The sequence below is a fragment of the Nyctereutes procyonoides genome, unplaced genomic scaffold (genome assembly GCF_905146905.1).
Source record: "Nyctereutes procyonoides isolate TBG_1078 unplaced genomic scaffold, NYPRO_anot_genome, whole genome shotgun sequence".
In the NCBI taxonomy this organism is placed as follows: domain Eukaryota; kingdom Metazoa; phylum Chordata; class Mammalia; order Carnivora; family Canidae; genus Nyctereutes; species Nyctereutes procyonoides.
In genome coordinates, this window is record NW_026575021.1 from 8,203,154 (window position 1) to 8,275,242 (window position 72,089).

The following is a 72,089-nucleotide window of genomic DNA, read 5'->3' on the forward strand; positions in this document are numbered from 1 at the left end:
GGCATGTTTAACTCAAAAAGATTTCAGGTGGGGATATCTGTACTTATTTGAGGCCTGTCACATAGAAGAAAGAGAAAACTTATCTCCCTAGAGATTGGAATGAGAATAAACAGATGAAAATGTATTGAATGACTCTCAGATTCCAGGCAATATTCAAGGGATGGGAGGGAAAAAAAAAAGGCCAAGACACAGTCTTAGACCTTAAAGCATGCAGTCTTGGGACGCCTGGGTGGCTCAGCGGTTGAGCATCTGCCTTCAGCTCAGGGCATGATCCTGGAATCCCGGGATTGAGTCCCCCTTTGGGCTCCCTGCATGGGGCCTGTTTCTACCTCTATGTCTCTTCCGTTCTCCCTGTGTCTCTCATGAATAAATAAATAAATCTTAAAAAAAAGCATGCAGTCTTTAAAAACTGTTAAGTAATATCAACTTTTTGCATATGCCCACTATACTATAGATCTTTAATATAATTATTGAGATGTTCAATAAGGAAAGAAACACCACATGATTTAGACTGAAGCAAAGTCTTGTCCAGTGTGGACAAGATGACTTCTGGGCTCCATCCTGATTCTGTGAGCCTATAATTTTAGGGGTAGTCTCCAGACGCTTGTGAATTTAAAAGATGGCAGTGAAGAAAACCCAGTACAACTTGCATGCCATATTTCAAGCATTGGTTTAAATCAGCTGAGTAGCCATAGATACTATTCTAGGGTAATCCAAGAGCATCCATATGGATTTTACAATTTTTTAAAAAAGACTTTATATATGTGAGAGAGAGAGCACAAGCAGGGGGAGAGGCAGAGGGAGAAGCAAACCCCCTGCTGAGTATGGAGCCCACCTCGCAGGACTTAATCCCAGGACCCTGGATCATTGACCTGAGCTGAAGGCAACTGCTTAACTGACTGAGCCACCCAGGTGCTCTGGATTTTACAATTTTATTATAAAAATATTTAGGGACAGACACAGTAAATATGTATATATAGTGCGAAATAATCAAGGAAAAATGGAAAGAGGATGATTTTATACATATAGCCATCTATTTAATATTTATAAGGCACTAACTATATATGCCAAGCACTGTTGTAGCAATTGGGAAAATGGAAATAATCTGAATATTTCCCTGCTGGTGTTTAAGACTGTAAAGCAAAGTGATATGATCATGGCATGAGGAAATATATTGTTTAGGCTCAAATCCTAGTTCTACCACTTTCTAGTTAGGTGATCTTGAGCCAACTTACTTAATTTCCTTTTGCCTTATATATAATATCCCTATTTTACAGTGTACCTACATTAAAAGGATGTTTGTGAGGCTACATGGGTTGATATGTGCAGAATTCCAGGAGAAAAATTTTCTACATTGTGATCTAGTTAGGTGATCTTGAGCCAACTTACTTAATTTCCTTTTGCCTTATATATAATATCCCTATTTTACAGTGTACCTACATTAAAAGGATGTTTGTGAGGCTACATGGGTTGATATGTGCAGAATTCCAGGAGAAAAATTTTCTACATTGCTTCCTTGGGTCCATAGGCAGAGTTTTCCTGGTTTCTGTCTTGCAGCTTTTCCTGGTTGGATGCTGTGCTCTTCCCTTAAACCAACCCCATGGCCAAGTCTCCTATCACAGCATGAGTGTTAAAACTCCTGCCCTTGGTTTCTGGGAACTACCTGTGGCCCAATAACTCCCTCCCTTCCCACTTCCACCTCTCAGCCCCATGCTATAGTCTATGAATCTATCACTCAAGCTGTAGGCTTCATTTTTGCTTCTGGCACTAAAATGTTTCCGCTCTCTTTTGAATTTAGTATTTACTCCATTACTATTTTTTTAATAGACTATTTTTTTGAGCAGTGTTAGACTTTAGGAAAAATTGAGAACTGTCTAGACAGTTCCCTATACTCCTGCACACAATTTTCTCTATTATTCACGTCCTCAGGTATGTTTGCTAAAATTGATCCAATATTGATACATTATTATGAACTAAAGTCCATAGTTTATTCAGATTTCCTCAGCTTTTACCCAGTTTCCTTTCTCTGTTCCAGAATCCCGTTTAGGATACCACATTACATTTAGTCATCATGTCTCCAATGGCTCCTCCTGGCTGTGACAGTTTCTCAGATTTTCCTTGTTTCTGATGACCTTGATAGCTGTCAGGAGTATCATGCAGGTATTTGGCAGGATGTCTCACCACTGGAATTTGTCGAATGTTTTTCTCATGATTAGAGTGGGGGTATGGGTGTTTGGGAGGAAGATCAGAAAGGTTAGGTGTCACTTTCACCATATCATAACAAAGGTACCTACTATCAACATGACTGACAGCTGTTGATGTTGACTTTGATCGCCTGGCTACAGTAGTGTTTGTCAGGTGTCACCACTGTGGCTAGTCTTCTCTTCTTCCCTACTTCCCACTCTTTGGAAGGAAGTCCTATGCATAGTTCATACTTAAGCAGTGGGGAGTTATGCTCTCCTTTATTACTGTTTTTTTGATGGTTATTTTAAAAGATTTTATTTATTTGAGAGAGAGATAGAGAGCATAGGCATGCTCATGGAGAGGGAGGGGCAAAGAGAGAGAGGGAGAGCAAGAGAGAATCCTGAAGCAAACTCCCCACTGAGCCGGGAACTGACAAGGGGCTTGAAGTGAAGACCCTGAGATCACAACCTGAGCGGAAACCAAGATAGTCAACCAACTGAGCCACCCAAGGCACCCCTCTTTGATTTAGGATTTCAATGTGTTTGCAGAGTTAAAGGGTTCTAAGTTGGCCCTGTCAAATTGCTGGTTATAAATATTGATGGAGTCTTTCTCCGGGATATAGTAGACACCCAGTCTTTGGTTCCTGTCTCACATCATCTCACATGGATGATTACTACCTCCTTTCTCTTTCCTTTTTTTTCAACTTGTCACACCACACTGACTCAGTTTGCCTCTCACCACCTTGGCTATTTCCTCTTGGTTTCTTTTGTCAGTCCCTCCTCCTTCCCCACTTCTAATTACTGAAATTCCTTCATCCTAGATCCTCTTATCTTCTCACTTTCTCCCTAGGTCATCTCACCTCTTGGCTTTTTTTTTAAAAGATTTTATTTATTTGTTCACGAGAGACACACACACACAGAGAAAGGCAGAGACACAGGCAGAGGGAGAAGCAGGCTCCATGCAGGGAGCCTGAGGTGGGACTCGATCCCGCGTCTCCAGGATCATGTCCTGGGCTGAAGGCGGCGCTAAACCGCTGAGCCACCTGGGCTGCCCACCTCTTGGCATTAAAGCCATCTCAGTGATATCTTTTCTTTTTTTAAGATTTATTTATTTTTAGAGAGAGAGAGAGAAGTGTATGTTATCATTCATTTGGGGAATATGAATAATAGTGAAAGGTAATATAAGGGAAGGGAGAAGAAATGTGTGGGAAATATCAGAAAGGGAGACAGAACATAAAGACTTCCAACTCTGGGAAATGAACTAGGGGTGGTGGAGGGGGAGGAGGGCGGGGGGTGGGGGTGAATGGGTGACGGGCACTGAGGGGGACACTTGACGGGATGAGCACTGGGTGTTATTCTGTATGTTGGTAAATTGAAAACCAATAAAAATTAATTTATTAAAAAAAGAGAGAGAGAGAGAGAGTATGAGCAGTGGTGGGTGGGGCAGAGGGAGAGGAGAGATTCTCAAGCAGGGTCCCCACCAAGTGCTGAGCCAGGAATGCTTGGCTTGGTCTTGGACTCAAGCCCCATGAGATCATGACCTGAGCTGAAACCAAGTCTGCCATTAACTGACTGAGCCACACAGGTGCCCTGCCATCTCCGTCATTGCTATGGCTACTTTTATCATCTGTGGCTGATGGATCCCAATGTATTTATTTCTTGCCAAGACTTCTGTTTTAAGCCGCTTCCTGCCCTTTTCTCCCTTTTCCACTCTCTGTGTTATCTGTCTACCCATTCATGCATCTGTCCACCTACCTTTCAAATATCTTTATCTATGTTCTACTAAGTATCTCCATTGGGCGTCTCACATCCCACAAAGTGAATCCATTACCCTCTCCTACAGACCTCGGAGATCCTTAGGTGTGGCTGATGATTAAGCTACAAGATCATCAAGGGGGGCTCAAACAAGATCATCGAGACGCTGTCACGTTTGCTTCATCCCTTGGTCCTGCTTTCCTCAGGGTTGGCATCATTCCTAAGCATTTTCTACCATGGCAAGAGCAACACAGCTCCTAGTAGATCCAAAGAAAAAGAGATTTCCCCCTTCCCCACAGTTCTATTAAAAGTCCTGGTACTGAATCTCATTGGCTCTATCTGAATCATGTATCCATTCAAACCAATCACTGTGCCCCAAGGTATCCCATGTTCTCTGATTTGCTAGCTTTAGTCCTTGAGCTCACTCTTGTAATGAGGGATGTGGCCAGCCTGACCCAGTCACATGTATTGAGAGTGGGGGAGTTATGATTTACCACAAATCATCTTGGTGATGTACTGTTTTCAAAAGAAGTAAGGGATGCATTCTGGGGAGGTTGGACAACTGGTCTCCCATTTGGGAATTTTTAAAATGCACTGGCATTCTTGGGTGCACTGCCTGGCTTCACATCCTCAGTGCATCTCCTTTATTTTCAAGATGAACTTCAGACTCCTTACCAAGGCCTTCAGGTTTCTATCAACCTCCTTGATTTCATCTCAGTTTGGCTCTGCCTTCCTTACTATGGTCCAACCCCACTGGCTTTAGTTTGTTCTTGATTTAGGAACTGTTAGGTCCTGTTTTTTTTTTTTTTTTCCTGCCTTCGTGTCTTTAAACGTGGTCTCGACTGAATGTTTGTGTTTCCTTAGAATTCATAGGTTGAAATCTTAACCCCCAAAGTGATGGAATTGGGATGTGGGGACTTTGGTAGATAATTAGGTCATGAGGGTGGAGAAATAGATTTCTGTTGTTTAAAAGTCTATAGTATTATGTTATAGCGGCCCAGACTGTTACTACAAATGTGCTGGTCTCACTGCCTGGAGCTTTCTATTCTTTTCTATTTCCCCATCTTCATACCTCTGCTTGACTCATCAGCTTAAATGTCATTTCTCTAGGGAAGAGTTCCTGATTTCTCAGAGTGACTTAGGACCATTAACTATTCTCATGGTCCCCTGTGCCTCTCCACAGGACTCACTACAATTCTAATAGCTGATCATTTTTGAAGATTGATTTTATTTATTCATGAGAGACACACAGAGAGAGGCAGCAACACAGGCAGAGGGAGAAGCAGGCTCCATGCAAGGGAGCCCGATGTGGGACTTGATCCACAACTCCAGGATCATGCCCTGAGCCAAAGGCAGACGCTCAACCACTGAGCCACCAGGCATCCCCCCAGTTGATCATTTTTGTAATCATTTTTGTCAGCTCTCCACAATGGACTTTATGCTACATGAAAGCACAGATTGTGTCTGGTTTAATATCTTATTGCTAAACGCTAGTTCCTGACACAGAATAAGGCACATGAGAATAACTCAATGCATATTTAATGAATGAATGAGTGAGGAAGCAAGGGTTTACAGCTATCATAGCCAGCTGGGGCTATCATGACAAAATATCATAGACTGGGTGGCTTGAACAACAGAAGTTTATTTCTCACTGGTGCTAGAGAGTTAAAGTCCAAGATCAAAGGGCTGGCTTATTTGGCTCCTGGTGAGAGATAGCTTCCTGTCATGCAAATGGCAGTGTTTTTTTTGTATCCTCACACCAAGGGGAGAGTAGTGGGGATGATCAAGCTCTTTGGTTTCATATAAAGACACTAATCCCATTCTGAGAATCTACCCTCATGACCTCATCCAAACCTAATTACCTCCAAAGGCCCTGCCTCTCAAAACTACCATCACCATGGTCCTTCCACACATAAATTTTTGGGGGGACACAATTCAGTCCATAGCATTACCTCATTTGATCTTTGATAACTTCACAACATAGATTCCATCTCAGGATGAAGAAAAGGAGGCTTAGAAAGTTGAATCTACCCAAGGCCACTTGGCTAGGTAGTGACAGAACTTGGAAGTTTTCGAATCTAGGAATATCTGCCTTGAAAGCAACTGAAGATCTGCGGCCTTCGGAGGCTCCTGAGGCATTATCCTGTTTGGTTTTGAGACATTTAGTCTGAAGGTAAATGTGAAAGTGCGTGAAGCAGGAATGTAAAGAGGAGCACATATGGAGAGACGTCTAAATAGTAGAGAGCAGAATAACACCTTGGACACTGAGAGAAAGGGGGGTTTGTCCCCAGGAAGAGGCTGGGGCAGGAGTTTGACAGGAAGCTGGGCCCTGGAGGGTTGGGGGTGGAGTCTGAGATTATGATGTCAACCATCATCAGAGAAATATTCGACTCATCTTCTCTCATCCTCTCCACCTCGTTCCCAGGTCCCACACCCTTTTGCTGCCTCTGACAGGTTTTTCAGAGCAGGAAAAAGAAGAGCAAAATAGGAAGAACAAAATTAAGACAGCCCCCACCTTATACAGAGGCAGCGGGCCATACAAAGACCTCCCTGTTGAATAGATCTCAGAATAAGAACATTTTCTCCCACACAGAACCAGTGTTAAGATAAAGGGTGACATTCTCACAATCCTCAGAAGCCTAATTAACTCATGATGTTCTGGAGCTAGGACTAGTAACAACTAGTTACTAGTTGTTATGCCTCAACTCAGAGAACATTGATTGGGCTCCTTTTCTGAAGCCAGAACTTGGGAAACTGCTGAGAGGGAGGGAGCTGTGGGTGACTTCCTCTGCCCTTGGGAAGCTGTCAGCTGGGTGATGACTTAGATACTTTGGGGGCACCAGCCCCTTATCTTGGCCACCATTTCCACAGAAAGGTGAATTCTCAGTTACAGCATGCTGGCTGTGGGCCGGGCCTGGAACATACTGACCTTCCTTCCTCTAGTTCCCTTTTCTCACCCTCCCATTTGCAGTCACTCCTTCAACAACAGAGTGCAGCCGCTGGCCTCTTGGTTCCTGCCAAGAAGGAAATTCAGGAGCTTGGCCTACCCAGTGCCCTGAAGTTGAAGTCCTGAGTCTGTCTAGTAAAGGGCCATTTGGCCATGAGAAAGTCACAAAGCATCTCTGAAATGAAGGAAGAAATTACATCCTCCTGGGTTACCTCATTGGGTTCTTGGGGAATAGGAAATGATATGCTATGTATGAGCTTTATAAACTGTAAAGCCCTATGTAGTGCAAACAACTGTGCTCATCCTCATAGAGCTGATTAGTGGGATGGGGCCTTAGACAGCCCTTATTGCTGCCCTGCATTTTCTATTCACCAGGCCCTCTTCTTCTTCTTTTAGATTCATTCATTCATTCATTCATTCATTCATTCATTCATGAGACACAGAGAGGGGCAGAGACACAGGCAGAGGGAGAAGCAGGCTCCCCGCGGGGAACCTGATGCGAGACTCGATCCCAGGACCCTGGGATCACGACCTGAGTCAAAGGCAGATGCTCAACCACTGAGCCACCCAGGTGACCCACCAGACCCTCTTCTAAGCGTTTCATACACATTTATCTGCAGAGCAGACCCGTGGGGGTCGGTACTTTAATCCTCATTTTACACACGAGGAACAGAGAGGTTAAGTGACCTGTTCAGGGTCACAAAGTAAGTGGCAGAACTGAGATTCAAAGGCAAGCGGTTAGGCTTCAGAACCCATTGCTAACCACCAAGCGAAGCTGCCTTCTGGATGCTTCATGAGCACCCTCTGTAAACGCCTCTGGGAGCACTTGACCAAATTATAATTGCCTACCTTGGTGATAAATAAGCTACTAGATAGAGGGACTGTGGCTCATTCACACACACACACACACACACACACACACACACACACACACACGGTGCCTGACACGTAGTTAGAGCCCAGTAAACATTTGTTGAATGAATAAATGAATAAATGTTGTCTGGGGAGTTATACAGCAAGTCTGATACAACTACTGTGTTTTCCCATTATCTTTTCTCGGCTAACTACACTCATTTCCTTCAACCATTTCCAGCAAGAAAATGTTTGGTATTCCTTGCTGTCTTTATTGTCAGTCTTTTGCATTTTTCTCAAGGTCAACAATGACCCATCTAAAGGGAGATGTCAGAATGTGAACACTACTTGGAGAACCGGCTGGCCAGCCCTGGATCCAGTGTGACTATCCTGTCCTGTCTCCATGGTATATAGTCATTATCCAGGACTCTTTCAGGAGGTCACTCCTGCCCCTGAACTTTTTGGATGTCTGGATGGTTTCTTGACTATGAAACTAAGTACCCAGGTGACCGTTAGGCCTTTATTAATGGTCTAGGCAGGTAAGCAGAATCCCTTCTTCCCCTCCTGTCCCCTCCCCTTTGCTCCCTTCTCCACTCTTCCCTTTGCTGGAGGAGCTGGAAGGAAGGGGAACGGATTCTCTAAAGTCCTAACCTAAGAAAACAGGCCATGGTTGATGAGGGAGTTGGGGCAGGAAACCTCATCTTTTAATCTAGAATCTAGACCATGTGTCTGTCCATTTTGCTTCACGGCATGACTGCAATGAGTTTTCTCGTAAAAAAAAAAAAAAGGCATCATTGGCTTCACATATTGGACGATATCCAAGGGGATGGGAGGATGCAATGTTTGCATTTGGACATGCTTTGAAAATTCCCGGATTAACGTGGACAAAAGGTATTTGCAGGGTGTCCGTGGACAAAAAGGTATTTGCAGGGTGTCCGTGGACACAAAGATGCTTGCAGCGTGTCCGTGGACAAAAAGATATTTGCAGGGTGTCCGTGAACAAACAGGTATTTGCAGGGTGTCCGTGGACAAAAAGATATTTGCAGGGTGTCCGTGGACAAACAGGTATTTGCAGGGTGTCCGTGGACACAAAGATGCTTGCAGGGTGTCCGTGGACAAAAAGGTATTTGCAGGGTGTCCGTGGACAAACAGGTATTTGCAGGGTGTCCGTGGACACAAAGATGCTTTCAGGGTGTCCGTGGACAAAAAGGTATTTGCAGGGTGTCCGTGGACACAAAGATGCTTGCAGCGTGTCCGTGGACAAAAAGGTATTTGCAGGGTGTCCGTGGACAAACAGGTATTTGCAGGGTGTCCGTGGACACAAAGATGCCTGCAGGGTGTCCGTGGACACAAAGATGCTTGCGGCGTGTCGGCTGGGAAAGGCTAGCCTCCGGTTCCCACCAAGACCGCAGCCGCCGACAAGCGAGGGCCACCGCTAGCTGCAGAGGTAGAGACCCACGCTCTCCGTTCTCTGTCGCGGCCCGGGGTCTAATTCCCAGGGGTTTGGACTGGAGGTTACTCTGGGTGAGCGAGGGCTCCCCTGGACACTCGGAGCTCGGTTCCCGGGGTCGGGGGTCCCCGCGTCCGGGCCTCGGAGCCCCCCCTTCCCCCCCCCCTCCTCCCCCCCCCTTCCCCCGCGGTCCCGGCGGCGGGCAGGCGGCGGCGCGGACGGAGGAAGCGCGGCGCCTCGGGAGCGCGCGGGGCCTCGCGTGCGCGCGCCCGCCCGCCGGGCCGCGCGCGCCCGCCCCTCCGCGCGCCCGCCCCGGCCTCCCCGCCCCCCGCGCGTGCGCGCGCACTCCCGGGAAGTCTCGCGATGCCCTAGCCGGCGGCTCCCGCTGCGGGCGGCTCTGGCTGTTGCTGTGGTTGCCGGAGCGGCGGCGGCGGCGGCGGCGGTCCTGCCGGAGGTGTCGGCCCGCGGGCGGATGTTGACATCGTGTTGTTGTTGCTGCTGACGGTAATGGCGGCGGCGGCGGCGGCGGCGGCCGGGGCGGCAGCTGCCCTGTAGCCGGAGCCCGGCGGCCGAGGGCGGTCTCCGCGGCCTCGGAGCCCGCGGCCGCGACTCCCCGCAGCGCCCGCCGCCTCGCCAGCCGGAGCCCGGCCCGGCCCCTGGAGTCGGGCCCCTGCGGGCCGGGGCGGGGGGGCCCGGGAGGCCCAGGATGGCGGATTTCGACGAGATCTACGAGGAGGAGGAGGACGAGGAGCGGGCCCTGGAGGAGCAGCTGCTCAAGTACTCGCCGGACCCGGTGGTGGTCCGCGGCTCCGGGCACGTCACCGTGTAAGGCCCGGAGGAGGGGAGGGCGAGGACGGGCAGCGGCGGGGCCGGGCCGCCCCCGGCGTCGGGGCTCCGGGAGCAGCGGGCCGCCGGGAAGTGAGAACTTGCCTTAAGCTCGTGTGTTTGGGTCGCCGGCGTGGGGACAGGCGCTGCCCCATCCCCCCCTCCCCTCCCCCCCCCCGCCCGCCCCTCCATCCCTCCCCTGCAGGCCCGGGCGCTGTGGCGGGTCCCCGGAGGGAGGGTCTCCGGTGGGCTCTGCCCTTCAGCCTGCGGTGGGAGCGCACGTATGGACGCGGCGCCTCCCCCTCGTTTCCTCCTCCCCTTGCCCCTGGTTGACGGACGGCCCTGTGGCCAGATGTGGGCCCTCCGGGCAGGGGGGAGGGAGGCGCCCCCCCCCGTGACAGCTGGTCGTGAGCGGTGCCCCGTCGTCGTGCCCGTGCCTCGCACACGCACACGCACACGCAGGTCCCCCCAGCCTTGCAGGGTCCATTTCCGCGGCAGTAACGCAGGTTCCTGTAATCGGTAGGACAACAATGTGTGGATGAACCAGCGTCGGAGACCACGCAGGACGGCACGCGTGTAACGACCCGGTTTTTTGTTTTGTTTTGTTTTGGAAAGAAATCTGCGCGATGCACCCACTGAGCTCAGGTTCCTATAAAAGGGGCTCTCGGGGAATCCAAGCCTCCTCTGGGGGTGAGCTCTGGCATATATAGGGTTTCTTCCTTGGAGAAGGGTCGTGTCCCTCCCCCCCCCCCCCCCCCCCCCCCGCGTAAGTCCGATTTGCAGCGTTTAAAAGTCCCGAGATCTTTCCAACAAATAGGGAGGGAGAGCTTCGCTTCGCTGCGCCCCGAAGGGTCATGACTAATAAAAGGAATGCGAAGACTCGGACCAAATCCTGAGCTGTCCGGAAGCAGGAAGTTCGGTAACGTTTCTCCGAGAAGTGCGGAGCTTTGGACAACGTGGAGTGTTTATTATTGTTCGCTTCGGGTCTCTCGTTAAGACGCCAGGCCCAAGCTTCCACGCTTGTCAGGTGTTCTCCAGACTGTCACCTGTTTAGTGAAATTAAAAAAAAAGAAAAAGAAAAAAAAAGGGACAGCGAGCCTGGGGCCGGCCTGGAATATTTTTCATGACCTTTCTGGTGTGTAGGGTGAGTGGGATGTGCCCTGAACAGCACTTGGAGGGAAATGGTTAAGACTTCCCATAGGAGGCTGTCAGCAGAACCCTGATCTCTCACTACGTGGTGCGACCAGCCATGTTGTTGTTTGGGTATGCTTATGTAATGCTTTGATTTCTTTAGCACCTGCCCCCTTTACATTCAGGTGACTTATAGGGTGAAGACGCTGCACGGGAAGACAGTAGGATTTATCACCACAATAACAGTTACTTAGTGTCTTCAGCGTCATCTCCAGCAGAATTCAGAGAGAGCATGGATAGTAAATCTCTAGCCTGTATCACAGAACTTTTATCGCCTGCCATGTAATTTTTTTAGTGTGAGTCTTAGGACCTTTTTACCTTGTTTCTTTAAGATTTTATTCATTCATTCATGAGAGAGACAGAGGCAGAGGGAGAAGCAGGCTCCGTGCAGGGAGCCGGACGTGGGACTCGATCCCAGGACTCCAGGGTCACACTCCAGGCTGAAGGCGGTGCTAATCCCTGCCTTGCCCCCTGTATTCTGCTTGTCAAAGGAAAAGCCTGTGAAATTCTGTTATTTAAAAAGGTGCAGCTATAGTTGTAATGTTTCCTCTGCTTAAAGGAAAAGAAAAACAGCACTTTGTTGAGTAAATAGGATATGTAATAGATGAAGCACTCAGAACCAAGTAGGTGATGAGTACATTTGGTTGTAGTTGTTTGCCTACTAGAGAGATTAGCAGGATAGGAAAGAATTATTAGTGGTTTTCAGTCTTACTGCCCCTTTAGGATTACCTGGAGAGATGAAAAAAAAAAATAAACAAACGAACAAAAAACGGTGCCTTAACCCCAGGGCAGGCCAACTGAATGCCGGGTATCTGAGTGAGAGTCCCAGGCAAGAATGGATTTTGTTTTTTTTTTTTTTTTTTTTTTTTTTTTTTAAGCAAGTCCCACCGGTGAGGGGCAGCCCAGGTGGCTCAGTGGTTTGGTGCCGCCTTCAGCCCAGGATGTGATCCTGGAGGAGACCTGGGATCGAGTCCTGCGTCAGGTTCCCTGCATGGAGCCTGCTTCTCCCTCTGCCTGTGTCTCTGCCTCTCTCTCTGTCTCATGAATAAATAAATAAAATCTTAAAAAAAAAAAAAAAGTTCCACAGGTGATTCTAATGTGTAGCCAGGGTTGAAAACCACTATTCCAGAGTATGGGGAGGAACTCTGTGCCATTAGTAAGCAGTATGCCTTTTTATATTGGGAGTTATTTCTGTGATCTCTGCAATCACTTTACCTCTCTTCCCCATTACCTTGAATCTGGGCTCTAGGTTCAAATCTACCCCTAGTCACTTGGGTAGCTTATATAACCTTTAAGATTATTAAGGATTATATGAGACCATATATGCCAAGGATTCATCACATTATGTGATACTGTGCTCAATAAATAATAACTTTCATTAGTTATCCTCCACAGTCAGTGTTCTGTTTTGAGAAACATAAGCGGCAGAGTACTAAGAAATCAGAACTGCCATTTTCAGACCTAATGATGATTGACTTTTGTCCTATTTTTCCATTTCTACACAATTGACATGAGGTTAAATTGCCATGTAAAATATTTTGGTGACAATTAGTAAGAATCTTTATTGAAAACCTTAACCTGTTTTGTGGTGACATAGAGTAATAGTAATACAAAACTTTTTTTGTGTGTGTGACTTTGTCATGCATAATACAAAGGAATGCTGTGCTAGTTAGTAGCCCAGTTAGTGCCTATAAAGGTTTTGAAATAGGTGCTTATGGGTTACTATAACTGTTGAGCAGACTCGGTTTTTTTTGCCTCTAAATACAGATGGGAAAAACTAGTAAGGCAGTTATGGTAAAACTGCTGCTGCTCCCAGCCCACCTCTTTTTTTAAACCAAGGAGCTCTTTAGAGAAGTCTTCCTTTACTGATTTGGAAATAAATCATAGTACAAACTGAATTATCTGTAATTCTGATCAGTCTGAAAAGATAGAGATTCATCCATGTGTATTTTTCATAGATTTCACTTTTGAGTAGACCTTTATAGTTGGATATTTTTGCTCTTTTTCCCTCCTTACTTCAGTGTATCATGTTATAGTATTACTCTTATTTTGGAAATCACTGTATTCTCATATGACATGATTTTGCAAGTCATTATAGTGATGTGACAAAGTAAGTTACCTTCCATTTTCTACTACACAGGCAAGTTTTTGTTAGTTTGGGGGCATAATCAAATTTTAGGGATATAAGGATGTAATATAATAATTTGTATAAACAAAGTCTGCTTTAATGTGGTTTTCAATATTTATTTATTTGTTTGTTTGTTTATTTATTTATTTATTTATTTAGTAGGCTCCACACCTAACATGGAGCCCAGTGCAGGGCTTGAACTTATTATGACCCTGGGATGAACACCTGAGCTGAGATCAAGAGTCGGACGCTTAACCGACTGAGTCACTCAGGCACCCTGCAAATATTTTTATATTGATTGCAAATCAGACTTATACTTTGTACTTCCATCATGATCGGTTTTCTTTTTTGACATTCTTCTGGATGAGTGTAATAATTTTCTTCATTGTTAGATTTGCAAGTAGCAGTATGGAACAATATGGCAGTTCCAACAGAGAGATCTCTTATACAGAAGCATATTTTGAGGAAAAGTGGTATTTGAAGGAAGAGGGGAATAAGTTCCTATTATTGCTTAATATTGATGTACATGTAATTTAAAAGATTTGAGTTCACACTTCAATTAAAAGTAGATTTTCTGTGTGTGTGTGTGTCTGTGAGAAAGAGAGAGAGAGAGAGAGGGGAAAGAAGGGGGAGGGAGAGAGTCTTCTCATTCTATTATGTAGTGAAGATGAGGGGAAAAGTGATTACTAGGTGGTGTAGGCCAGATTGGTTAGTATTTTAAAATTACGAAGTTTTTTTACCTCTCAGTAAATTTGTGCAAAATACTGTGATCGTTGGTGAAGACTTTAACTTTTCATAATGATGATAGTGCTAAAGGATGTTAATCTAAAAGTTAGAATTTAAATATAGTTTTTAGGCCAGTATTTCCTAGCCGATCTATCACTATAGCTGACATTATTTGCTTCTGTCTTCATGCCCTCCTGTATCGCAATCACTTGGGGCTTTCCTAGGCATAATCTTTGACTTCTAACTTAAGCCCTGTCATAGAGCCAAGTTATTTTGCTAAAGTTTGTTTCTAATAATGTTATTCTCTTTTAATTTCACTAAATTATTGTATCTTCGTGTACTCTCTTCTGAGGTATAATCTTCCTACCATCTCCACAAATAATTCCTCATCCTTCAGCACCAGTTTTTACCAATGGCTGTGGAACTCACTCTCTTTGCTTGTCTTCATCTCAGGTATGCTGTGGAAAATCAAAAGACTTAGAAGTGTGACTTGAAATGAAGAAAGTTGGAAACTTCTTTGGGGTACAATAAGATCTTTGCATAGGAGATATCACAAGAACATCTTGACCTTTCAAATGGTAGCGTTAATAAAAGATGGTCTATCTTGAAATGTATCAGTATTTCAAGACTGCTACCGAGAGATCTGATCATGATTTGTCCAAATAACAGAATTACTTTGATTAAGCAGGTTTTTTTTCTTTATAATTTTCACCTCCTTTCCCCCACCCAGCATGATATATAAGGCATATTCCATTTTTAAAGATTAAACATTTTGTTTTGAGTTTTTGAAGACCTTATTTTGATGTTTTTCCATAAAGCTGTGAAGTTCTTTGAGAACAGGAATTGTGTTTATTGGTCTTTATTTCTCCACTATTTAATATAGTGTGTAGAATGTTATAAGTCCTAAAACGCTCTCTAAGTAAATGTGATAATTGCATACATTTTTGGATCTTGTCAGAATTACTAAAGGAGTAATTGTTTTCCTCCCTTCCTGAACCTCCTACTGAAGGCAAACAATATTTTACAGTAGAACTCTTATAAAATCATATTCAAAAGATAAATGGCTTCTCTCTTTTTGTTTTAACAAAATTTGATGATAATTATAGGAAAATTGTAACATTGAGACATTTTTTTCCCCCAGAGAATTTTTTCTTACTCCTTATCATTTGAAAGGAAATTAGTTTGATTTAGAATATAGCATTGAACATATCTTTGATAATATAAAGAAAAAAATGCTGAATACTTTAATGGGATCAACTACTAAAACTTCTCAGTGGATAAACTTTCTTGAAGAAATGAGGAATATGGTAGCGAACTGAAGTTTCAAAATTTTACTGTATTTGAATTTGAAATTTAGATGGTGTTTCAGTCCAAACAGTTCAATGTTGGATTTATGCCTCTTAACAGATATAAAATTGACTACTGCTTAAAATTTTATGTGACTAGCTAAGTGGAATACTAAATGGTGAAAAATAAGTTATATGAAATTATTTATGATGGTAATTACTCGAATAGTATTATTCTAAATAATATTACTCTGAATAATAATATTTCTTTAAAGAATAGTATTTTTTACTTTGAGAGCTGCTCTTGAACTCCCAACTTGAGTTTATATTCTAATAGGTTAAAGGCTCAGGTTATTAGACCAACTGTAAACTTGGAAGGGGATTTTTAATTTTTTTTAAAGATTTTATTGATTTATTCATGGGAGACAGAGAGAGAGAGGCAGAAACACAGGTAGAGGGAGAAGCAGGCTCCATGCAGGAAGCCCGATGTGGGACTTGATCCTAGGACCCTGGGATCATGCCCTGAGCCAAAGGTAGATGCTTAACTGCTGAGCCACCCAGGCATCCGGATCTTTTAAATCTCCATAGTGTCTGTGTCTAGTTTAGCTTTCTAATCTATAAAACTACTTATGATTTTATTTTCAATAAAATTACGTTTTCAATATAACACGTAGCAACAGCTATGTTTAGTATCTTTAGTATCTTCTATGTAAGATTTTTTGTGACTTTTCATAATTTGTTTCAGAATCCATTTATAAAATCAGATCTTAAACCAGACTTTCAGTGTTCATGTAGTGTAGCTTAAACCCAATGCAAGATTTCTTAAACTTGCCTGATTATCAAAATCACTAAGAGCGTTTTAAAAGATACACATTTTAGGTTCTCTGCTCTAATAACATCCCCAATCAAAATCTCAAGAAGAGTCTAGGAATTTTTATTTTTAATAAGAGCTTAGGCGATTCTTTTATCTTATTAGACACATTTAGAAGCAATTGATGGTATGTGGCACAAAGAGTATGGTCTTTGATGTTCAGCAGGTTAGTTTTAATTCTCAGATAGTTCCTAACTGTAACCTAAATGTAACCATTATCCTTTCTGTGCTTTAGTTTTTTCATTTGCAAAAGGGATAATGTCTACCTCAAAAATTAGGTATGGGAGTCCAATATAATTTACCTAATGTGGTGGACTCACAATAAACATTTAGCAAATTGTTACTTATTACATATTTTGGTATTTATCCCTTCATGCACATTTTGTGGCTCATCTTTATCATTTTCTTGGAAATCCATCTAAAAGGTAATATATGCTTTCCTGCTTTTAAACAAGATCTTGAGCATAAGTCAGAATTATCCGATTGAGTTGAAACATTTAATCAAAAGCAGGTATTATATCAGGTTGGTATACAGTGATATTCTTAGGGGTCATTCAGGTATTTTCGGGTTTGAAGATCTTCTCTAAAGGGCACTTCCATTTAAATTTCACATGTGTGGGTTTTCCTTTCTGTTTACCTTCTTTCTATCTAATAGATGAATTGTAGGTTGGGAATGAGACAACCAACATAATTAGAACTACGAAATAAGAAAAGTTGCGGGCAGCCTGGGTGGCTCAGCGGTTTAGCGCTGCCTTCGCTCCAGGGCCTGATCCTGGGGACCCTGGATCCAGTCCCACGTAGGGCTCCCTGCAGGGAGCCTGCTTCTCCCTATGCCCCCCCCCACCCCATGTCTCCCATGAATAAATAAAATCTTTAAAAAAAATAAGAAAAGTTGGTTAAGAGTACTGGATTTTAGATGCTTGAATTTTAATACTTGAATTTTAAGATATTTGTTTCCTCAAAGAATTTTTTTATTGAGGTTTTTTGATAAGTAATTTGACAAGCATTTATTATTTATTTATTTTATTTTTAGAGATTTTATTTATTTATTCATGAGAGACAGAGAGAGGCAGAGACACAGGCAGAGGGAGAAGCAGGCTCCACGCAGGAAGCCCGATGCGGGAATCAATCCTGGAACTCCAGGATCACACCCTGGGCTGAAGGCAGGAGCTAAACCGCTGAGCCACCCAGGGATCCCGACAAGCATTTATTAAATTTTATGTTAGGTATTATGTGAGACAGTAGGTACATAGTTATGAATAAAACAAACATAGTTGCTCTGTCCTCACAGAGCTTATAGTTAAGAGACAAATTCTGTCTGAGCAAATTGCTGGGAAGGAGCCCTTTAAATAAAGTGCTATGACTGATAATAATGGGATTAGGGAGAAGCTCTTCTGAGTAGTAGCATTTTAGGAACTATGAAAGGTTCTGTGAATAGTATTCCAGGTATGGAGAAGAGCAAAATAAGTCTGGCTGGCCTGAGGGACTGAAAGGCCACTTGTGTGCAGTGGCCAGAATGTAGTGAGTAAGGGGGATGGTGCCTTGACATGAAGTTGGTGAACTGAGTAGGAGCAGGAAAGGATTGTAGAGGGATTAGAGTGAAACAGGAGAGAGTAGTTAGGAGGCTGCTGAATGGCCTGGATGAGACATGATGGTTGTGGTGATGGTCTTTAGATAAAGTCTTTAGATAAAGTTCTGTCTAGAAGTCATCAAAGTTCACAACTCTCAGTGAGGTCTGAAAAAATAGCAGGAACTCCTCGTGCCGTCTCTTTCCCCATTCCCATCTCATCCTCATTCCCATCTCGTGTTTTGCTGTGTTTTTTGCTTTGGTTTTATAAGGAGTGAGGTCAAAGAACTGTGGTTGCCTTTACTGTTGACTAGAGGCGGTCTCGATGACATACCTGCATTTCCTGTTCTGCTACCGTAGGGCAGCTAGTGCAAGGGAACAGCGTGTCCCGGAAGTAGAGAGGGGCTTTCCCACAAGATCATAGATTTTGAAGTGAGCTTTGTAAAGTCTTACCCTTTGGCTACGAGAGGCGTGGTGTTTGACGATGATCTGTTTATTAGATTTGAGGAAAAGACTGTGCTTTTTAAGTCTTTACACTTAAAACTAAATTGAATATATATACAAGGGCTGAATTTTCTCACAAAGACCTAGACAACTGATTTTTTTTTTCTCCTTAAGCTCTTCTCCATCCTGCCATCTATGTAGGTCTATGTAGGATCTTACCATCTAAGAAAACCTAAGCTTATGTTGGTTAGAGTTGGTTTGACTTTGGGGTAACCAAACTTTGTGTTGTTGTTTTTTTTAATCGTGAGTGTGTATATGTGTGTGTGCTTCCTGCAAGAACTTTTTTTTTTTTTTATTCTCTTTGATTTTGTGTTGTAGTTATAATGGAGTCCTTGAAGTTTAGTAAAGGAATTCCTGTGTACCCAGCCTTCTTTTTCTGCCATTTCTAAACTATTCTAAATGTCCTTGAAATTTATATTTTTGGTAGTTTATATTATAATCCAGTTCAACCCATATATTCTTAAATGAACATAATTTATCACTATTGTGTTGCTTGTAAGATTTATATGTGAAGAATATTCTAATGTATGTATAAATTAGATAGTTGAGTTAGATTAGTTGAATTCATATATTGTTAGAGGTTACTACCAAGAAGCTTAATCAGTATATATTTAAATAATTTCCATTGTTTAATAACATATGGAATCGTCTATAAATACTTGAAAATACAATCTTAATAGTTGAAAATTAGTAAAATTCTAATGCTGGAATATTATAGAACTATATAGTGATGAGGTTTATGATAAAACAAATTAATCATTTAAAAAATAAGTCTTTGATTTCACTAGTTTATTAATAAAATTGTATTTTCACAGAGCTGGATGAACCCAACCAAATATTCAGAATTTGGTCACACAGAATTTTTAGACGTGTTCTGAGATTCATATTTATGTCTCCTAACTCCAGGGGTTCTGTGTCTTCTGGGAAAGCACAGTATACTTTTCAGTTCTAGCCCTTCTTCTTTGAGTTTCATTGATATTCAGATATTCAGATGTATATTGAGGCAACCAGATGAATTTAAAGCATGGTTTTTATGAATTAACATCTCTTAATTTCTTCCATAGTTATGATGAATTTATCTCCCAAAATAGCTAAAAAGCTGATTCCATTGAGCTCAGAGTTCAACATTATGAAATAAGTGCTGTCTTCACTTGCCATCTGCATAGTTGATGCTTTCAGTTTGAATCTGAAATTTTTGGTTCATGTATTCATAGGTCTTGTCATATCTGTAGGAAGATAAAATTCTATGAGCTGAGATTTGTACAGGTTGAATGTCTCAGGATCCAAAATATCCAAGACTGATTTTCATAATCTTTTCCCCAAATCAATTTCAGCTGCAGCCTTTTTATTCTCAATTGGTGGCAGATCTGGCAACCTATTTGCTTAGACTAAAAACATCTCTGACACATCTGTAAGGTTTCTCTTTCTCTTTCACTTCATCCAGGCTGTCAGGAAATCATCCATTGGCTCTGTCTTCAAAATGTATTCAAAATTTGACCACTTTTTGTTATCTCCGCTAACCAGTGTGAGCTGTCACCATCTCACTTCTGCTTACGCTGATTTTTTTTTCTCCCTTCCTCCTTTGCTTCTCAGCCTTTACAGTCTTCTTAGTACTTCTCCCATAGAGATTATTTTATTTTATTATATTAATTAATTAATTTATTTATTTTTAGAGATTCTTTTAAAATCAGATCCTGTCTCTTTTGTATCAAACCTCCCCAAAGCTCCCCATCTTCAGAGTTTAAGTTCCTTTTGGTGGCCTACATGACCTATGTGATCTGACCCATTGTTACTTTTCTGACTTTTCTGCTATTCTTTCTTAAAAAAAAAAAAAAACAAAAAAAAAAAAAACAAAGCAAATTTATTTATTTAGTTTAGAGAGAGTACAAGTGCGTGAGAGAGCACAAGTGGGGATGGGAGTGGGAAGGAGGGGTTTGGGAGAGACAGAGGGAGAAGGAAAGAAAGAAACTCAGGCTCCATGCTGAGCATGGAGCCCCAAGGCGGGGCTGGATCCCAGGACCCTGAGATCATGACCTGAGCAGGAATCAAGTCAGATGCTCAGTCGCCTGAGCCACCCAGACACCCCTCTATATTCTTTGATTTGTTTACCCCACTCTAGTCACACTGGCTTCCTTTCTATTCTCTGAGTGATTCCAGGCACGCTCCTGGCTTAGGACTTTTGCACTGGCTTGTTCCACTTTCTGGAATATTCCCTCCAGATATCCAAATAGCTTGCTCATTCACCTTCAGGTCTTTCACAGTTATTTTCTTTTCACAATTGTCTTCTTAATGACCCCACCCCCTCCCATTTAAAATTAAAACTCATTTATTTCTCCCTTACTCTTTTTTTCGTAACAGCTTTCTCAAGGAGTTGAGATGAGACATACTTGATAAAAAGTACAAAGTTTTGACAGCCTTCTCTTGCAAAGAGAAAAACTAAACTTTATGACAAAAATAAAGTTTTAAACTTTCTTCTTGTTTTAATAGCAACTGTCCCACCGGTAAAATGTGAATTCAGGAAGCCTTGCTAATTTTTTTTTTTCTTAAAAACTTTGGGACACCATTTGATCTTTGGGCCATTGTTGACGCCAAGAGGCCAGTTTGTCTTACCCGAAGCAAATAAAACCAGATGGGAGATTTGCTTTCCTAAGACAGTAGACCTCATGGCTTTCTGAACCAGGATTAGAACTTGGGCATTAGGTCTCTCCTTTGTATTGCTCTACCATCTTTACCACAGTAACTTCTCTGTGCTTTTCAACCTTTGTCTTAACCTGGATTCCTGGCCTGATGCTTGCCCATATTAGCTTGTAGAGTTTTTAACTCATCAGTGTTGCCCAGCTTTCCTAAACCTAGCACCTTCCTGGATACCCCGTTTCCTGTATACCACCTCCTGACCTTGAAAAGATGGGCAAAAAGTTGGAAAATCTTACACAGTTAACGTTAGGCAATTCGATCATTGGCTATTCTATTTGCTAAGCTGTTTGAAGAGGATGTTTGTGAAGTCATTGATATTTGGGTGTTCTCTAGTTTATCAAGTTGTCCAAAGTGGCTATTAAATGATATTGCCCAGTTTATTAGAAGAATGATAACCATAATAAAAACACACTAGACATTTATGTTGTTTTATAATAATAAAAGCAGTTACAACATAACAGTGTTTATGCCATTCACTGTTGGTGCTTTGTTACATTATTTAATGAGTTAGGCACTATTATTATCTCTGGTGTATGAATAAGGAAACTCAGGCTCAGAAAACATAACGTAACTTACTCAGAGTGACACATCTAGTAAATGGTAGTGTTAAGATTTCATTCCAGGAGGTCTGGCTGGCTCCAGAGTCTGTTTGCTTAATTGCTTCTTTTATTTTATGGAACCAAAGCAACAAACGTATGCATTTTCTATATTATTCATCAACACAAACATTTATAAATCCTGTATATTTTGGGAGTTTAGGTACAAATGTGAAAAGCTGAAAAACAGATTTTATTTTTCTAGATCCCTATGAGAATGTTAACATTTATTTTGTATTAGTTTTAATTGTATAATTTCTGTTTGATGGAAAATAACTCTCCCTCCATTTCTCAAATATTTTCTCAGTCTACAAGTTTTCCAAGTCAAGGAGATAAACATTTTTTTTACGCTTTCAGAGAGTTACTAGAGGCATTGGCCTGTAGTAGAAATTGCCCCCGGCTTGGGTTCAAGAAAGTAAGGCTCTAGACTAGATCCTACATATTATGTTATTTACCTCTTAGATATTTTTCCATCTGTGAAATGAAATGTTTGGACTGAATGAAAACTGTGTTCTTTTCCAGCTTTCCAATTCTGAGATTTGTACTGTTGTGAATTAGAAATTATTTTTTTCTCTTTAATTTCTAAATTCTTTACAGTATACTTGTTACCTCTCTAAAAATCCTTTAAGAATGTACTCTACAAAAAAAAAATGTACTCTACAATATACCTTAAAAGTAGAATTATTTTGAAATCTAGGCATGTCAATTGCACATATATTTCTTTCCTTTAACTTAAAAACAAACCCCTTTGGGTGCCTGGCTGGCTCAGTTGGTGGAGCATGTGACTCTCAGTCTTGGGGTTTGAGTTCAAGTCCCGTGTTGGGTATAGAGATTACTTAAAAATAAAAACTTTAGGGATCCCTGGGTGGCGCAGCGGTTTAGCGCCTGCCTTTGGCCCAGGGCGCGATCCTGGAGACCCGGGATCGAATCCCACGTCGGGCTCCCGGTGCATGGAGCCTGCTTCTTCCTCTGCCTGTGTCTCTGCCTCTCTCTCTCTCTCTCTCTCTGTGTGACTATCATAAATAATAAAAAAAAAAAAATAAAAAATAAAAACTTTAAAAACAAATACTCTTTAATCTATTTTTTCCTTCAGGTTTAATCTTTTTTCTTTTTCTTAAATCCTTTTTCTAATTATAAGGAAAAACAAAGATTATTTAGAAATTGGGAAATAGTTATGTCTCAGTGAAGCAGAAAATAAGCTGCCTATAATTACCAAGAGACCAAGGTCATTTAATATTTTGGTGTCTTTATTTTTCATCCTTACTAAATTTTTCTTTCTAGGAGTCTTTTCTTTTTAATATTTATTCATTAGAGAAAGAGTGCACAAGTGAGAGTGAGCAGGGGTTGAGGGTGGGGAGTTAGGGGAGGAGCAGAGGGAGAGGGAGTTAAGCAGATTCCTTGCTGAGTGTGGAGCCCCACAGAGGGCTCAGTCCCACAACCTGGAGATCATGACCTGAGCTGAAATCAAGTCAGACGCTTAACCGACTGAGCCACCCAGGAGTCCCATTTTATTTTATTTTTATTTTTATTTTTATTTTTATTTTTTTTATTTATGACAGGCACACAGTGAGAGAGAGAGAGGCAGAGACACAGGCAGAGGGAGAAGCAGGCTCCATGCACCGGGAGCCCGATGTGGGATTCGATCCCGGGTCTCCAGGATCGCGCCCCGGGCCAAAGGCAGGTGCCAAACCGCTGCGCCACCCAGGGATCCCCCCGTTTAGTTTAAAATAGCAATATATGTTATAGAAATTTTGGAAAACTTGGAAATCTAGAAAATGAAGTATCACTCATAAGCTTATTGCCTATGATTAACCATGATTAATATTTTGGTGGATTAACTTGGTAAATTTTTCTCTGCATATGTGTAAATATTTTTACTAAAAAATTGGAGCCATACTTAAAAGGATTTTGTATTCTACATTTTTCATTTAACATATTGGGAACATTTGCCAGTTATATGATGGGTTCTTAAAGTATGAAATACAAGGCTCCATAGATTTCTATACATTTCTGGAAGAATTGACCCAGTACTACCTGGGTCAAAAGTTATGAATTTTTTTTTGACTTTTATATACTATCAAATTTTACTCTGAATGTTTCTATTATTTTGTAAGTTTTTTTCTTTATAGTTGAGAGCACAGTGTATGTACAATTTTGTGTTTTCTTTTTAACTTCATGGTATAACACATATTTCCTATGTTATTAGTTTGCAAACTTTATTTTTTTTAAAGACTTATTCAAGAGTGGGATTATTTTTTAGGTTAGATTCCTGAAAGAGAAAGTACTATGACAAAGGTCTAAATATTTGTAATGCCAAATTATTTCTGGAATGGTTGTAATAATTTAAAGTTCCATTGACGGTGCTTGATAAATATTTTTTAGTTTTTTTATTTTTTTAAGATTTAAAAAAAGAACATTTATTCATGAAAGACACACACAAGAGGCAGCAACATAGGCAGGCTCCCCATTAGGAGCCCCATGTGGAACTTGATCCCGGGACCCCGGGTCCATGCCCTGAGCCCAAGGCAGATGCTCAACTGCTGAGTCATCCAGGTGTCCCATATTTTTTTAGTTTCATTTACGTATTAGTCTTTGTAGATAACTGAATTAAGATGCCATCCACCTTGAATTGTATCTTTTGAAATTATTAAATGCTACTTGCAGCTTTTTAGATTAATACAGTGTTAAATTATTAGGTTTGAGGGGAGTTTAGCTTCCTATCCATTACTCTTCTTTCAAGAATATCAAATTGTAATTTTACATGATAAAATTTGGGTTTTTCGATATTGTCCAGGTCTAATTGTACTTTGATTTAGAATAAAGGAAGTTATTTTTTGCCATACTCAAAAACTTTAGACTTGGAGAGCATAATAGATAGAGGTAAGTAATTTATAATAAAAGCAGTAATTTATAATGCAGTCAGGTTAAGCTGAGACATATATCTCATTTTCATTGCTAACAGACCCCACTTCCTGCCAAAGTTAAAAAAAAAACAAAACAAAAAAATACTCCCCCAAACCGAACTAAGATAGTATAAAAACTAAGTAACCTATGTAACATCAAAACCATTTAAGATGGTATTTTGCAGTTACATTAATAAACATGACATGTGCCTTTTCTAATTGATTTAGTAAAGTAAGATGATCTTAAAACAGTAATGCTTTGATTGCCCTAGAATGAAATAAACAAACAAAAAGCTCTTTCTTTCTCAATAAAATAAATAAATCTTTTTAAAAATGAAGTTTGCAAACTAATAATATAGGTAATACATAACAGTATAGAAAAAGCCTGCCAGAAATCAAAGACATTGCAAAGGAGGTATTTGCTGTAGCCAACTAAGATATTCCCCCACTCTAATTCTCAAGCTCTTTGCTAGGAGAAAGCATGCTCTATTAAGGAGGACTTGCTGAAAAAATTGTTTTCAACTACTCTGTAGACTGGTCTCATCAGTAAAGAAATGTAGGTTAAAGTCTGGGTTGTAGTAGTTTGAGTAATGAATGGAAGATGAGATAAAGACAGTTAATGTGAGGACTCTTTCAAGACACTAGATGAGGAAGGAAAAGAGGTGGATGCCGTCATACACTGAGGGAGAAGAGAATAGGGTTTCAGATTCTCCACCTGGGTAGACATAAGCAGGTTTGTAGGCTATGTGTAAGCAGCCAAAAGAGAGGGAACAATACACTGGATTGCAGAGGAGACTGGAGGAGATACAACCAGGAGCAAATGGTTAGCTTTTGGGAAGCTAAGCTTGCCTTCGTTGAGAAAAATAGTAAAGATACTGAGGATATAAGTACGTCTAATTGGGATGAAGACGAGAGTCTAAACTGTCCTGAGAGTAGGAAGGTGTACAGAAAGGAGTTAACATAGCAGGCTCCAGACTTCTGTCCTTAGAAACACTTGTTTGTAGTATTGGCTCTTGGCAGGTGTCTGGGAGCTTGGACTTGAGGAGGGTTCCCAGTATTCCCCAAACTGATAGGAATGGCTCACTGAGCCTAAATTGTTTGAACAAACAATGTTATTTATACTGAACACCTGCTTTCCTTCTGAGAATCTGGAATTTTGGTCTCTGTTAGTAGAGGGTGCATGTATACCAGTTCCTGATAAAAGCCTTGGGCACTGAATCTCTAATGAACATTCCTGGTAGACAGTATTGTATACATGTTAAAACTAGTTGCTGGAAGAATTAAGCACATCCTTGTGCCTTCACTGAGAAGATACTCTTGCAAGCTTGCTCTTGGTTTCTTTGGACTTTGCCCTTTGTTCCTTCTCCTTTTGCTGATTTTGCTTTTGTATCTGTCTGCAGTGAGTACAACTATATACTGAGTCATGTGAGCCTCCTAGTAAATCATCAAACGTGAGGGTAGTTTTGTGGAGCTCTAGCACAGAGAGAGTGTGACCTGGAAGGCTGAAAATGATAATTGAGATTTGGAGCAATCTGATAGAAACAGAAATTATGGGCATCAGAAGAAGACAGAACAGTGGTGTGGAAATTTGCAATGAAGAGTTAGTGGAATGTAGACATATTTTCTGTTTTGGAAATTGATCATTCAGCAAATGTTTATTGAGTATTTATCAGGCATTGGGCCAGACCATTGGGATATAAAGATAATTTAGATACTACCCACAAACAACTCAGAGTAGGGAATTAGGCTTGTAAACATAATTATAAAGTATGATAAGGACTGCACAAGAGAGAATGTAGTCAAGTATCATGGGAACATGGAAGATGGAGTCTGGAAGGTGGGCTTCCAGAGCATGAGCTATGATTGAGAATTTTTAGGAAAGAGTGTCATTCTAAGAGGATGTTTGGTCATATTGGAGAAGAAAAAAAATTTTTTTTAAAGAAGAGATAAGGAGTTATGCAGCGTAGATATACAGATTAGGGGTACCAAAGTTAAATCTTAAAAGGAATTTAGAAGGGAGGTGATCTATCAGGAAAGGGAGTTTTTTTTTTTTTTTTAAGATTTTATTTATTTAGGAGAGAATGAGTGGGGAGGGGCAGATGGGGAGGGAGAAAGAATCTGAGGCAGACTCTGCAGTGTGTGTGGAGCTTGACGCTAGACTTGATCTCAGGAATCTGAGATCATGACCTGAGCTGAAATCAAGAGTCAGACGGTTAACTGACTGAGCTACTCAGGTGCCCCAGAAAAAGGAGATTCTGAATTGGATGAAGAAGAGAGTGCAAGGTAACAGATTGGCTTACGCTTTGAGTTATAGCTATAGAATGAGGTGACAGTGAAATGGAAGAAGGTGAGATAAGAGTAAAACAAGCCTATTTGAAGATTCCTTTAGAGTTAGGTGTAAAGTTGCTGTTTCTCTCCAAAGCTTTACTAGATAATATTACATGAACTTTCAGAATTACCTCAAATTACATAAAAGTAAAATTGGCTTTGTACATGCTATCTTTGGTTTAAAAGCTGTATAAGTCGTCTATTCTAGGATCTTGTTATGAAGTATTACAGAGAAGATGCTCAGTGGTTGTGATTTGAATGAATTCTCTTTTCAAGACTTGTAAACTTGTTATGGATAAGAATAAACTAGGTTAAGTTTAATGTACTTTATCTTGTAATATTTACCATTCTTTGAAAAAAAGTTTAAATCTTTTATCAATTCTGAAGCCATGAGTGTTTTAACCATAATTGAGAAAGAGATCTTTTAGGTAATGGGAAATGCAGATATAGCACATGTCTACATGTTTACATTTTCTTTTATACCATCTTATGGACTGACAGTAGATATTGAATGGTAAATGAGACAGCTGTTGGTAGCACTTTGTCAATGTTTACTTCTTTATTTTGCCTTTCCCTCTTCTACTTCTCTTTCCCCACTTTTCCCTACATTTTTTTTTTCCTTTTGCTTTTTATTGCCTGTGTGTAGCCCGGAGACCCACTAAAAATAACAACCATTGCTCATCTCCACCAGTAACATTCAAAGCTAGGAAAAAAAAATCTATTAAAGTAATATGCTTTGAACTTAGTTTTTAAGGTATAGGTGGTAGCTCTAATATTTTTAATTGAATCATTTTTTCTCTTGTTTATGTAGTATTGGTCCGTTAACTTTCAGCCTCTTACTTTTTAAAAATCAAGACTGTCACTTCAAGGAAAACAACTCTTAGCATTTGTTGTCGGTAATGAAATTCTAGCTTTCAGATGAAAATTAGAATTTTGGAAAACTTGTATCTGTCACTGGAACTTGGTAGTTCCCCATATTTTCTAGTGAGCTCAGTGGTCATATTAATGAATGTGATGATTCTAATATTATAATGAAGTGTGCCAACATTTTGAAGATTTGAATAACTCAATTTACTCAGTTTACTAATATTTTCAAGGGACAAATGTATGAAGTTACAAAATCAGGTATTGGTAAAACCATTCAAAATGTAATATATACCAATGGAATTTAGTTTAACATAGCTAAAGTTTAAAAGGTCATTGATGTAGTTTCAGTTATCTCCTTGCCAAAAAAAAAAAAAAACAACAACAACAACAACAAAAAAAAAACAAGACACTACTATGTGTTGAGTTTTGGTATATTATCAAAGAATGGTATACACAAATTTCCAACTACATATCTGGTGAGGCCTAATTTTCTTTATAAACATCAACCAAAGAGCGTATCACAGCAGATTGAATACACAAAGAAATGTGAGAATCCAACTGTCTTCCATTGTCAAACGTTAAGGAGGTGTGAAAATGTAAAATAGTACTTTTCTCTCCAAAATTTTTTGGTTTGAAAAAGTCATTTCTCATGAAAATGTTATATTTGTTAGCATATACTGGGATCATTTATGAATAAGGTTTTTTTTTTTTTAAGAATTATTTATTTACTTGTGAGGAATAGAGAGAGCTGGAAGGGGAGAAAGGGGGCAGAGGGAGAAGAGAATCTCAAGCCAACTGCCCTGAGCGTGGATCCTGACTGGGGTGGGGGTGGGAGGGGTCAGTCTCATGACCCTGAGATCACTAGCAGAACTGAAACCAAGAATTGGTTGCTTAACTGACTGCATCACCTAGGGGCCCCTATGAATAAGTTGTAAAAATGTTTTAGATGTCTTAGTTCTAATGTCTAATCCAAACTATTGGTAAATATAAAGCACATAAACTTAAGTTATTGAGGTCCTCAAAGATTTAAGAGAGGGAAGGTCCTGATGCCAAACCTTTGAATACCCCTGTAACAGAGAACTATATTCCAAATGCAGATGGAGAAGGGGTGCCTGATTATCATGGCTCATTCTACTAGTAATCATAAGTACTTATTTGGATATTATATGTCTTGGTTGGAGATTTTAAAAGAGAAAGCAAAGCGTGGTTGGGGTTCACTCTTGTGGACTTCAAGGGCTTCAAGTGCAGCATTTTCTTTACATTTATTTCAGGTATTCTTCTTCAGTGGGTGGGAAATGCAAGCAAAGGGGAATGGGATATTCATTAGCACCAAGTTAATGACTGGTAGAAAAGCTAAGCATTCTATATAGTGATAATCTTGTCACGGGGTAATCTTTCTTGGGATTTTTTTTTAGGGGTGAGATGAAGGAAGAGGAAGGTTTACTATCTGTTCCTCAGATACAACTTAACAAAAAGTATGACTGAAGAGGAACTAAGTCAATGTCCTTGGAACTACAAGTTCTTATCAGAAGAATAACTAGCCTGACTTAAAAGGAGCCCTGACCTGCAGGAACAACAGAGCAATTAATTAGCTTGTTATGTTCCCTGGGTAAAGAATCAACACTCACATGGCCAGCAGTCAGTGTAGCCAATAAGGAAATATTCAGGCTCTAGAAAAAAAGGAAATTAGGGTTTAAACTCATCCTGGACTGCTCCTTCCATTTAATCTGTGTTAAATGTCTTAATGGCTGGGATGAAAGAGGGAGACTTTTCTATTTAGGAAAGGTGGAGAGGGCCTCCTGGGTGGCTTAGTTGGTTCAGTGTCTGACTCTTGGTTTTGGCCAGGTCATAACCTCATGGTCATGAGATCGAGCCCCACGTTGGACTCTGTGCTGGGTTAAGATTCTCTCTCTGCCCCTCCCCCACTTTGCAGGTGTGCACTCTCAAAAAAAAAAAAACAAAAAAAGCGAAGACTTGGAGGTTTCTGGGTGTTGCTTTTCTAAAATTTTTCAAAGACCACTTGGAAGTAGATGGTTAATTGCAATAATAGACATAATTGAAATGGAAACTCTTGATAGAAAGAGAAAACCTTCAGACCAAGGGAGATTATACTTCAAGAGATGGAAATGTATAATTTATACTCAGTAACATTTGTTGAATGTCCTCAACAAATGTTGAATGTCCCATCTAAGAAAAATAGATGAAAAGGAGGTACATTATCTAGGGACCTCACTGAGAGAGCTATCAGTGAGCATTTTACTCTTCTTCCTTGTTTCAGGACTGTGTATTTATAAGGGCTGTTAAGACAGTGAATCTTAAGGGTTCTCATCATAGGAAGAAAAAAATTTGTAATTATATAAGGAGATGGATGGTAACCAAACTTATTGTGGTAATCATTTCATAATATATACATATGTCAAATCATTATCTTGTATACCTTAAATGAATAGTGTTATGTCAAGTATATCTCAATAAAATTGAAAAAATTGGCTTCAGGATCTAACAAAAGTCATCATATTTAGGTATCTCAGTTTTTATTTCCGGGTGCAATCTGCCATTACAAATATGTCCATGAGTATCTTATCCTTACCTAGTAACCTGTACAAAGGAATAGTTAAGTGCCTAATCAATCCTTGTGACTTTTGCAGACATTTAAAAGTTTAAAGATATTAAAATTCACTACCTCAGTTCCATTTCTGGTATGTATAGTAAGTGTCTAGTACTTCTGAATTTAAGTAGCCAGGCAGCTATCACATTGTTCTAGGTATTTTTTTTTTTATTAAAGCATTTTCTGGCTGTAACAACAGTGTGGATATGCCGTTCTTAGAAAATACTAACTGATCAATTTGCATTCTTAGACATCTTACTGCTGTTTTGAGTGTTAACAAGTGCTCTTGACCTAAAGAATAATCAATAGCAGAGATTGTAGCTTTCTAGTACTTAATTGGAAAGAATCTCAGTAATTTTGAGAAAATTGGATAATTGTGTTGTTTTTTCATTACATTAATACTGTGCTTGCTTAGCTTTGTATTCTTAGCTTCTTTGAGGAAAGTTCTGATTCAGTTGCTAAAATTGCTTGTTACATTTCATAAATTGCTGATTACAATGTTTTCGTGTCTCAAACTTCCATTGTTACTTTGTATATCAAGTTGCATCTATTTACTTGACCTTTGATTAAGTTAAATGGCCTTTTCTTTCCCCCAACAATGACAGGTAATAACTTTTTTTTTTTTTTAAATAGATTTGGACTGAGCAACAAATTTGAATCAGAATTCCCTTCTTCATTAACTGGAAAAGTGAGTGTCATTTACTTAGGTACTCTTTATATACCTCAAAAGTAAAGTCTTTTCCTAACAAATTAGAGAAACAATTATGCTAATGAGACATGTTTATTGACATTAATATTGCAGTATTGTTATTTCTTAAAATTTTTCTTTAGGTAGCTCCTGAAGAATTTAAAGCCAGCATCAACAGAGTTAACAGTTGTCTTAAGAAGAACCTTCCTGTTAATGTACGTTGGCTACTTTGTGGCTGCCTTTGTTGCTGCTGCACATTAGGTTGCAGTATGTGGCCAGTTATTTGCCTCAGTAAAAGAGTAAGTTGAATTAATATATTTTAATTTAAATGTAGAAGTAGACAAGGAAGTCTTGCATTTATCTACTTTTTATTTTTTGTATTGAATGAGTCACACCATGCTGAATACTATACAAAAATAATCTGATCCAGTAGAGGAGTGATTAAATTATGGTATGTCCACATGCTGTTACATTAAATTTAATTATAAATTTAATTTTATTTATAATTTTTATGATCAGGGAGTTACCTTAGAATAGACTAGAATACACAGCATTCTCTGTTTATATATACATTAATGGTGGTATAGCTTTACCACTTATCTCTGTGACTCTAGGCATGTTTCCTAACCCCTTTAATCTCTAGTTGACTTATCTGTAAAATAGAAATATTCATCTGCCTACTTGAATAGGATTGTTGTAAATGTAAAATGAAATAGTGTATGTAAAGCTATTAGCTAAATAGCTCAAAGTGTCTAATAGACATTGACTAATAGCATTATTATTAATATGTAAGCTGGTACCCATAGAAGAAATAACATGGTTATGTTTGTTTGTAGTTGGTAAGATTACAGGGAATTCTGGTTTCTTTTTAAGAAATTTTTTCTTTTGTATTTTACAAGTTTTCTGAGATGAGTACATAGTGATTCTGTAGTCAGAAAAAAATGATTTGAAGAGTCATAATTTGCTTAAAATGAAACATTTCTAAGATATGGGTAGGGATATGGCAAATTGTTATAGATGGAGTGCATTACGTTTTTGTTAACATCTTAAAAATTATGGTAACTGTATAAAAATGTAATACTGTTAGGTTAAAACTGAATGAGTGATTTTTGTGTGGCTACATTTCATTTTGTCATCAAATAATGATAGGAAATATGGAAAAGCAAATTCTATTCGTTCCTTGATTTCTGTTACAAAATAAGCAGTATATTCCTACTCAAAATTTTTTAACTACTATATTTTATTGATAAGGAGATAATACCTTTATAATAGAATTGATTTTGTAATATTTCCTGTAATATTTGTTGTATTTATTTTTTTCTCCAAGAATGTTTCTTCTTCCCCCCTCCCCCCCATTTCTGACCAGGTCATCTTCAGACTACAGAATTTTAAAAAATTTTTCGGTTATTCCTTGATCCACAATTGAATTTGTGGCTCTTGGCCTTTAGATCCTCTCACTCCCTCCCACTGTTTGGGCTTTTTCATTGTTTAAATGACTACTGTATCCCACTTGGTTGGCAGTTTGTTATTATTTAACCCAAGTAGTCATAAGAATTTTACTTTAGAAATCCGCGTGATCTAGTTCTTTTTAAGTTTGAGATCCTTTGTTTTTTTACTTTTTAAAAAAGATTTATTTATTTAGAGATGAGCGGGGGGAGGGGCTGAGAGAGCGGGATAGAGAGAATCTCAAGCAGACTCCCCGCTAAGCTTGGAGCCCCATGTGGGGCTCCATCCCACGACCCTGAGATCATAACCTGAGCCGAAATCAAGAGTCTGATGCTTAACTAAATGAACCACCTAGGTTCCCCTGTTTTTCACTTTTTAAATGAGAGGATAAGGTATTGCAATGTGTGCATAGTATAGGATTTAGAAAACAAAACTCAACTTCCTACTTTTTTCCATGCTTTTTTAGCAACATAAGAATATTTTTCAGACGATTCATTTAATTCCTTTTTATTTGAGACATAAGATAGGTTGATTTTTTTTTAAACCATTCTCGTGTAGTTTCATTTAACAATGTAGTATTTAGTCTGAGGTTTCTCTTTGTATGTATATGATTTAATTTTATATGGACTTTACCATTTAGTGAGTGCAAACAAATATGATTACTGCTAAAAAAAAAAAAACAACTGTGCATTTCTCTGTCTTGGGTGTAAACTATTATATATCCATGGAGAGAGTGATACTTCATGCATGTATGAAGGTGTTAGAGACCTGAACAAAGTGGTGCTGTGTATAATGGGAGCAGGATAATTCAGAGCAGGGATATTTCTCATGGGTCCTTTGGTATTCTGGGGAAGCCTGTGAACCCTCTTTTAGAATAATGCTTTATCTGTATTTTAAGAGATTTAATGTATTTTAAATGTATGAAATGAAATACACAAGATTATAAAGGAAACTAATTATATGAAATAAATTTATCAAAGTACTAAAACTCCTCAGATATATTATTTATAAATGTTTGTTAATGCATACCAAAATAAGATAGGAGAGAATCTACGGTAATATGATATGATGGGAAAAATCTGATTTCTGAGTTTTAGAGTTACAGGTCCTGTTTAGTCTACATAGTTATTTACATACATTCATAAACTAAGAAGACTATACCACATTTCAGTTAGAGATTAGTGAAAATAAAGATGAATTTTTGTTTCATCCACTTTTGTGGATTCCTAGAATTCTATCTAGGTATTCCATGTTAAGAACCCCTGATTAAGATGTACTAGTATAAGTAAAGGCTAAAGTCCTGCCTGATTGTTAGCTTTGAGCCTTCCCTTTGTCTTCATTTGTGATGTGGAATATGGTTAGAATTGTCGTAGATTTGTGAGATAAATCAGGACCAAAGGCATACTTCATAGGCAGCTCAGCATTTTTACCTTTATGACATTATTCAATAATTTGGGCAACTAGATTTTTGCCTTGATTTGGAAATCCATCTCCGAGTGCCCCTTTTTATGAACTGACCTCGTTCTGGAGACATTGTTTTTTTTTTTTTTTTTTAAATATTTTATTTATTCATGAGAAACACAGAGAGAGGGGGAGAGAGGGAGAGAGAGGGAGAGAGAGAGAGAGAGAGAGAGAGAGGCAAAGACACAGGAAGAGGGAGAAGGAGGCTTCATGCAGGGAGTCTGACATGGGACTCAGTCCTGGGTCTCCAGGATCACACCTTGGGCTGAAGGCCGTGCTAAACTGCTGAGCCACCCTGGCTGCCCTGGAGACATTGTTTTTAATCATTATTATTATTACTATTCCTTCCAAATTGCCTTTCCTTTTTTAAAAAAATTGCCATAACCTATTTTTTGAAAATTATTTAGTATACAGCAAAATTCACTCTTTTTGGTGTATAGTTTTATGATTTTTGACAAATGTATAGAGTTGTGTAACTATCACTGCAACCAAGATATAATTCTCTCCAAAAAAACCTTCCTTGTGTTGTCCCTTTGTAGTCATATTCTTTTCAGTTCTTAAACCCCGACAACCACTGATCTGTTTGCCATCCCTACAGTTTTGCCTTTTCTAGCATGTTAATAAATGGAATTAAACAGTATATGTAGCCTTTTGAATCTGACTTTTTTTCATTTAGCTAGTGCATTTCAGATTCATTTATTTTGTTGCATGAGTCAATAGTTTTTTGTTTTTTGGGGTTGTTTTGCTGAGTAATATTCCATTGTATGGATGTGTCACAATTTGTTTATCTACTCACTAACTGAAGTACATTGGGTGGTTTCCAGTTTTTGGTGATTTCGAATAAAGATGCTTTTAATGTTCACTGGCATGTTTTCTGTGAACGTAAGTTTTTACTTTTAGGAGTCAAGTTGCTGGATCCTATAGTAAGCATATAGTTAATTTTATAGGAAACTTCCAAATCATTTTCCAAAGTGGCTATACCATTTTACATTCCAGCCAACAATATATGAGAGTGCCAGTTGTTCAGTATCTTTGCCAAGACTTTAAGAAATTTTAGTCATTCTGATAGATGTGGCATCTTTTTCTGGTTTAAATTCACAATACCCTCATAACTAATGGTATCAAGCACCTTTTGATGCGCTTATTTGCCATTTGTAAAACCTCTGTTAGTGTTTATTCAAATATTTTGGTCATTTTTAAATAGTTACTTTTTATTGCTGAGTTTTGAGAGTTCTTTATTCATGTTCTGAATATAAGTCTCTTGTCAGGTATGTAACCAAATATATTTTTTCAGTTTGTAGCTTGTCTTTCATTCTCTTAATGTTTTTGGCAGAGCAAAAGTTTTTGATTTTGATGAAGCCTAATTTCAATTTTTAAAAAATGGATTATGTAAAAAAATGGATTATGTATTTGGTATTATATATAAGGATTCTTTGCCTAAACCAAGGTGCCAGACTTTTTCTTTTATGATCTGTTCTGCATTTTACTTTCAGATCTATGACCCATTTTAAGCCAATTTTCATATAAAAGACTGATCAGAGTTCATTTTTTTGCATATGGCAGTGACTTGCAGTATTTGTTGAAAAGACTTTTCTCCTCATTAAATTGCCATTGTACATTGACAAAAGTCAGGGTTAGTTTCATGTATACAATATAGTGATATTTTCTTTATCCCTTTATCGATGGACATTTGGGCTACTTCCGTAATTTGGCTATTGTAAATAATGTTGCAGTAAACATAGGGGTACAGTAAACTATAGTGTTTTGGTATATTTTTTTGGGCAAATACCCAGTAGTGTGATTATTGGATCATAGTGCAGTTCTATATGTAACTTTTTTGTGGGACCCAGACTGTTTTCCACAGTGGCTGCACAGGTTTGTATTCCCACCAACAGTGCATGACGGTTTCTTTTTTTCCATATCCTCACCAACACTTGTTAAGTTTTTGATTTTAGCCATTCTGACAGGTGTGAGGGGATATATCATTATAGTTTTGATTTGCATTTCCATGATGATAAGTGATGATGAACATCTTTTCATGGGTCTGTTGGCTATATGTATGTCTTCTTTGGAGAAATATCTGTTCATGTCTTCTGCCTACTTTTTAATTGGATTATATTTTTGGGTATTGAGTTTTATACATTTTTAAATATATTTTGGATAGTAACTCTTATTGGATATATCATTTGCAAATATCTTCTCCCATTCAGTATGTTGCCTATTAGTTTTGTTGATTGTTTCCTTCACTGTGCAGAAAGTTTTTGTGTTGATGTCGTCCTAATAGTTTATTTTTGTTTTTATTTCCCTTGCATCAGAAAACATATGTAGAAAAATGTTGCTATGGCCAGTGTCAGTGAAATTACTGCTTGTGCTTTCTTCTATGATTTTTATGGTTTTAGGTCTTATAATTTAGGTCTCTAATCCATTTCGAGTTTATATTTTTGTGTATGATGGAAGAAAGTGGTCTAGTTTCATTCTTTTGCACGTAGCCATCCAGTTTTCCCACCATTTATTAAAGAGACTTTTTTTCACTGTGTATTATTTTCCTCTTTGCTGAAGATTAATTCACCATGTAATTGTGGGTTTATTTCTCAATTTTCTCTTCTGTTACCTTGATCAATGTGTCAGTTTTGAGTCAGTACCATACTATCTTGATCACTATGGCTTTGTAATATAACTTGAAGTCTGGAATTGTGTATGTAGTAAATATTTTTAAAATTTCAATCATTTATTTTCTTCATGCTAGGGTAAACTAGTTTTGCTAAACTCACCTATTTGCTAAACTCACCTATTCGGTTTTGCTAAACTCACCTATTCGGTTGATTTATTTGTAGAGTATTGAACGTCTTTATAGATGGTCATATCATCTGCAAAGAAGACAATATTACTTTTCTTTGTAATATGGATGCTTTTTGTTGCTTTTCCTTACTGCACTAGTTGAATAGAATCTCCAGAAAAATATTGATTAGAAGTAGTGAAAACAGATATCCTTGTTTTGCTCCTGACTTAGGAGAAATGAATATATGCTTTCTTCATTTCTTATCTTCTTAATTATAGGGTTTAAAAAAAATTTTTTTTAAAGATCTTATTTATTTGAGTGGGAGAGAGAGAGAGAGTGTGTGTGCATGCACAAGCAGGGGGAGGAGCAGAGGGAGAGGATGAAGCAGACTCCCTGATGAGCAGGGAGTCCCATTCGGCTTGATCTCAGGACCCTGAGATCATGACCTGAGCTGAAGGCAGACATTTAACTGACTCAGCCACCCAGGTACTCCAATTGTAGGATTTTTGTAAATGTTTTTTTACCAGCTTGAGGAAGTTTTTTTTGACTAGTTTGCAGAACGTTTTTATCAGGAATACATGTTGGATTTTGTCAAATGCCTTTTCTTCTCCTTTAGAAATGGTTGTATGGGTTTTCTTTTAGATTAGAAATATGTTGAATTACATCGATTGATGTTAAACCAACCTTGCATTCCTGGGGTGAAAGCCACTTGGTTGGTTGTGTCTATTTTTATATTTTTGTCGTGTTTAATAGAATATAACTTTGTTTAGAAATTTTATATCTAGGGGCGCCTGGCTGGCCCAATTGGTTGAGTGTGCAACTCTTGTCTCAAGGTCGTGAGTTCAAGCCCCACATTGGGTATGGAGCTTACTTGAAATAAATAAATAAATTTTTTAAAAAGAGAATTTTTACATCTATGTTCATGAGGGATATTTTTCTGTAGTCTTTGTTTCTTGTAATACCTGATTTTAGCATCAGGGTAATGATAGCCTCATAAAATGAGTTGGAAAGTATTCTCTCTTCTTTGTTTTCCCAAAAGAGTTTGTGCAAAGTATGCATTTGTTTCATCCTTAAATTTTGGAAGAATTCACTGATGAAGCCATTTGGGCCTAGAAGGTTTTTTGTTGGAAGAGTTTAAACTACAAATTCAATTTTTTAAAATAGATATGGGACTTTTAGCTCATCCATTTTATCTTGGTTGAGCTTTATAGTTTTCTGTTTCTCAAGGAATTTGTCCATTTTATCTTAGTTGTTTATAATTGGCATAATATCTACTAATTACCTTTTTAACATTTTTAAAAAAGATTTTATTTATTTATTCCTGAGAGACACAGAGAGAGACAGACAGACAGGCAGAGGGAGAAGTAGGCTCCATGCAGGGAGCCTGACATTGGACTTGATCTCAAGTCTCCAGGATCAGGCCCTGGGCTGAAGGTGGCATTAAACTGCCAAGCCACTTGGGCTGCCCCCTTTTTAACATTTGTAGAATCTTTGGAGATCATTACTTTTCTCATTTCTGAAATTGTTAATTTATTCATTGTCTCTCTCTCTTTTTTTTTTTCCTGGCCAGTTAGCTGGAGGCTTATCAATTTTATTAATCTTCTCAGAGACCAGCTTTTGATTTCATTGACTGTTTCTATTGATTTTATGTTTTATATTGCATTGGTTTTTAGTTTGACTATTATTATGTCTTTTCTTCTCACTTTGAGTTCAATTTTTTTCTTCTAGTTTCTTAAGGTAGAAACAGAAGTCATTAGTCTGAAACTTTTCTGGTTCTTTATTTTTTTATTTATTTTATTTTATTTTTTTATTTTTTTTCTGGTTCTTAATATTATAAATTTCCTTCCTGAATACTACTTTAGTTGTATTGTGCAAATTTTGGTATCTTGTGTTTTAATTTTCATTCAGTTCATTTTACTTCTCTATTCCTCATTTTATTTCTTCTGTGACCAGTGCATTATTTAGAAGTATTTAATTAGCTTTCAGATATTTGGGGGACTTTATAGAGTAAGTAAGTACTGTGCTACATATGCTGGGGATAGAAAGATGTATATTCATGCTCTACTCAGAGAGCATGTAGTCTGCTTGGACAGTTGGGTGAGTGCAGAGGTAGTTTAAGTTTGTAAGTATTTGTCATATTTTTCATAAAGTACCTCTAACAACAAAGACAATAAATATGTATCTTTAGGGCCTAGAAATGTGAAATGTTCACCCGTAATCACAAAATGTATTTGAAGTCTTGTCTTACCTCTCAAATATGCATTTGAACTTTTCATTCTGTTAATATAACATATATTTGTTTTAATAGAAAATGCTTAAAATGACTTATTAGGTCAATACTGTTGGGAAAAGAACATATTTGTCTAATGAAAATGCAGATTTCAGCTGCCATTTCTTTATGCTGCTAGTGTACCATTCTCTGGAAATTATTTATTCATTAATTCAACTAATATTTCTGAAACCACATTATGGGCTTGGTACTGTTTTAGACACTGTTTAGATACTACTATTTAGAGGCTGTGTTGTTTCTCTTGTGACTTAAAAGATAGACAAAAACCAATGATGTGATTACAAATAGTGATAAGTACTTGGAAGACCATAGAACAAGAAGCTTCAGCCTTTTAGTAGGTCCTTTGTAAGTGCCTGCGGAGCTTCCAAGTAAATAAAATGCTTCAGCTTCATTAAATAGATTTTATGACATTTTCTTTGCAAAAGCTTATTTTTATTTATATATTTGTTTATACTTTGCTTTTTGATTGTGTCTTTTTTTTTTTAAATTTTTATTTATTTATGATAGTCACAGAGAGAGAGAGAGAGAGGCAGAGACACAGGCAGAGAGAGAAGCAGGCTCCATGCACCGGGAGCCCGATGTGGGATTCGATCCCGGGTCCCCAGGATCGCGCCCTGGGCCAAAGGCAGGCGCCAAACCGCTGCGCCACCCAGGGATCCCTGATTGTGTCTTAATTGTAGTATTATAGTTTAGAAAATTGATGTCCAAGTGAGTGAAATCTTTATGACTTGTATGTGCTGATTTTTTGGGGAAACAAGTTTTGTAATTTTACCGTATGTTGTGTTACAATATTTTTTGTTTTGATTTGTCTTTCATATTGAAGTAACTATTAGTTTTAATCTTCTGAGATTTTGTAAATAAATATATATCCTATCCCAACTTTAGTGACTTTATAGACTTTGTATATGCTCAGCCATTATCCTTTTTTTTTTTTAAAAAAAAAGATTTTATTTATTTGACAGAGAGCACGCGTGTGCACAAGCAGGGAGAACAGCAGGCAAAGGGGCAGAGGAGAGGGAGAAACAGCTCTGCCCAACAGAGTCCAGCATGGGACTCTGTCCCAGGACCCTGGGATCATGACCTGAGCCGAAGGCAGATGCTTAACTGACTGGGCCACCCAGGTGCCCCCTTCTTTTTCTTTTAATATAAGAAAAAGAGAGGGTAACTGACTTCTCAGGTACTTTACAGCTCTGAAAATCTATAATCCTTAGAATATTGAGCTGTGTCTGGCTGTAAAAAAACATTTGTATTTCTAAGCTTTAAGTTTTCAATGTTGATTTTTATTTCAAATCTAAAGAATTAACATTTAGTAAAAATTTTCATACAAGCTTTTGTGTGTGTGTGTGTGTGTGGCTTCTCTGAGTTTGTTTTTATTTTAAGTAATCTTTACACCCAATGTGGGACCCAAACTCACAATTCCAAGATCAAGAGTTGCACGCTCCACTGACTGAGCCAGCCAGGAACCCCAAGTTTTGTTTTATTTTTTAAAGATAATTGCTGTTTAGTTTTTGAAACTTTGATGAAAAGGGTCTGTATCCAATCTAAGTGCATTTCTCTTTAAATTTAGTATGCTTAGATTTACTTTTGGATATCTTTTCTCTAACCTCAGTTTAGTTATCTAGTAATTGTAAGTTACTTTTCTTGCGATGTTGTAGGAGTTGAAAATTCAAATGGGAGAGGTCAGAAGTAGAGTTTTTGAGTGAGAATGTGGTCTTGTAAGACTTAAAGAAATTCAAGGGAAAGTCAACCTGGGAGTAGCTACAAATATTTGTATATGGGAAGAATTTGAAATATACTTATTCAGTTATACTGACAGTATTGAAAGTTACCCACAACTTTTAAACTTCTAATTTACTCTGTGTTTGGAATTTGAGTGTTTGTAGTTGGTAACTGAATCATAAAATGAAAATGGCCTTGAACATTTGGATGAAGAATTAGATAAACAAAAATGCCTTTAAGATATTGCAGATAATGAAACAAAGCAAAATAAACTTAAAAGCATCTATTTCTTTTTAAAGTTTATTTATTTATTTTTTTGGTAATTGCTATACCCAATGTGGTGCTTGAACTTATGACCCTGAGATCAAGAGTTGTGTGCTTTTCTGACTGAGCCACCCAGGCACCCCCAAACTTAAAAGCATCTTAATGAAATTTTGCTAAAGGGAAATCCTGAAAAGCTTCTAGTGAACAAAAGATGATGAATGAAATATGTTCTTATGGCAGCCATTATTATTAATTGAAGATGTAGAAAATCAATACTAACTTTTTTTTGTCTTTTTTAGAATGCTATTTAATTTGCTTTGTTTCTGTAAATATAACAAATATAAGGGCTTTTATGTGGTCAGTAATGCTCTTAGTCTTTGGTATCCTTTTTTGTCTTGACTTTATATGCCCTTATTACAGAGGTTTTTCAGGAAACTGATCTTTGTTGTACAGGAAAGTTTAATGCTGTTTAATATACCGTGATAGATGTAGCAATATAAAATATAATTTACAGAAATTTCTATCCTATAAACCAGGAGAAACAAACTTGAATTACACATTTATATATTTAAATGAGAGACATCCTGTTATACTTTTTAAAATCTTTCATATTGTATTAGATATTTGACCTTTACCCCCTTTTATTTTTTATTTATTTTTATTTTTATTTTTTTTTCCTTTACCCCCTTTTAAATGTAATTTAAGATATTAATGTTTGGTTTATAATATAAGCCATTCCAAATTGCTAAATTCCTGATATTTACATAACTAAAAATATTTTTTTTTTTTTTAAATTTTCTTATTTATTTATGATAGTCACAGAGAGAGAGGCAGAGACACAGGCAGAGGGAGAAGCAGGCTCTATGCACCGGAAGCCCGATGTGGGATTCGATCCCGGGTCTCCAGGATCGCGCCCTGGGCCAAAGGCAGGCGCCAAACCGCTGCGCCACCCAGGGATCCCTAAAAATATTTTTAAAAAGATTTATTTATTTATTTATGACAGACAGAGAGAGACAGAGAGAGAGAGAGAGAGAGAGAGAGAGGCAGAGACACAGGAGGAGGGAGAAGCAGGCTCCATGCCGGGAGCCCAATGCGGGACTTGATCCTGGGACCCCAGGATCACGCCCTGGGCCAAAGGCAGGCGCTAAACCTCTGAGCCACCCAGGCATCCCCATAACTGAAAATATTTTGCTAAGATATAAAATCCATGGTGATCTGTAATGGAATAATAGACTCCAAGGAACAAATGATGAGAAATAATTACAGGTTATCTCCTGCTTTTTGGAAGTTCACATTATGACATACATTTCAGTTTACAAAAGATCTATATTAGTACCTGTTTTTGCTAAATTGAAGAAAATCTAAAGAGGATTTTCGCTTCAGGAAGAAAGGCAAAAAGCAAAAATAGTGTTTAGTGTTTGTTTTGCCCCCAGCTATTACAGGGGCAGTGTGTGTCCTGAGCAGCAAGGGTGGCCTCACCAAGCTCCTTCCCCAGGAACTACATACTCAACACCTCAGCATCAAGCTGCCAGGTTTTGAACTGTGTCTGTGAACATCTGTGTTTTGTCTCTTATTTATTTTGGACATTTGTTAGCAAGATACATCATAGAGTATCAGTAAAGCCTAAGAGGTTATTTTTTGGGTCTAGGAAGGCTCAGAAATTTTTCTGTATAAATTAATGGTAATTGCTTCTTATGCTATTTCAGTTTATGAAAGGTTTCACTAAGAATACTCTTGGATAGGGGTGCGTGGGTGGCTCAGTTGGTTGTGGCTGACTTGGTTTCAGCTTAGGTCATGATCTCAGGGTCATGAAATTGAGCCCCATGTTGGGCTCTGTGGTAAACCTGGAGTCTGCTTAAGATTCTCTCCCTCCCTCTGCACCCCTCCCCACCGTTCCGGCTTGTACATACACTCTCTCTAAAAAGAAAAAAGAACACTCTTGGATAGCTGGGGAAACTTGTATTGTACACTTGCTGTTGTCAGAGCATTTCATATACATCGTTCACTTCGGGGGTTTTGGTCTCCTTTTTTATTGAAGTATGATTGACATACAAAAAAAAGGTGTACGTATTAATGTATGTACATATCAATATAACTTGATAAATTGGAGCTAAGTATACACCTGTGAAACTACCATAAACAATACCATGAACTGACCATTACCTCTAATAATTTTCTCCTTATCTCCTCCTTTTGTGTGTATGTCTCATAAGAACATTTAACTTAAGGGCAGCCTGGGTGGCTCAGCGGTTTAGCGCCTGCCTTCGGCCCAGGATGTGATCCTGGAGACCCAGGATTGAGTCTCGCGTTGGGCTCCCTGCATGGGGCCTGCTTCTCCCTCTGCCTGTGTCTCTGGCCTTCTCTCCCTCTCCCTCGCTCTCTCTCTGTGTCTGTCTCTCTGTGTGTCTCTCTCTCTCATGAAGAAATAAATAAAATATTTTTAAAAAAATTTAACTTAAGATCTATTCCAGGGATCCCTGGGTGGCTCAGTGGTTTAGTGCCTGCCTTCGGCCTAGGAGTCCCAGGATCAAGTCCCGCATCTGGCTCCCTGCATGGAGCCTGCTTCTCCTTCTGCCTGTGTCTCTGCCTCTCTCTTTCTCTGTGTGTCTCTCATGAATAAATAAATCTTTAAAAAAAAAAAAAAGATCTATTCCATACATTTTCTTTTTTATCCAGCTTTGATATATAATTGGCATGCTGTATAAATTGCAGGTGTACAACATGATTTGATATATACATATATTATAAAACTTATACATCCTCTTTTAATTTAATCTTTACAACAGTCCTGTGTGGTAAATATTATAACATCTAATAATTATTGAATGTTTGCTATATGCCAAGATCACTTAATCAGTTTACTTGCACCATGCCATTTAATTTTCCACAAATTCCAAGAGTAGATGCTCATGCTATTCCTACTTTAAGGATGAGAAAACTGAGGCTTAGAAGTTAAGTAATCTGTTGGAAGCCCCACAATCTTAAGGCTAAGGCACAATTAGAATCCCAGGCGTACAGCTCCAAATCTCATGACTTCCTCCCCCCCACCTATTCTCCAATAAGGATACAAAATCAAGCTTTTAAAAATTACTTATTATAATTTGATTTTATACCTAGAAGCAGGGAGATTTTAGAGGTTTGAATGGACTTAAAAGATTGTTATTCCACAAGTTAGGATAGTTTATCTGGTTGATTTATAAATGGTAATAATGTTCAAGCATTTTATATTAGCTTTTATAATACTTTAGTTTTTCAGCAAATTTATCTTTCCAATTAATTTTTTCCTAATATTTATTTATTTATTTATTTAATTTTTATTTATTTATGATAGTCACAGAGAGAGAGAGAGAGGCAGAGACACAGGCAGAGGGAGAAGCAGGCTCCATGCACCGGAAGCCCGACGTGGGATTCGATCCCGGGTCTCCAGGATCGCGCCCTGGGCCAAAGGCAGGCGCCAAACCGCTGCGCCACCCAGGGATCCCCTTTCCTAATATTTAAATAAATTTGTATTTCTTGAAGATACAGAGTCACAGTTAAGGAAGAAGGCTGTAAAACAGATAAAGTGGACACAGGGGAAAAGTACATTTTAATCAGATTTTATACAGAGTTCCAGTTGGACAACTAAGAGTTGATAGAGTCCTTTTGGTTCTATTTTACTTTTATAAAAACAAATAAAAAAAATAAAAACAAATAAAAATCAACATATGTGTCTTTAAAAAATTATTTGTGATATTCTCACTAACCAGTAGGTATATTTGATTTCTGGTAAAGTATTTTTTTTTCTCCCTAAAATTACATCTTTCCTTGAAACATATATTTTACTCTTTGAGAGATTCAGAGTGCCATGTAATGAGTTAATGCAACATAGGCAGGACAGAGACTCTCAAGAGTTGGGTTTTCTTTGTCCAACAGTAGGTGTTGTCTGTAGTTTGTTGCCCCTTCCTCAGTATCTCCCATGTTGTAAAGTGCGGGATAAAGAAATAGATGTAACCTCTTTGAAATGTTACTTCAATAGCTTTGGAAAAGGATGTAAAACATTTGACATAATGAGAAATACACTTATTAGTCATTTCATTTTAAAGAACACTTGAGGCTTGAAACTTAGAAAACTGATTCTTACATAAAGTAAACATACTATGGCCATTAGGGTGAACAGTACTGTTTTTTTGTTTTGTTTTGTTTTGTTTTTTTAGATTTTATTTCTTACACAGAGAGCATTCAAGCATGAAGAAGGGGGGGCAGAGGGAGAAGCCGACTTTCCACTCAGTAGGGAGCCTGACATGGGGCTCGATTCCAGGACCCTGAGATCATGACCTAAGCTGAGGGCAGACACTTCACCTCCTGAGCCACCCAGATCCCAATAATTTTTTAATTGCAATAAAAACATGTCACTAAATTCTCATCATAATTGAACATACTCAAAGTATAAATTTTAAGCATTAAACATGCAGAAGTAGCACTAGGACTTTAAAGAAAGATATATTAGACAACTTAAAAATGTATTTTTGCCAAGAACTGGCTGACATTTAGTTCTCTTTGAATATTTAGAACCTAATATTGGTGTGGTTTTTAGAAAAATTTGCTTTGCCTATCTTCTTCAGTGTCCAGTCTGCTAACATCCAGTGAGTTCTTAATTTCAGACACTGTGTTTTTTAATTTTAGAATGTCCATTTGATGTTTTTGAGAGTCCAGTTCTCTTCGAAATCATGTTCTTTTCACCCGTACTTGTCCATCTTTTCCTTTTATTTTATTGAACATATTAACCATAGTTAGTTAATTAATTAATTTTTAAAGATTATTCATGAGAGACACAGACTGAGGGAGAGAGAGAGAGAGAGAGAGAGAGAGGCAGAGACATAGGCAGAGGGAGAAGCAACAGACTCACTGTGGGGAGCCTGATGTGGGACTCTATTACAGGACCCCAGGATCCTGTAGATCCTTCTCCTTCCAGCAGAATTTTGTCTCCTGAGCCCTGGGAGACTGTGAGTAATTTTCTCTGCCTTTCTGGCTTTGTCTCCGACCTTCTCATGCTGCCCCAAAACTCAATAATATCTCTTGGGGGAGAACTGGCTTTGCATTTTAGGGCACATCTAATTTCCAATCCATTGAGCCAGCATGCACAACCTGAAAAAGTTTTGTTGATTTCCCTTTCCCGCAGTTGAGTCCCACTGGTTGTTGCCAAGCTTGATCCTCAGCTCACCCGTAGAATCAACAAATAAAGGAAATGACCTGTAATCATGAAATGATTTTGGAAGGGCTCTTTTCTTCCTTGGATTTTATTTCATCTATTCTGTGTTGTTTTCAGAATTCTCTGATGTTTTAAAAATGTTTTTTTTTTTTTCTTCTTCTTCAGTTTATCCGTATCTGTTGATAGTGGAGTATTGGCTTAACACCAGCTATAACAGCTACTCAGAAGTAAAAGTCTTCAACTACTTTTGCTTGATGTAAATGATTCTGTTCTTTGCGTGATTGAAGGAAAAGAATTAGATGATTGTTTTTATCTTTTTTTTTAACATTTTATTTGAAATTTTATGAAATTCAGATGCAAGCAGAAATATAGTTGCTGATCCAAAGTTTGGAGATTTGAGCTTGAATCCTGTCATTCCCCTTAATGGTGATACAACCTTGGGCAAACCATTTAGATTTTGTAAGTCTGTGCACTTAATGTGTAAAATAGAAATATACCTCAAGTCATGTTTAATTGCATGAGGAAAGGTATAAAAAATAAAATACATTTTGGATGACTCTCATTGAGACTAAAGAGTAGAGTGGAATGGGTTTTCCCAGACCTTAGAATCACAAAGTATCAGAGATGGAAAATATAGTTTTAGAGTAAGTTGGATGGGCAAGGCCAATAGTGTCATTAGTGGGTTAGATACTTTTTGCGTGTCATAGATGTGTTATTTGACAAGTTACAGATTCTTTACAAACTCATAGCTCTGATGTATAGTGGAAAGAGCATTATATCGAAGTCCATACAATCCTGGTTTCACATCCTAGCTCTGTTTCTAGTGCAGCTTTAAGTTTCTTAACCCCTTTAAGCTGTAGTTTTCATATGTAAAATGAAAGTAATATAAGATGCCTTATAGATGCTTTTGAAGATTAAATAACATAACAAAGGGAAGACACCTAGATTGGGGTCAGTCTTAAAGTGATGATCAATAGATACTATTCCTTACCCCTTTTTGTTTCTCCAGTTATCCATTATAATCACTTAGCAAGTGATTTTTCCCCCCTTTACCTGTTGGTCTTAACCAGTGTTTCATTCTTGTGTAAATACATGGTTCTTAAAAATCCCTGATAATAATACCTTTGATTATATTAGCTTAGTGAAATTCATTTGTCTTATGAACAATTTTTCTGATCTTCTGATGTCAGTTAAAACTCAATTTTAGTTTTTAAAAATCTTTATTCGAGTATAATGGATCCACAATGAATGCAGTTTTCATTTTTGAGATGTTATCATTATTTACTGAAATGTTATCAGGGGTTAGTGGATAATTCCCTTAAAATTATGTGCAACATTTTATATATTTATGCATATGTACCTTTTTCATCATTCACCAAGTAGAGTAACCTAAAAAAGTTAAGATCCACTAGTTTTGGTCATAAACTATTGATAAATTTTTATTTAAGCATGACTTAAGATTAGTTATAGTTTTGATACATAAAATATCTGCAGTTGCTTAGTTTATCTCCATCTCAAAATATTACTTTTAACAAATAGTACTAAGAGAGTTGTAATGATACTTCGGTGGATGTTTTAGTTTATCTAGATTATTTAAAAGTTAATGTTCACATAAAAATTTTTAAAAGGAGCCTTGAAGTACAGAAAGGGAATTTGTTTAAACATCCTTTTGAGGAATCTGATCAGATCCTAGTTTGTCTTTTTGCTGAATCCAGATTTTTCATGCGTCACAGTACTGAGATATGCCATTTAGTTTTCTGCACATCACCACAATATGACTTTATTAATCCAGAAGAAATGGAGGTGAATCATGTAATTTTCTCGTTAAAATAATTCATTTAAATTTTATATGGTTTCCTTCTAATGACTTCTAACTGAAAACATTTTTGTGTCACTTATTTTAGCAATTTGAATTTGTACAGATGTCAAAAGAAAGTATAGTTCTTCCTTGAAAATACTTAAAAAAAGATTATGCATATATTCAAAGCATTGTTCTAGTTAAAGCTTATTAATGCATTATAAATTCAGGAGTTTAAAATTAAAACTTGTTTTAAAAAAGAAATTGAGCATTTGAAATTGCTCTTTGACATTGTGATGTTATGAATAAATTTCATTCAAATAAATTCTAAGTTTAAATAGCTGAACTTTTATAGTTATTAGTATTAGTGAGATATTCTATTTATACATCTTATTAACATATTTTAGCATCTTTATGTTTTAAAGACTGATAAGAATGCCATTTCCTTGGGAAAATTTCAGAGAAATTTTGTTACAGCTTCCACATTTAACATTTTTTCCTTTGGCTTTAAAGTACTTTAAAATTCATGAGATGTCCATTAATTTTATTAGCAACTTCTAGAAAACCACTTTTTGAAAAACCACGTTTCAAACAATTGACTGTGATAAATGAAACATTGGTAATGACTGTACTATTAAGTAATAGTGGTAAAAAGTAGGGGAGTAATACACTCAGGGTTTTCTAAATGATTCCTTACTGCCCTGAATGACTTATTTATATCTAATGGTATGTAATTTGCTAATAGAGAATAGTAATTTATTCCTTAGAAAGTAGTGATATTTAGGAAAAAATGGAAAAAAAAATGCTTCATAATAACTCAAATATGAATTTTCAGGAAACTAATTTTCAAGTCCCTAACTTAACTATTTCTAGGTGCTCTATAGGTATTTTCCTCTTGTAAGCTTACTTTGGAGGCCTCTTTGGAAGTTGATAGGAACATGTCATGCCTAATGTAAGTTTTTTATTATTATTTAATTAGCCATTTTGTGAATTACCCAGGCCATTTTACATCTATAAAGTTTTCATGTTTTCACTTATTCACAATTCTGTCAAAAAATTAAAAGGAATCAAAAGCAATAGAAATGGAGCCACAATTTATATCCTATTATTACTATTTGTTGCTTAAACGTCTGTTTATTAGCTGAGTTTAACTTAGAAATTGAAATGTTTTTGAATCTGTCTTATTTTTTACTTTAACATTGCCAAATGGCTATATTAGAATTAGTTCACCTGTGAGAAAAATATAGTTAGCAAGATGTTGAAATAGAGAAATATGTGAAAAAAAATTAAAAATGAGCTCTGTGATAAGGAAGATAGGTGGGGGTCCACATCAGACTCTTGAGGCTGTCTCTGTCCAGACCAGGTTAATGGCATGAAATTATTCTCTTAAAAGCTTGTTTTGCTTGCATGGTGTGAGTTGGTGGTCTTGGTCCTTTTAATTAAGACTCTATGATAAAATTAGATTTCTTGTTCATCATCTTATGCTTCGGGACTGAAGATTCATTGGTAAAGAACCACTAACCTGTCCTCTCACCCCCAGGGTGTGAACACTGAAAAGGATTAAGGCCCACTGTAGGGAAGCTTGCACTGAAGCCTGCACTGCCCTTTCCCCTGTTCTTTTCAGTTAAATAGAAGATTTTTAGTTCCCATGACTATCAATCTGGTGCTTTTCACAAGCACCAAATTCTTTTAAGAAAATTAGGATGACTTATTTTTAGAAATCCACTGGCCTAGAATACTGCAAGATGATTTTCTTGGTGTTTTGTGTTAACAGGCCCTGTACATACTAATTTTTTTCTGATGCATATTAGTTTGCTTTAATTTATATTGAATTTGGTGATTGATACAGGTTTTTAAAAAACAAGAACAGATTTTTATGTGGTTAGGTTTGCATGTCTAGTAGTAATAGAGTTTGGCAGTGTTGAATCTTATATTTCTCTAGAAATAGCTATCTAACAACTCTGTGGACATAAACTAACTTTTATTTTTAGATGACTGTAATTATAAGGTACTTTTTTCATTCTTGAAGGCTTTTAAATAGCTTTTATAAATGCTAAGATGTCATATATTTTTTCAGCATTTGCTAAATTAATATTGTATGTAAGCTTGAAAATATAATTTGATTTTTTTAGCTAAAATAATTGCAGAGTATTAAACATTCTTGGTAGTTAAAGCTTTTTTTTCCATTTAATTTGAGCTTTTGTTGTTACTAACAAATAATTTGTGGCACAGTTTCTTTCTTTCTGTCTTTCTTTCTCTTTCTCTTTTTCTTTCTTTCTTTCTTTCTTTCCTTTTTAAAATGGCTGCTAGAATCTATATACTTGTCACCTTAGTGTCCCAGAAATGTTCCACTTAGATCAAGGGTTCCTTTCTGGTTTTGTATGTTCTCACCTGCTCCTCACTGTAAATCATTGAGATGTCAAGTGCAATGATTAATTAAGCTGCACGTGCAAGTGCTTTTTTTCACCTGTCAAGCAGGAAAGAAGTCTTATCGCAAGATTAGATGCTGCTAATTCACAGCTTTTTCTCTAGACTGTCAAGTATGTAGAAATATTTTATATTTAGATGCCTATTTAGAATACGTCATATCAGGGTTTGTTTGGTTTTGAGTTCTTAAATATTGTAAGATACTATTATTATACCAAACCCTATCATTAAACTCTTAATTAGAGGCAAAGAGTAAATTCAGAATTCATACATAAATATTTTGGAATTTCAGGTTTATACTTTGTAGTAATTACCTTTTATCCAAAAACTGCTTAGTTGACTTAGGTTATTTAAAGTAACTATTTCCAAGTATCTAAATAGATTTTGTATGTTATATACACCATGAGATCCATCCCTAATGAGACCTGTTCTTATTATAATATAGCATAGGTTTAAATTTGTGATGAAATATGATGATGGTAATTTTTTCTTTGAGTATATGGATATTTGCTGAATGTAATATTAAGCTTTTACTTTTTATACATTGATATAAAAGCATGGACTTGGATAGCTTGTTCTCCCCATCCTAGTTCTTTCATTCTCCACCCTCCTTTTTAAACATCAGTAAAAGTAAAACCTCAAATTGTATAGTAATCTTAATCTATTATTAAAAAGTCCTAGAAAGGAAGATTACAAGGTAGATTCAGGTTTTGAATCGGTTTTGCCATTGGTTTAGCAGCGGGTGGGCAGGCAGATGCCTGCTCAGAGTAGAACCTATTGCCATTTTTCACCATTGATAGAGTAGCCTTTCAGAGTCAATGAGCTCTGTCAATGTGAGCTTGTCAAGGCTACAACTTCATAGACCTGAGAGGCGGTTTGAGAGGTCAGCCCTTTTCAGGTTCGCTGTGATGCAAATGAACTTTAATGCTTAAACAACTATTGGAATTTTTATGTCTGCTCCTTGTTCTTTTTTCTTCACAAAGTCATTGACGAGACATTCAGTGCTTTTTAAATTGGAAGTTGCATTGTGCTAAAGACCTAGTACAGATTTACGGAGGGCTGAAAGCAGTTAGATCATGTTCTTTTCATGGTGCGATTAGAATCAAATCGATTTCCCTACAGCCTTCAGCATTCAGATGGCAATTTTAACAAAGCTTGGGGGCTAGACAAGGGACAAAACGACTGAACTGAATGTTAATTACACTCTGCAGCCTTATTTTCTTTTGATTTGGGGCTGACTGGCAACTAAATTAACAAAAAGTGTGACCATAACTGCTGCCCTATTTTCATTTAAAAGGAGAGCTGCCTCTAAAAGGCTATCTTTACAAAGAAACAAGTGAGGTCTGCTGATCATTGTTAACAAGGGCACTTTTTTTCCTTTAAAATTCTTGCCAAAAAAAACTTCAAAAAAAGTAATGTAATAAATTAGTCATCGGCGTATTATTGCTCAGAGTTAGGTGAATTTCTGATTTTTATGACATAAGCTTGGAAAATGGTAATAGTTGGTAATTCATTGGTAGTTATGAATTATAATTGGCACCTATGTGACTAGTGTATCTTTAGCATGTACTACATGCTAAAAGGTAATATGGTAATTTAGACTACAGTAGATACTTTAAATAATAACCATTTATTATATAACATTAAACTATTCAAAACCGGCTTGATCTTAACACTTTTTCACCTCACTCATCCTTGCTTGACATGCAGATTTTCATATTTGATTATTAGTACTCATTTAGTTATACATGTTAATGGTGGTAGATGCTTTTTTCCTTCCCTTGCAAGGAAGCTGCAGCTGCACCAAGTTGCAGTTGATTCTTGGGGCAACACTGTCCCTTTTGCACCTGCAGCTGTGTCAGTCTCATCCTAACACCTGGCATCATGAATTATCCTCTCCTTTATTCATACTTCCAGGCAAGACACATTTTATGCTGCTTGGTAGATATTGCAAAAATCCAGTGAACTTAAACATAAACTTCTCAGTTGATTCCTTTAACAGGAGTTTGACTTTAGTATCATTTCTGTTGGTTTATATACAGTATTTTGCCTGTTTGAAAGTCTTTATCTGTGGAATAATTAATAAGCTAGCTTTTAAATTGGGTATTATTTTTTTAAGTATGATGTGAGAATCTGTTTTGATAGCTGATTTATTTATTTATTATTTTTAATTACTTTCTTTTTGAATTTACCCTAAAGTCATTTGTATTTTGTGAACTAATATTTAAATAACTTGTTTTAAAACATATATGGAGGAACTTTTATCATTGCTTAAGTATTGCAGAAGTAGTTTTGAAAGAAATGGAGACTAAAATTCATATCACTTGGTAGATGGCATTTTTTTTTTTTTGACATTAGCTTTTTAGAAGACTTGAATAGTTTCATATGAGAGGCCAGTAAGTTTGAAACAGTTGAAAAAAAGATACAGTACTAAAGAATAAAACCATATCTTTATTGAAATAGAGTACTGTTTCTGTTCAGGTTACTATTTAGTACTAAAATGTTGAAAGTATTATAGACCACCATGTACTCACTCAGTCACTGTCTTCTACGTCTCTCCTTTTCACACAAAAAACAGCTGCATAACAAAGTTTTTCTAAAACCAGTCAAGAGTAAACTTTTTTCTCATTTGTCTTCCAGACACGAAGATCGATTGAGAAGTTATTAGAATGGGAAAACAATAGGTTATACCACAAGGTGAGTACCACAGGGAGCAGCTTCGTACTGTTGGGGTCTGAATTGCACAGTATGGAAACAGATGCTTTTGTTGAACTAAAAATATGAAAGGTGGACAAATGGGTTAGTCTGTGTGCTGCAATAAAATAGAGCTCATTTTTCTTCTTTTACTCTCCTACTTGTCTAGCTGTGCTTGCACTGGAGACTGAGCAAAAGGAAATGTGAAACGAATAACATGATGGAATATGTAAGTTAAAGGGCTGTTTTGTGAGTTTCTCTATTAAATGATCATTTATTTTGCTTCTGATCTTATTCTTTCCATGATTATTAATCAGCAAAGGTGTCAGGAGCTTAATCTCCTGAGCGCAAGGATTTTCTACGGTTCACAGATGCATGGTTTCATGTGCAAGACTGATTTATAAAGTTATGAATGACTTGAAAACAAGGCTTCACTCTGTTCTGAAAAATAATAAATTAATTGCCAAGATAAAATAGCCTGAACATGTGTTGATGGAGTGTGAAATTTTAGATGCTGTATAAAGAATAACCACAACTTTGGTTACGCAGCAAGTCAGATATGGCTTTTTTATATAATGCTAATCAAGTTTCCAAGTATGGAAGAAAACCTTTCAGCCAAGCCGTTGGAGCTTAAGAAACCTTTAGCCTTTATAGATTTTAACTGCCCATACCTCAGTGGCCTTTAAAGAATCTTTCAAAATGTTATAAGAATATCGTTTTGTAAAGAAGAATTATCCTAAAAGTAAAGCAGGAGATGAGATGTTGCTCATCCTGTATTCTTTAAAAGATATCTAATTGGCACATGTATACAATGAATTTTAGTATTTATTCGGTATGAGATTTAATTTACTGACTCCTTGATTTACTTGAACAATTTTCCTCCTTTTGAGAAGTTCAGAATACTGTAGAAAATCATGAATTTTTATATATTCTCCCTTGAGCTTGGGTGTTTTATTTTAAATATGGAAAGGTTATTATGTTAAAAGAAAAAGATCTGCGGAAGAGTTAATTGTTGAAAATGAAAGTCATAGTCTTTGTGAAGTACCAGGCACACTTCTGGCAGATTTTGTCTATTCTCTGAAACAATATAGCTATCATAGATAGTATATGTATGTGTGTGCATGTGTGTCTGAACAAGAGATTGATTAAAACAGTACTTAAATAGTTGGAAATTATCATAAAATCATTTTTCTCTGTAGCCTTTTCCCTTTCTTTCATTATCATACAGTCAAATCCCATTTCTAGCCTTGAAGATAAAAGACATCTTAAAAATGTCTCTTTTTTCATAGAATAGTTCTATTCAGTGAATCAAAGAATGTAGATTTTATCATTATCTATATCAAACATATTAATTTATGACGATGAGAAAGAGAGTTGATACTTTTTTTATTTAAAAAAGCATATTCAAATAACTTGTTTTGAGATTGACCTATGAAAATTCTAGTCTTGTGCTTTCATCATAGATGGTAAGAGAGTTCATATTTTGCAGGGAGGGATGATTTAAAGGATTTTGTGAAAAAAATAGCTGCTGTATTTATAAACCCCAATACTAATACATTTCTGAATTTACGTTGGAAAGGAAAGCTTGAAAGCTATTTCCAGTGCTGTTATTTATTTCCAGATACAGCTATAAGAACGTCATTCATTCATAAAATGCACTCAAATATTCATGTTTATTTTTATGACATTCTTTTATTAGCTAAAAATAAAATAATTTACTAACCATCCAAAATATTCTGAACTATGTATTTTGTTTGCAAAATAGTTTAACTTGTCATGAATATTTAGATAAACTCTTTTCCTAAAACCATTTTATTTAGTATACACCATCATAGAAGATACCCAGAAGAGCTGTCAAAAAGAAAAATATAGGAGTGCCCGGCTGGCTTAGTCAGTGGATCATGTGACTGTTGATCTTCAGGTTGTGGGGTTGAGCTCCATGTTGGGTGTAGGGATTACTTAAAAATACAAAAAATTTTTTAAAGGAAAAGTATATAAAAATTGCTGCAAAAATGTATTTTTTCTAAATTTTCTCAGAGTATGTATATTTGTGATACATTGCATGGGGGAATAACATAATTTCAAAATCTCCCGATTCGGGCAGCCCGGGTAGCTCAGTGGTTGAGCATCTGCCTTCGGCCCAGGACGTGATCCTGGAGACCTGGGATCGAGTCCCATGTCGGGCTCCCTGCATGGAGCCTGTTTCTCCCTCTGCCTGTGTCTCTGCATCTCTCTGTCTGTCTCATGAATAAATAAATAAAATCTTTAAAACAAAACAAAACAATATCTCCCCATTCAAAAGTTGAGATAGCAAAATAGTAAGAAGAGAGTGCTTTATTTTTCTAATGAATTGGATCCTTTTTTTACGTTTCTCTTTGACCTTAACTTTTCTTCAACTTACAGAAATATCATTTGTTAGTTAAAAGAAAATAATTCTCCTTGATTATGTTTTGAATACTGGGGACAATCTAGAAAAAATACCAACTTTTCTTTTTTTCAAATACAGTAGAACAGTATGATTTAGAAGAAATAAGTGGCAGTGTCTGTGTGACTTCTGAAGGAAAAGAGGCTGTAGGATATAGTCTTTAAAAACTAATGATAAAAAAAACTAATGATAATTCAAATACAGTTAAAAGTAGCCTAATTATTTTGTATTATGTAGTAAATACTGTAAAATGTAATCCCTATACCTAAGACCTGAAATTATAAAAACTATCTCTGATGAAGACATGTTTGAAATTATAGAAGTGTTTATTGAATATTAACTCATAAGTAGTTTAAACATCAAATCAGATAGTTTAATCATCAAATTTTAGAGCTGCATTGAATTTTGTCATCTAGTCCAGTCCCTTTATTTTCTTATATGAGGAAACTGAGAAACAGGGAAATCTCGCTCAAATAAAAAGCTAGACAGGAAGCTAGTGAACATCTTGTCAGCAAATACCAGGTCAGAAGAGTGGCAAAGGGTGGTACCTAAAGCTTAGTACAGGATAACCAAATAACCAAATAGAGAAATATTTTTGAGCTGCGTGTAGGAGAGCCTTCTTTATTGAGGCAGATCAAAAGTCAGGAGAATTGAAGAGTGAAAACAAAAGTTTCTGGCCCATTTGGCTAAATGTAGAAGAGTGTCCAAACCTGGAGGTTATATCAGGACAAGTTTCTGAAAGAAAAATGAGGAATTCACCAAAGTTGGAAGCTGTTCAAATAATGTTTTGTTTAGCATCAATTTCATACAGAGTTGGAACAAGGGAAAGAATTGATTGTCGTTTAAGGCAGCTCAAGTTTGGAATAAAAATTAGCTTTGGTCAACTTGTGTTTTTCTGTGTTACTGTGTTTTGTTTTTACTGGTTTTCCTTCAGTTTCCTAGTAAAAGTTCCTTTGGAGCAAATTTAATTTCTAATTTTGCTGACCTAAGAAGAAAAAAGCTTTTTTTAAAAAATTAAAGAGCTATAGGACCCTTTATAAAGAGATTACATAACCTGGTAGGGTAAAATGAGAACAAATCTAGAACCTAAAGACCTATAGAATTGAGTGAGATAAAAACGAAGAAGGCAGGAGAAATAAACACTGGGTTGGTTGTAACCACATTGTGCTCTAGTAGAAAGGGCGAGGTAAGGTAGTCATTTGTTCAGGTTGACTCCACAGTACATGATGTCACACTTACTTGAATCATCAGTTTCCTCATCTGTAAAATGAGAGTGATAATACTTGCCTCATAGAGAAGTTGTTATGGTTAAATAGATCCATAGTGTATGAGACGCTTGGTATGTAGTCGGTTCTCAAAAGATGCTAGCTCTGGCTCCCTTCCTCATTCATCCCTGCATACATTCTGCTTCAGGGGCACTATCAAAATGGCTGTAAGTGATGAAATAGAACTGAAATCTTTTTAAGATAAAAATCCATTTACATCTTTTTTTAAAAACTTTTTTTTCTTTTTCTACAGGTCATCCTCATAGAATTTTTACCAAAGACACCGATTTTTCGACCAGATTAGCATTTACTTTATTTATAGAGACTTTCCAAGTATGTTGTCTTTCCAATGGTGCCTTGCTTGGTGCTCTCCTGGTGGTGACATAACATTGGTTCTACAGAATCGTGTGGTGTTTTTTTCTGTTTTTGTTTTTTTAAATAACCGCATGTTCTAAGTGTGCATTTTTGTCAAACTTTGCAAGTTATTTCATACAGATGTTTAATACTTAAGTTATTGTGCTCTTTTCTGTTATGTATTCTGATTTTCAAGGATTACTTTTTTGTATTATCAAAAAAATACATTTGAACTTAGCATAAAAAGTGGCCAGCCTTTTTTATTTTTCACCAAGGTACACACAGTCCTTTATTTATTAATTCCATAATATAGAAGAACACTTTTGTAAGGCTCTACTTATCTATTCTAGCAAGCACACTCTTTGTATTATTTTTCTTCCTTTTAAAATTTAAAATAGTTGTTATTTTAAAACAATAAGTTTTCTTTAATAGCTTTTTGAACCTAACACATCCTTTCCCATACAATTCCTAATGCTCTGTTTACAGCAGAAATATCCCTAACATTATGAAAACCTATCAAAAAAATTTTGAAAGTATTTCTGTCTTCAGAGGTAGTAAGGCAGGATTAAATTATTTTTATTAGAATAGACAAATAATGAATGGTTATGCATGCACCTAATGGTTACTAGAGCTCAGGATCACAAAATACGGTAGCATTACAATCTGTGTATATTTTTGATCAAGATGATAATAATGGCCTTACTTGCGTTATTTTTTATCATTTATCAAATCTTATATAGAAAAGTATGGAAATACTCCTTTAAAAAATTTCTAAGGAAAATATTTCTCCCAATCTAACATAATTGTAAAATGGCTATGTTTCTGAAAAGTTTTTGAAAGAAAGCAAAAGTTCTAGAACTAAAAGTAAACTGGTGTTTAATACCCCACTGATACTTAGATTATTACTAAGAAATGGAGGACATATTTAGTACTGTTTTTATCCACTAGTTTGCTTTCAGTCCAGTTATGTATACTTTTTTGATTGAGAATGTGACATATAAGTTTCAGATTAGTTTGTTTCTTTTAACTATACACATACATTTTTTTTCTTTCCTTTTGGTTGTACATATCTCCATGTGTTTTAAAACTTTCTAAATTTCTGAGTGGCCTATGTGTAAATTTCTGTTTTTATAGACCTGGCATTATACAAGTTTTAATGTGTGTCAAAAACTTGTTCCATACAGCTGTGGTATCTAGCAATAATGTGAATAACTTTTGAAATTATATAAACTATGCTTACTAATTTGTATTAAGAATTGGTACCACTATACAGTATCTTTTCTCCTTGTATTAAATCTTTTAAATACCAGTTTCTTTAATTTATATACCTGTATTTTTTAAAAGTATTTCTCTGTACTTCTCCAAAGTACTGTAATTCTATATAAATTTGAACAGTTGGATCCTAATATCTTATATCCTATATCTTATATTGGACATTAGGAACTATCTTAAAAACTAGGGTGGTTTGGTTTTTTTTTTTTTTTCACTTGAGAATCAATTGTTTCCATTGCCCTCCAAAACACTTCGCAACTTGAATTTATGAACCACTTTTCCTACGAAGAGCTCAAAGTACAAATAATTCCAATACTTCTCGCTTTATTGACCTTGTGTCCAGGGTGTGTCCTACCACTTTCAAGTAGTGGAACTGAAAGGTAATGCTATTCAAAAACTAGTATTCCTATATGGTTTCAGTGCGAAAGATTATTGTCTGGAGAAGGCCAACTGCCTCTGGATTCTGAAAGAGCAGAAAAATATAACTGTAGACTCTGCAACACAGTGTCCTAAATTCTGTAAATTTGTAGGGTACCATATTGATCAGCTTTATAGGAACAACTGTATCTATTTAGGTATAATTTTTTTCTCCTATTATTAGTCTTCTGGAAATTTCAATTTAAAAATCATTCCCCAAAGAATATTGTAGCAGTAAGATAATTTTTGTAGTTGTTAGTATTTAGGTATAGGAATCCTTTTAAAGCCTTTCTGATTTTGAGAGGTATGTCAGTTGCTCTAAGGTCCCCCTAGAAATGTACACTCTGACATTTCTAATGTATATGTAGAAAAGAACCAGGGATGCTTAATATGTCGCATTGCCATTAGCCAGCTACGCCTTGAGCTGTTAGATTTCCATGTTTGGTCTTTTCTTTGTGGCCCCTAGTTAAGCCCTCTGGCTTATCTTTTCTTGATTCATGAATCTAAGTTCCCATGTTACTGGAAATTAGAAATGTCAGAGATGCCTATGTTGTGTGAACATTAGTCCAAAGGAAGTATTTAAAATGATAATTGTTCTTCAGTTCCTGTTTTCTGACTTAAAGTTTGTGAGATATGAAGCGTAAGTAGTTTTAAAACTGGCCAAAGAAAGGTATTATTGGCAGAAAATCTAGTATAGATTTTACAGAGTATGTATAGAATTATATGTGTAGGATTTACATAGGCTAAGTGAATAACTTAATGAACTTTGTTTATATATTACTGGCGTTTTACAGGTAGTCCATCATCCTTGTGGAGAAACATTTATTTGCAAAGCTTATTTATTTTAACACATGACTATTATATATCTGGGTTAAAATATGTACTCTAGAACCTAAAGACTATAAGTAAAACTCAAGTGACACATTTAGTTTCTAAGGCAGATACTGGCCCTGCTCACAAGAGGTTCACCCTACTCATATAAAAATGGTCATAGATGCTTTATTAAGACTCTTTAATTAAAGGCTAGGTTCCATTCATTTGAAATATAAACATGTAATTTTGGCTGAAACTCAAAACGTGTTCAAACTTTTAATAGTAAGCAATGATTTTCTTTTCTTACTAGAGAAACTACTTTTATAATTGAACAATTTTAAATCAGGAAGAACTACAACTTTCTCCATGGTTTTCGGTTTTATTTGTGGACAACTTCTGATTGCTTCTTTATATTAGTAGACACAGGCAAACTGCATAAAACTTTGACAACATTCCAAATCAATCTTGGGTTATAAAAGAATGATATTAATAGTAACCTGTACAGCTGGACCCACAGTTGCATGCATTCAAACTACAATAGTCTTATGTAACATTATGTACGTAGACTGTTTTAACTTTTATGGCATTCTGCTTTGCATTTATAACCTTTAGCTGCATGCCTGATTTTCACTGTAAATATTTGCTTTGGTTTAAGTACTGGTCAGTAGTACTAAATCAGAAGTACAATCTGTTTAAAACTGTCTTGACTGAATTCCAACATCTAGTCCTGGACCCTCTTCTCTTCTCTATCCTACTGAAGCAGTTTGGGTCCTTTTGCTGCCCTCTTGATGTCCAGTCTTCATCCAGACAGGGACATAGTTCACATTGCCTTTTGTCTTCCTTCCCCAGAGCTCACAGTACAAATGGTAATTCTTTTGCATTCTTAGCTGGGTGTCTAGAAGGCCAATTAAAGTGAGTTAGTCACATTAAGTGATTAATGGGTGACACTCTCAATTCTGCTAAGGTGGTACTTGCATTTTAAAAGTTCCTTAACTTAAATTTCCCACTGATGCAGTGGTACAATTGATATTTTCCTTTTCAACAGACCTTATCAGTCCAGACGTTGCAGGGAGAGGATAATAGGACGGTTGCATGTGGAGCTTCTCAAACCACCATTTCTGAAGAAAGCTGATTTATATCTAGTCTTATGGCAGAAGGAATAGGCTTAAGGCCAATCCTAAACCAAACTATTAATTATCCCATAATAGTTGTGTTAAATATACTTTTAGATATAATTGCCAACTTTCTTATTTTTAGGAACATACCTTTTATATTAAGTTGAAATGTGAACATACCTTTTATATTAAGTTGAAACTTGAGTTATTAGCTTGTTCTGTACTTTTACAGAGCTTTTTAGATAGTAATATAAGAGAAACCTAAATATTGTTTATGTTTGTTAGTAGTCATAATTCTGTGTACTAGGGAGCAGTATTCCCTTTCCTGCCATCATTGTGAATTGAAACAACAGAGGTTGTTTGTAGCCTTAATAGACAATACTGAAGATAGAAATTTAGAATGCTAATCCTGATTTTGAAGTTATTTCTGATGTTCTGCAAAATTATCAAATTACTTGGCTTCTTTGCATTTATCTTTTTCCACAAAAGGAAGATACTATGACTACCTCATATTTTACAATTTTTTTTTTGCTATTATTTACTAAGGTCTATATAAGAATAGAAGTGAATGAGTAGCTTTTTGACTTATTTACATAGTCAGCAGAAATCTGAGTTACTATCAAATTTTGCATTTAAAATTAAGAGAGTACTTCCTATATATATTTATAGTAATGATTTGCATGTTTAAAAATCACATAGACATTAAATACTTGAGGAAAGCTTCTTTCTAATAAGACCTTTTCAGATATAATTATAGATACCTAAGCAAAATCATGCCCGCTCCTTAAATAGCATTTCCTCTACTTCATAAACATGGTGCTGAATTGGAGAGTTGGCTGCTTTTGCTTTTTTCTCTTTATGAAAGAGAGTATATTGCTTTCTCAGCTCTTTATCTCAGAAATATTTTAATAAATTAACCATACTAGGCATTCTTAATTTTGGCAGATAAGCCAGAATTTTATGTATTTATTTTTAAAGAACATCAACCAGCCTTTAAGAGAAGACAAGTAATGGATCAATGTTTTGGCTACTGTATTGGACCATAAGACATTCTCAAACTGCAGATTTCCTCTTCTGTTCTCTCTCCTGCTGGTTTGTAATTTAGTATAACTGGTTCCAGTTCTTGACATAAATACTATACGGATTTAAAATGTTCTAGAAGGATTGATTCTACTCCTTCAAGAAACCTTTTGCACTAATAAAAGACCAACTCCTTTCTCTCCTAGTAGCAGCTTATTTTGTTAGGTAATTACAATAATCTCCTTGCATTGCCATGAAGTCTTCACAAACAGGAGTTTGTTTTAACTGAAGTTATCAAAGCTCTTTTAAAGTCTCTTATTTCTTTTTACATTTGTTGGAGCTAATGAATGACATTTTGTCCTCTCAGAGGAGCTAAGTATTATGAAGCTGGCAGTGGAAGCAAGGTAGACATTGGAAAGCAGTATGCTGAAATCTACCCTGTGAGAGAAATAACTACATTGTTATCCTACGCTTTGATTTACAAGGGGCAAAATTATGCAATTGCACACAGCTTTATGCTTCCTTTTATACTTTATGTATGACAATGGAACTTATTTTTTTTAAAGAAAGAAAAAATATTGTTCTAGATAGTCTTCCTCTGCTATCATGTCCTTTGAGAAGATAATGGGAGGCTACTTTGAATAAAGTATTCTTTTATTTATCTTTTATAAATGTAAGTGTGACAATTTTTTAAAAGACACTAAAGGATTTTTGGAATTTATTCCTATATCCTTAATAAGCATGGAATAATTTTCAAATAAAATAATCAGAAACTTACGATGGGTGAGTAATTAATTACGTAGACCCAAGATAAGGTCCCTATTTGCTTTCAGGTGATTCTGGTTACATTCAGGTAAGTCTAGTAACATTTTAAAAAATGAAAATAACTTTGGTAAGATATACAGTTGAATTTTAAAGGTATATGTTATATTTTTTACATTATTAAGAAATTAAAACCATTGTCAAACATCTAATACAAGATTTTTTGTTGTTAGATAAAAATTTGTTGGCCTTCATAATTGTGAAGAAATATGTAGATGGGTAGTTTGGTTTTTGGTTCTGTGTTGGTTGCAGTATATTTAGTCTTACAAAATCAAGTCTTAAAAAAAATGAATCAAAAAGAATCAAATGTTAATTGACAGGGTTTTCCTAGTAAACAAATGGATTTCTAATTTGAACTAGAGGGCTTTTTTTTTACTTTTTCTCTGCTTGCTTGCTTTGGCTAGTTGAGTTTTTGTTGTTAAGTGAGTTGGTTGTAATGCATGATTCTGTGCTTAAAACTAAAATGTGGGCTAATTTACAGCATTTGGTCTTTAAAGACTATACTATATTAAATAAGATTTTAAGCCAATTTTAGGTGAAGTTGGAAAAGAGAGCCTAGTACTTGAGATTAAATTACTTTAAAAGAAATTGGCCAAACTAAGGATGTCTGTCAAAATGACCTTATGAATGAATACATACACAAATACTTCCGTAGATATGACCTGTACAAATATCTGCGGATAAAATAATTGACATTATGAATATGAGGCTAGGAACCATGCATAATAAAGAAATTTTGTATTTATGTATTCATAAGTTGCACATAGTTAGAAAAAATAGAAAAAGCATACAACTTACATATTGTCTTTTTTTCACCAAAGATCTTATTTAAGTTGTCCCTAAATTTTAAAAGCCAATACAGCTTTTAAAATAGGGTTCTTAGTTATCTGAGAACCCTATTTTTAGGTTTAGCACTGGTTTTTAAGCTTTCAGGGGGCGGCAGAAAGAATTCTAATCACTACTGTAAATACACATCACATATTTGGCAGTATTTAGAGTTTATCTGTTGTATTGTTTCAAATAACTACTTGTCGAACACACTTTTACTTTTTCATTTTACTTGATTGACCCAGATTCTAGTGCAAATCTTTAAGAAGTAGTTCCACATATATGGGGAAAAATACGTGTATGTGCACACACACACGTGCGCACACACTTCATTCTAAGATAAACTGTACCTCAGTTTATGGTTGGCAATAAAGATGCCTTCACCCCCATCACCTGGTTTGCTTTAGTTAAAATACAAAAGGACAATTCTCTTTGAACCATTTAAAAACTAAGGGAAATTTTGTGTTTGTGGACTATTTGTCTCCTCGAATCATCTCAGTGTTGTAGTTTTAAAAGAATTGATTCCTTATTTTCAGGATTCCTGTTCTTTCATTCACTTCTTATTTTCATTCTGACAAAATATGAGAGTTCTCAGAAGTGTATTCAGTTTCCTTTTTCACAAATGGAGACCCAGGCAAAAATGCCATTACCGCTGGCAGGCTTTACTATCTTAGAACCCAGCACAGAAAGCCTAAAAAGATAGCCCAACCTTTTGTACCTACAGTCTTAGATATTGTTAGATATCCATTCAATTTTCTTTGCATTGTGTGTGAGATGAATATTTCTTGAGACTTTTTTGTTTGCTTTACTAAAGAAATCAAGGAAGAAAAAAAAAAAACCTCAAAAAACAAAACAAACAAAAAACACCCTGTAACTCATGTGAAGCATGCAGGGTGTTGTAATTTCAGTTTGCAAAGTGGTGTGATACAATGTTGCTGAGCCAAAAGCACACGATAGATTTAATGTAGCCAATTGTGTACTTTTGAAAAAAAGAGTAACTGTTCCCTGTGAGTTAATTTTGGATTTTTTCAAAATCTCTCTTTTAGGCTTTGTGCTGGATTCTTCCAGACAAATGCGTATTCCATGTGGGCCACTGTTCTGCTAAATGCTCTCAGTTCTCCTTTTGCAATCAAGATTATGTTGCTAAGGAGATTTTGCTTTTATTGGTGCCATTGATTTGTGTTAATACGTTTTGAATACCTCTCCGTATTCTTCCGTAGACAAGGCCAAAAGAAAAACTTCCCCGAGTTTCCCAATTTACATTACAAATGGAGCGGTGGTGTAATGAAGCCGATATAAAGTGGGCAGTTGAAAGGGAACTAAAGAAGGGCACTCAAGTGAGAAATGAAAATGTGCCGAGTGTAGTCTGTGGGCTGCCTTCGGTCCAGCTGCAGGAACTGGCTCTGGCCAGAGGTAGAGTGAGTGAGCACCTCCCTCTGCAGAGACCACCCACTTTTTGGAGCCCAGGCTGCATACCACAGATTACCTCATTGACCAACACAGGGCCCTTAAAAATGAGAAACTCTTGTCTCGAGTGGCAGAGAGATGGTTCTCTCTCTCACCCCCAGATCTCTTTTTTGAACTCTTCTTCGTGCATGAGTGAGGCTAGACTTTCTATACCTTATGACCTTAGTTGTCCTTTAAAGGAAGCCCTCTGGATGAACCAGTTCTTTGGGTTGTGCGGATTAGCATATTCAAATATTGTTGTTGGTATGTCAGTCACTGGATGAGAAGGATGTTAACTAGATTGTTAAATTGAAGGTTTTGGTTCTGTGCTCCTTGTTTGGTATCCTATTCTAGACTTCAAAGGCTCTCTTCACTTACGTAAAACTCAAACATCCTGAGTGGGAGGAGAAGGCAAGGAGTCCCATCTTGCACCAGTGAAATGATTTGCTTGGGTTGCGGTACCTTGAAGGTGCTAAGGGATACCTTTGTGGCACAGCCCTACATACGCTTTCAGTGGTGTACATTGTTCAGGCAGTCTGCTATTAATGCCCATGGCTTAGCTTTGTTTTGTTTTTTAACCAGCACAAATACTGCACTGATATAACTTGAAAAATTTTTAGACGTTCTAAATTAGAACTGTCAAAAAGAATGTAGAAACCATGAAGAATATTGCTACACAAGTCTGAGCAAATTTAAAATTGATCACAAAGGAAGTATCTCAAGTGTTAAAAGGACAAGCTTGCATTATTTGGAGACAAGAAATGACTGTTTCTGTCAAAACAATTAATTAATTACATCAGTAAAAACTCTAATAGTTCTTTAATGTTGAATGATCTGGGCAAGAAGCATAAATTTGCAAAGGCATTCTGCTACCAGTGGAAAATATGAAATTTATAAAGAACATTTGAAAAGGAAATCCTTAATTCCTCTGTTTATAGTACCTTTTCATTAGATGGTTTTCCCAGAAGATGCATGTCAACTGCTGTGCTTCATAGATAAGATCCCAACTTGCAGACTAAATCTGGTAAGAATTTTTGTCTTCTATCTCCAAATCGTGGTATACCCATATTTCTGGGTATGGCTTTTTTTCCCTTCCTGTAATATTTTTAAAGCTTTTAATATGAATTACCTATAGCTTAAAGACTAAAGTTGAAAAGTATAGGGATGAATTTATATCTTCAGCCTGGCATATGTGACTGTATTTGTCAGTGTTTTCTGTATTAATGCTACCATTCTTCCACACTATAATCCTGAAATTGAGAATTTGTAAGAATGAGGAGAATAGCTAAGAATTAATTATAGGTGACAGGTAGTGAGACGTGAGAAACATAGTATTTTTGTATTCTATATTGAGAGCTCAACCCCCCACCCCCAGTTGGTATTACTCCATTGAAAGTGACTTTTACATTACTTTAAACTTTAGAATTCCTGTGCTTGGACAGCCTGACCTTAAGAGGTAGGCAAACCTGTTTTGTTCATGTAGGCAAAACACAAGCAGTGTAGTTTTACTTTGAGCATCCAACATGTACCAGAAACTTTTGTGAAATTATTTTCCAAATATAGGTAACATTTATCAGAAGTATTCTAAGATTTAGAGACTCTGATAAATCCAGTTCTTCTTAGTTAGTCTTCTGTATGTAATATACTACTACCTGCTGGAAGGTTATTTTATAAAAGAGTGCAAGTGTAAGAAATCAATCCCTCTGCCTTGATTGACTAGTATTTCTTTTGTTTATTTAGGGCAAAGATGAGGTAGGTTATTTGTAAATGCATGGCAGGCTTGTAAATACTATCAAAACCACCAACAATGAGGCTGAAAAAAGAGCTTTGAAGAAAGGATGTGTGTAGAAAAACACTAACTTCTCTTCCAGGTCTGTCAGTAGTGGCTCTTGCTCTTACATCCATTGATTAAAAATGTGGTATTTCCAAAGGTATCCTATGGGGAATATGCATTAGAATCAACTGGGGAGTGTTTCTGTTTTTTCAACTATACATGACTATATCCCCACCCCCATTAGAAGTGGGAGGAGAGGAAAGGAGAGCCTGTGTATTTTGAAAAATGCTCTCAATTATGGTAAGACACCTTCCCTCCCCATTCTAACCTTATAATGACCTAGGAAGTTTGTCACTTGTCTACGATCCTAGATGGTTAGTGACAGCACCAGGACTAAAACCAGATATAGGAACTCTATAGTTTACAAATGTAGGGTCATTCCTGCAATAAGTGCTATAAATAGTCTTCTTTGCAAATTCAGTGATTAAAAAATCCTAGGAGTAATCGTTTTGAAATCCAGAAAGCATTATCAAAACTGATTCTGTGTAACTGCAAGAGTATCACCTGAAGGAAATTGTCGGACCAAAAAATTCCCCCAATCTTTAATCTCCAGAAGTGAGGAGATTTTAGCTCTATCTACTGCCCAACCTGAGAACTGTGACTTAGGCATTTAATTATTTATTGCTGGTCCGTGTGAAAACATTCAGAATGGCTGGCAGCCTACCAGGCCCTGAGTTAAACATTCTACGGCCTGACTAGACTGCTGGGTAGCCAACTTCACATCAAATTAAACACATTCTCTTCATGATGAATAGCTTGGAACCCAAAAACTTGATTTCGTTACAAAAAAATGCAAGGGGTGTGTTGTTTTGTAAATTAAAATTATTTTATGTTTTACTGCCACCATTCTGATTGTGATTGTCAAGTGTATTTTCTTTGGTGGTGGTGAGATGGAAGAGAAATGGACAATGAGGGACTTTTGGTACTAATAAAATCAAAAAAGGACTCCAACAAGGTTGGACACAATGTAGCCTAGAGATGAACATTCATGAATTTTGTATTGAAAAAATTTACATGTCATTAACATTTTAAATTACAAAGGCAGGTCTACAAATACTGATTTGTATGTGTGTGTTCTCATTGCATTTTCCAAGCAAACAGTGAATAATGTAATGCTAACTTAACCATATCCTGTTTCCTTACCATTAATTTCCCTTTTTATTTTAAAGTGTGAGCTCACTGTAATGTGTAGCAACATTAATTTCAGTGAACCCTACTTTACATTTTCTATAGATCTATGCACATAAACCCCGTGTAATGTTCCCTTAGGTAACAAATGCTTGAGGATAATGAAGTGTAGTCTGAGCATCATTGCTCAGCTATGTAGTAAGCCAATTTTCCATAGACTTGCCACTCTAGTTCTGCATCCACATGGATGGAAATCAACAGTCTTGATAATGAGTGACAATATAGAAATGGAATGTTTGACAGTTAATATTCACTAGAGATTAGAATTATTCAACTTCGGTTTGTCATTCCTGTAAACATATTCTACTTTGGGAAGTTCTGTGAAGTTACAAGGAATTTGAAAGGGTTGTGGAGGAAATAGTGGCTGGCTAGCGTAATGAATTGCAATGTTGGAACTAAGAACTCTGTGCTCGGGGAGCCGGCTGTCCAGCAGGCTGCCAGTTGAGAATAATTGACAAGCAGGTGCCTGAGAAATGACAGGAAAGGCCCTACTTTTAGTTATCGGCGTCAGTAATGATGACATTATGACTCTAGGCTGTGATTGAAGAAGAAAATCGTGTATCATACGAATTTGAAGTGTGTTAACTATTCAACTGCAGGAAGTTACAACATCTAAAGCTGTTTTTCTTGACTGGAAGCCCTTTAACCAGGATCTCCCATTGCAGAACTCGTTCTTGTATAGTTTGCAAATTCAGCAGCTATTAAAAAAAATCAGTTTTAGATATATTTTTGATAAAACCATGAGCCTCAAAAAATCACAGAATTTTTAATACTTTTATGGATGTGCTTTTCCTTTGAATGCTTGGAGCACTCTCAGAAACTTAGGTAGTTTGGAGTTCTCTCTTTTTTTTAAATTTTCATTGGAGTTCAGTATACAACATACAGTATAACACCCAGTGCTCACATCCCGTCAAGTGCCCCCCTCAGTGCCCGTCACCCAGTCCCCCTGCCCACCTCCCTTTCCACCACCCCTTGTTCGTTTCCCAGAGTTAGGAGTCTCTCATGTTCTGTCTCCCTCACTGATATTTTCACTCATTTTCTCTCCTTTCCCCTTTATTCCCTTTCACTATTTTTTATATTCCCCAAATGAATGAGACCATACAATGTTTGTCCTTCTCCGATTGACTTAACTTCACTCAGCATAATACCCCCCAGTTCCATCCACATTGAAGCAAATGGTGGGTATTTGTCGTTTCTAATGGCTGAGGAATACTCCATTGTATACATAGACCACAGCTTCTGTATCCACACTGAGGCTCCTTCCACAGTTTGGCTATTGTGGACATTGCTGCTAGAAACATCGGGGTGCAGGTGTCCCGGCGTTTCACTGCATCTGTATCTTTGGGGTAAATCCCCAGCAGTGCAATTGCTGGGTCGTAGGGCAGGTCTATTTTTAACTCTTTGAGGAACCTCCTCACAGTTTTCCAGAGTGGCTGCACCAGTTCACATTCCCACCAACAATGCAAGAGGGTTCCCCTTTCTCCACATCCTCTCCAACATTTGTTTCCTGCCTTGTTAATTTTCCCCATTCTCACTGGAGTGAGGTGGGATCTCATTGTGGTTTTGATTTGTTTCCCTGATGGCAAGTGATGCAGAGCATTTCCTCATGTGCTTGTTGGCCACGTCTACGTCTTCCTCTGTGAGATTTCTGTTCATGTCTTCTACCCATTTCATGATTGGATTGTTTGTTTCTTTGGTGTTGAGTTTAAGAAGTTCTTTATAGATCTTGGAAACTAGCCCTTTATCTGATATGTCATTTGCAAATCTCTTCTCCCATTCTTTTGGTTGTCTTTTAGTTTTGTTGACTGTTTCTTTTGCTGTGCAGAAACTTTCTATCTTAAGTCCCAGTAATTCATTTTCGCTTTTGTTTCCCTTGCCTTCATAGATGTATCTTGCAAGAAGTTGCTGTGGCCAAATTCAAAAAGGGTGTTGCCTGTGTTCTCCTCTAGGATTTTGATGGATTCTTGTCTCACATTTAGAGCTTTCATCCATTTTGAGTTCATCTTTGTGTATGGTGTAAGAGAGTGGTCTAGTTTCATTCTTCTGCATGTGGATGTCCTATTTTCCCAGCACTGTTTATTGAAGAGACTGTCCTTTTTCCAGTGGTTAGTCTTTCCTGCTTTGTCGAATATTAGTTGACCATAGAGTTGAGGGGCCATTTCTGGATTCTCTATTCTGTTCCATTTTCTTCAGAGTTGGAACAAATCATCTTAAGATTTGTGTGGAATCAGAAAAGACCCCAAATAGCTAGGAGAATATTAAAAAAGAAAACCAGAGCTGGGGGCATCACAATGCCAGATTTCAGATTGCACTACAAAACTGTGATCATCAGGACAGTGTGGTACTGGAGTTCTCTTCTTGAAGAAGCAGCCATCAGTGAAGATACAGCCTTTTGATGTAAGACTACTGAACTCTGACAGTTGTCTTTCTTAACACTGTCTTCTTCCAGCAGTATGGAGCCCCTGTCACTGTGCTTCAAATGTGTTATAATTGAATGCCACATTTTCAGACACAAAGGAGAAAACATGAAGAGTCTTGGTCATCTTTGTGGTTCCTCCATTACTATGATTTACTTATCAAGATTGCATTCGGGGAATGAATTTGTATTAAAATCACAAATTAAATTCATTAAATCATTCAAAATTACCTGGAGGATGTTTTATTTAAACAGGAAGATGAAGTACGGGGCTAGCAATGTTGAAACCTACAGATAACTTAAATAGTATATTAAAATTTGTCCTAAGTATACTTTTGAGTGATGTCTAAAATCAATTGGAGAAATATTGAAATAGTTTAAAACAGAAAGAATATGGACGCCTGGGGGGCTCAGCGGTTGAGCACCTGCCCCCTGCTCAGGGCGTGATCCGAGGGCTCAGGGCGTGATCCGAGGTCTCAGGATCAAGTCCCACATCGGGCTCCCTGCCTGGAGCCTGCTTCTCCCTCTGCCTATGTCTCTGCCTTTCTCTCTGTGTGTCTTTCATGAATAAATAAAATCTTTATTTAAAAAATAATAAAACAATAAAATTAAAAATGATTTTGTTTCTAAATAATTCAAAGCGCTGACCAGAAATCCTAAACAGTTCTGCCTTGGAATAACATTTAGATTTCAGAATTTGAGTTTTATTTTCACGTTTGTTTTGACAAAATGCTTATTTTGCTTTCTTCAACATGAAAAGGTTTAAACTTTTTGAAACTGCCAGATCTAATTGCTGAAGTTTTGAAAACAAATCCGAGGGAATGTCAAAAATAATTCAAACAAGATAGAATTTACTATCACAGCAAATCCATCTACTCACAAAATTGCCTTTCTAAGATACCTTTTTCTCAAAAACAAAAGCGGGAAACAAATTTACAAATTTATTATTGTCATTTTAATGCCACTTCAAGCATGTTTTCTTTGATTCCAATTTAACCGTTTAAAAATAGATTACCGAATCTTTTTTCCTAAAGCAAAGGAGTCCAGCTCAATATGTCAAATCTACTATTAAATGCTGCCATTAGCATACTCTTCTTCATAGGATTGTCCATTACATTCGAGTAAACGAAATAAGTTGCCTCACGCTATCTACATGACTTTGTCATTTCCAACAACTACAGCTTTAAAGAAAACTTTCATCATTTTTTTTTTGTTCAAAGTTCAGAAGGCACAGAAGAAGTTGCCAGTTTTCCTTCCATAAGGTAATATTTGTATTACATTGTGGAGTTTTTAAAATTTTGTTAAGTTATTAGTATTTATTTTCCTATCAGTTATCAAAGAGATTTAAATCATGTAAGTTGTGGCCGGGAATAGCAGACGAAGACTTCCTTTAAAAAAAAAGTGTATTGAGGGCAGCCCTGGTGGCGCAGCGGTTTAGGGCCGCCTGCAGCCCAGGGCATGATCCTGGAGACCCTGGATCGAGTCCCGAGTCCTGCATCAGGCTCTCTGCATGGAGCCTGTGTCTCTGCCTCTCTCTCTCTGTGTGTGTCTCTATGAATAAATAAATAAAATGTGTTTTTTTTTTGAAGTGTATTGAAGCACACTTCTAAGAGATGACGCTGCTGTAACCTAAAGATCTGTTGAACTTCTCTTCCTGAGACAGAAGAATCCAGTTAATAAATTATCTTCCAATCCACAGTAGATCTTAGGAAAATAGTCTGAAAACCATTGCCCCTCACTGTGGCTAATGCAGTTTACTGGTTGATTAATGTAGATTTGCATGCCAGGTTACAGGGCTAGAAATACATTCCAATGAAATCGAACTGTTCTTAATAGAGT

The 72,089-nt window shown here is 37.0% G+C and overlaps 1 protein-coding gene across 2 annotated transcripts; it reads left to right on the forward strand.

The window, feature by feature from the left end:
* The first annotated feature begins 9,630 nt into the window (after positions 1-9,630).
* CHIC2 (cysteine rich hydrophobic domain 2) lies at positions 9,631-58,402 on the forward strand. Of its 2 annotated transcripts, none has more exons than XM_055341158.1 (6): positions 9,631-10,012; positions 30,915-30,969; positions 31,113-31,268; positions 52,982-53,038; positions 53,205-53,264; positions 56,979-58,402. In XM_055341158.1, the coding sequence occupies exons 1-6, from the start codon at positions 9,894-9,896 to the stop codon at positions 57,027-57,029; spliced, it is 498 nt and encodes a 165-aa protein (XP_055197133.1). In that variant the 5' UTR covers positions 9,631-9,893; the 3' UTR covers positions 57,030-58,402. The 2 variants fall into 2 exon arrangements, with proteins under 2 accessions (XP_055197133.1, XP_055197142.1); XM_055341167.1 differs by lacking the exon at positions 9,631-10,012 and adding an exon at positions 10,776-14,510.
* The last annotated feature ends 13,687 nt before the right edge of the window (positions 58,403-72,089 follow it).

Coding starts and splice junctions, on each gene's coding strand:
- CHIC2 (XM_055341158.1), top strand. CDS start 9,894: ATGGCGGATTTCGACGAGATCTACGAGGAGGAGGAGGACGAGGAGCGG. Junction 10,013..30,914: donor GGCTCCGGGCACGTCACCGT/GTAAGGCCCGGA, acceptor TTTTTTAAATAG/ATTTGGACTGAGCAACAAAT. Junction 53,265..56,978: donor CGAATAACATGATGGAATAT/GTAAGTTAAAGG, acceptor CTTTTTCTACAG/GTCATCCTCATAGAATTTTT.